General features: G+C 36.4%; 8 protein-coding genes across 14 annotated transcripts in view; 6 read left to right on the forward strand and 2 right to left on the reverse strand.

The window, feature by feature from the left end:
• LOC133822653 (sulfhydryl oxidase 2-like) overlaps nt 1-1,238 on the forward strand; it is a 3,990-nt gene extending 2,752 nt beyond the window's left edge. The window contains exons 5-8 of one of the 2 annotated variants that reach the window (XR_009887961.1): nt 146-215; nt 306-373; nt 606-831; nt 990-1,238. Coding sequence is in view for 1 of the 2 variants with exons in the window: in XM_062255057.1 (XP_062111041.1) it covers nt 146-215; nt 306-373; nt 606-756; nt 990-1,115 (415 nt within the window). In the remaining variant the exon portion in view is untranslated. The remainder of the gene's footprint in view (nt 1-145; nt 216-305; nt 374-605; nt 832-989) is intronic. The other variant, XM_062255057.1, reaches the window with a different exon arrangement.
• A 5,461-nt stretch (nt 1,239-6,699) lies between these two features.
• Nucleotides 6,700-12,127, forward strand: LOC133822655 (sulfhydryl oxidase 2). Of its 3 annotated transcripts, XM_062255060.1 has the most exons (13): nt 6,992-7,192; nt 7,440-7,732; nt 8,048-8,072; nt 8,155-8,247; nt 8,772-8,953; nt 9,579-9,648; nt 9,742-9,810; nt 9,893-9,966; nt 10,044-10,194; nt 10,430-10,470; nt 10,893-11,039; nt 11,116-11,598; nt 11,761-12,127. In XM_062255060.1, the coding sequence occupies exons 4-12, from the start codon at nt 8,212-8,214 to the stop codon at nt 11,585-11,587; spliced, it is 1,242 nt and encodes a 413-aa protein (XP_062111044.1). In that variant the 5' UTR covers nt 6,992-7,192; nt 7,440-7,732; nt 8,048-8,072; nt 8,155-8,211; the 3' UTR covers nt 11,588-11,598; nt 11,761-12,127. The 3 variants fall into 3 exon arrangements, with proteins under 3 accessions (XP_062111042.1, XP_062111043.1, XP_062111044.1); XM_062255058.1 differs by lacking the exon at nt 7,440-7,732 and having other exon boundaries at nt 6,700-7,192; XM_062255059.1 differs by lacking the exon at nt 7,440-7,732 and having other exon boundaries at nt 6,702-7,192; nt 11,116-11,550.
• Nucleotides 12,128-12,700: 573 nt separating this feature from the next.
• LOC133822656 (uncharacterized) lies at nt 12,701-16,364 on the reverse strand. 3 transcript variants are annotated; one of them, XM_062255061.1, is made up of 8 exons: nt 16,075-16,364; nt 15,214-15,528; nt 14,179-14,250; nt 14,025-14,092; nt 13,756-13,909; nt 13,580-13,660; nt 13,359-13,454; nt 12,701-13,208 (listed from the first exon to the last, which is right to left on the reverse strand). In XM_062255061.1, the coding sequence occupies exons 2-8, from the start codon at nt 15,460-15,462 to the stop codon at nt 13,116-13,118; spliced, it is 813 nt and encodes a 270-aa protein (XP_062111045.1). In that variant the 5' UTR covers nt 15,463-15,528; nt 16,075-16,364; the 3' UTR covers nt 12,701-13,115. The 3 variants fall into 3 exon arrangements, with proteins under 3 accessions (XP_062111045.1, XP_062111048.1, XP_062111047.1); XM_062255064.1 differs by lacking the exon at nt 16,075-16,364 and adding an exon at nt 15,951-16,068; XM_062255063.1 differs by lacking the exon at nt 16,075-16,364 and adding an exon at nt 15,634-15,925.
• A 5,014-nt stretch (nt 16,365-21,378) lies between these two features.
• LOC133824095 (uncharacterized) lies at nt 21,379-26,190 on the forward strand. The gene is made up of 2 exons (XM_062256962.1): nt 21,379-22,422; nt 25,333-26,190. Exons 1-2 carry the CDS (start codon nt 21,379-21,381, stop codon nt 26,188-26,190), a joined length of 1,902 nt encoding a protein of 633 aa, XP_062112946.1.
• A 63-nt stretch (nt 26,191-26,253) lies between these two features.
• Nucleotides 26,254-26,858, forward strand: LOC133824096 (uncharacterized). The gene is made up of 2 exons (XM_062256963.1): nt 26,254-26,481; nt 26,661-26,858. Exons 1-2 carry the CDS (start codon nt 26,254-26,256, stop codon nt 26,856-26,858), a joined length of 426 nt encoding a protein of 141 aa, XP_062112947.1.
• An 11,989-nt stretch (nt 26,859-38,847) lies between these two features.
• Nucleotides 38,848-39,246, forward strand: LOC133824099 (uncharacterized). Its single transcript, XM_062256964.1, has one exon. The coding sequence runs from the start codon at nt 38,848-38,850 to the stop codon at nt 39,244-39,246; it is 399 nt and encodes a 132-aa protein (XP_062112948.1).
• A 5,889-nt stretch (nt 39,247-45,135) lies between these two features.
• Nucleotides 45,136-46,272, forward strand: LOC133822658 (putative fasciclin-like arabinogalactan protein 20). The gene has a single exon (XM_062255067.1). The coding sequence runs from the start codon at nt 45,136-45,138 to the stop codon at nt 46,153-46,155; it is 1,020 nt and encodes a 339-aa protein (XP_062111051.1). The 3' UTR covers nt 46,156-46,272.
• A 28-nt stretch (nt 46,273-46,300) lies between these two features.
• On the reverse strand, nt 46,301-50,845 carry LOC133822657 (uncharacterized). Of its 2 annotated transcripts, none has more exons than XM_062255065.1 (9): nt 50,266-50,845; nt 49,687-49,877; nt 48,941-49,119; nt 48,496-48,780; nt 48,350-48,408; nt 48,210-48,246; nt 48,026-48,097; nt 47,323-47,695; nt 46,301-46,907 (listed from the first exon to the last, which is right to left on the reverse strand). In XM_062255065.1, exons 1-9 carry the CDS (start codon nt 50,390-50,392, stop codon nt 46,497-46,499), a joined length of 1,734 nt encoding a protein of 577 aa, XP_062111049.1. In that variant the 5' UTR covers nt 50,393-50,845; the 3' UTR covers nt 46,301-46,496. The 2 variants fall into 2 exon arrangements, with proteins under 2 accessions (XP_062111049.1, XP_062111050.1); XM_062255066.1 differs by having other exon boundaries at nt 47,323-47,644; nt 50,266-50,841.
• Nucleotides 50,846-70,678: the final 19,833 nt, after the last annotated feature.

Below are 70,678 nucleotides of genomic sequence, written 5' to 3' on the forward strand. Positions count from 1 at the left end.
CATCAAAATAGCCGAATCAAAGTTTAGTCCTACAGGTATTTCAAAAAAAAAAAAATAAGTTTAGTACTACCGGGAATAGAATTTACCTCCAACATCCAGCTTCAAGTGTGATCATGCTGATTTTTAATGCTCTTTAAATTTACAGCTCATTCAGCTTGGATGATGAGAAATTTGAAAATGACCATCTTCCATCAAATGTCTCAGACCCTGGACAGGTACATCAGAGAGCACAAGTTTGATTTTCCACCTTTTTAGAAATCTTTTATCAATTCAAGATGAATTTTTCAATACATGATTTGTCAAAGATTGCACGAGCTGTCTATGATGTTGAAGAGGCTACGACCACTGCCTTAGAAATCATCTTAGACACAAGGTAGAAACTGTTTCCTCCCTCTTGCCTCTCTTTGGCAATTGGTTATATTATGTGCTGATTTAACCTGTCCTCTGTCTGTATTTCTTCAAATCAAATACTCGAGCTTCACTCATTAAATTTCTTCAAATTTTAGTAGCTCATCACCCTTCTAAGAGGTAAAGACCATTTCTCCTTATTCGTCACTTAGGCTATAATGCTACTTTGTATGGTACTCTAAGACTATATGTATCAGGTGCCGAAAGGGAAGTGCTGAGATTCTTGTGAACTTTGATGATTTGTTCCCATCAGATCTGCTGTTGGCCGACAAACAGGAAGAAAATGATGGAAAGAGTCCATTGAGTAGTTTCCAGATTTGTGGAAAAGATGTTCCTCGTGGATATTGGGTTGGTACCTGAAAATCTGCACTTTACTGTTTGCTCCTTTTGCTTCATCTTATCATGTGATGTACAATTGTACAGGCAGGTTTATCTAACCGCATTTTATAGCTGGCTAATGCATTTCGATTTAATCTCCAAAAAGTTTAATTTCTTTTAGTATATCTTTCTATTAATTTGCACAAAATAACAGCAAATGCAACTTTCATAATTTGTTGATTTTCTTTTGGTGCTCTTTACAGAAGTTTTGCCGTGGCAGCAAGAATGAATGGAAAGTGCATATGGCCATTAATGGTGCAAAGCGAGACATAAAGGTTTCAAGTGAACATCGCAAAGGTGTATATGTTATCACCGATTTGTTATCATGAAAAGATGGTTCAATGCCTAGTGCAACCAAATTTTTGGCAAATTTTGTGATAATTCCACTATATTAAAGTTCAAGTTGAAAAACACTTTGTTTTATGCACTAATGCAATGACTCTTATAAGACAGAGATCTTATTTAATTAAGTGGGGTATATGTTATATTTTAAAATATAATGATTGATTAAATAAATGTTACAATAGATAACTATTTAATATAGTGGGGGAATATTATATTATTTTATAATATAATGTAATATTATATTATAATATAATGTTTTAGATTAAATAAATGTGACAAAGAGTGTCACATATTGTAACATATAATAGAGAGTTACAATATTTAGATATATGAGATACATCCAAATAATATAACATATTTGGTGCTACAAATTTGTAACTTCCAAATATTACCATTTATTGTGTAAATTTAGTATTACACAATATTGAGATGAATTTTATAAAGTCATTTGAGAAATGGCTGTTAGAGATATAATTTTAACCTCAATAATGTGTTTTGGGGGTTACAAAATCATTTGGGAGGGTTTGGAACCGTTTGGAAAAGCAGCACAATTTTAAGTGCTGAAAATGGTCAGTGACCGCGGCCTGTGGGACAGCGAGTAGTGGCCGCGGCCACAGGCCAAAAGCTGACCATTTTTTCAGTTTTTTCAATCTTTGTTAAACGGCTCAAAAAACCCAAATAAGTCACAAATCTCATTTTTAATTTCATATTAATCCAATTAAACATTGGTAACAGCCATGGAGATTGGTGGAATTTGAAATTCAAATGGTGTTTCTAAACTCTATAAATAGGAGCTTACAGTTCCCTTGAAAGACACAACATTTCTATCCATTAGAGCACTTGGCTAGAAAACTTGATAATTCCATAAAGCATTTTCAATATCTGTGAGAGATCCCTTAGTGCTTGAGTTAGGGGGAAATAAGCTTTTGGACAAAGGTTTCAAACCTTGTTCAAGTTGGTGATCCCCAACACTCTTCACTTTGGTTGTGTGAGTGAGAGTTTATTGTTTTTGTTCTTGTTCTTGTTCTTATTTTCTTCTATTGCTTTTCTTCTTTTTTTTCTTGTTCTATTCACTTGTACTTTTGTTTAAAAGTTGTAATCCTTTTATTTCCTTGTTCAAACACTTCTAGTTTATTTGTATCTTTTGTAATAGAGTTGTATTTTCTATTTCTATTATCTTACATCTCCTTCTCCTTTTATTTGTATTTTCAGTTATAGAGTTGTAACACTCATTTAATCAATCATTATTTATTTGTAATATATTGCATAGAGTTGTATTTTCTTACCATTTCCATTGAGGTAATCTATTTTTTTTTCTTAACATTGACCTATGGTCAACTATATGATATAACTAGAATAGATAATAACAGTATGTTTACTTATCTTATCAACTGTCAGTATCGGTCCTGCCCGATATAACAAATACATCCGATCTTATCTACTTTGCTAATGTTCTAGAAAGAACATAACACTGTAATGTGTAAGTAGATAATATCGTATATTGGCAAGTCAGTATAAATCCGGTGCACTGACTAATCTTAGGACTAACTTATTTTGAACATATAATCATATTTATATTCCATTGTGATTACGTCACTATAAATAAGATTAGTTATATGCTCGGGATTTAATAGAAGTTTATATTAAGCAAATAATCATGAAAATAAAACATGTGAGCAAAATGATTAACCAAGTCAAAAAATGATTTCTATTCTTTTATTGATAATAAAATGAGATTACAAACAATTTGGGTTTTAATTAGGGCATAAAACCCAAAAAATAATGGATTGAGGGGTCAGTTTTAATGCTAATCTCGCCTCCTCTACATTGACGAATCTCTGGGCTATTTTGTGGAACTCGGTTATTGTTCTTATCTGCTTTCTCTGCATATCATCCCAAAGGGGACTCACTGTCATCAACATTACGGGCTTGCGCCACCTCGATGTTAAACCTCATCATGTAGCTTTTTAATGACTCCCCCGACTATTGTCTGACATTGGTCAAGGTGGAGGCCTCGGGCCTGACGCCTACCAGGCCCTTGAATTATTTTTTAAATTCCTTTGCTAGTTGATCCCAAGACAAGATCGAATGTCTTCTGAATTTATCAAACCAAATTTTCGCTAGTCCTGTCAAAGTAGTTGGAAATAACATACATCTGAGCTCGTAGCCAGTGTTGCTGACTCGCATGATGGTGTTAAATGTGCTCAGATGGTTGTACGAGTCTAAGTTCTCGTCAAAAGGACCTACATGTGGTATCTTTAATCCACAAGGGAATGGCGTGTTTGATATATGTGGAGCAAAAGACTCGAGTTCTTCATCGAAGTCGCCGGCCTTGTCCTTGTACCTTTCATCCTGAAGGAGCCTAAACGCTATTTCGAGCTAATTAATTCTCTCCTGGACCAAGTCCACTGGAGGCTGGTTATTGTTTATAAAAACTCCAGCTCCCTAACCCGGTATAGGGTTATACTGGTTCCCATATACCGGTTGCACATGTTCTTTTCGGTTGTTCAGATGTGCACTTAAATCAGCGTTTGAGGGGTTGGCTTGCCCCCAATTCTGGTTCAGATGATCTCGAAGATCACGATTATTGTCATAATTTCCATTATTCCTGGGTTCAGTATTATATACACTTACAAACCTAGTGAGGTCCAAACTCCCACTCATAAAACTAACATTTCTATCTGGTTAAGGGGCTCAATGGTTGCAAGGTGGATCTTCCACTGACCTTCTTGCTCCAATTGGTTGCGATCTTGACATGTGGCTTCCTGCTGGTTGGACTGCCCTATGTCCTCGGGTTGTCTCTCGTTCGCCCCCGTATCCGGGTCGAGTTCGACGGTTGCCGTCTTGGCTGCCACTTCAAGATGGCCTTTGTGATGTCTGCTCCCCTGCCCGGTTCCTATCAGGAGCAATCTAGGGCGCTTCTCAGATCGGTGATGGGTGCTTTATGGGAGACGGTGGATGTCTTATAGGCGATGGTGGAGGCCTTCCATTGTTGGGCCTAGAAGGTCCAAAATTGGCCCGAACTGGTTTCAGGTTATTTTCAGATTGATTTAGGGTTATTGCTCCAAGCTGCTGGGCGAGCTCGGTTATTCCTTGTTCTTGCCGTTACCTCCATCGTTGGATTACCAGCGGTATTAGCTTGAGTATTCCTCCCAGGACGATTGTCGCCATTGTTTGCCTTGGGCCTTGGCTGGGTCTGCTGGGCCCCTTGTTCGGCCCTTCTGGCGGCTGTGCTCCCGCGGAGACGCCTCTGGACCTCTAGGGTGGTGCATGGACCTCGGCGCCCTGCCTAGCCAATTATTCGTTGCGCCGTGTGGCCTCTGCCAATTGTTGAAGCAGTTGGCGATTCTTCAATTCCACAATGGGAATGTACCTCTCAGGATTATAATAGAGGTCCTCGTTGGGCCTGGGAGCAGGCGCCCCTTGGAGTCAAATGATGCACTCCCCTCGTCTGGGCCGTGGTTTGTCATTGGTTGTTTCCTAGGCCTCCAGGGGTAATTCTCAATTTGAGGAGTTTGCTCCTCATGTATTTGGGGCAATGGTCGCCCACTATCTCCCGAGTTGTTTGTGACGGCCATTTACGCAATGCAGGAGTTATTTGATTAAACAATACAAAGATTTGCTTAATGCACTCAATGAAAACACCAAACTGTTGACGCCATTTTTCGTCAACTTAAATTTGAAGAGCACTAAACAATACTTCAGAAAAGAAGAAAAGAACAGTAGAACTTTTACGTGATTCAGCAGTTAAAATCCGTCTAGTCCACGAGTCAATATTATTGAATCGTGATACTCTTTCCAAAGCTTTCTCAGAGTAATTCGGCGGCAGAGTATTCTCAGTACCAATTTTTGCGTGAATACAAATGAAAACTACCAGGCTATTTATAAGCCTGGTTAGGAGAATATTTTCCCCTGATTCAAGGAAGTTACGACCAACTATTCAAATCTGAAATAAATGTAAATAAATAATATCTCATGGTAATTAAGATTTAATATCAAATAACAACAAATTCCTAAGGAATAAGGATCTCCTAACAGCTGTCATGTGCTTAACGCGTTGCTGACCTCGAACGCAAGGTTAACACGCCTTCGAGATCGACTAATTCTTCGAGCTCGTTATTCCAATCAACCTCCTCCCTAGCTAGTGGTTTCATCGAGCTCAATCATCGGAGACCAATATATTCGAGCTTACAACTAAGGCTCGAATAACACTCATATGCATCAGAAAATATTCTTTCTTTCAACCCTGAACCTTAAGCTCGAGCATTTTAAACTTGTGCTCGATCGCCAATAAGAACAGGTCAGGAATCATGCATATTTATACAAGTGTTCAGTCATTGCTTGTTATTTTTGAGCTTGCGCTTGAGGAGCCTACATTTCGAGACTCATTTATTCATCCTCGAAATTTGGGTGTAACATATTTGATTTTTTATTTTTGTTTATTTAAATTATTTCAAAATTTTATTTATATGATTTTTTTTATTAAGTTATAAAATATTTTTAAAATAAAAATATATAAATAAATTAATAAAAATAAGTGTAATATGTTTATATTTGTAATATGAGGTAAACAGATTGGAGCAGAGATAATAATCTGATAAAGTATTGAATGATCGCTATTATAAACACTATGTAAAAGCAACGTGCAATGCACATTTACTTAGTTTTAAAGTATTAAACATTGTATATAATCTTTATAAAATCGGGTTCACTATCTTCTTAAAAATATATATATTTTTATAATCGAATGAATTATAATTTTATATTATATATAAATATTTATATTAATAATCTTTACATATATGACATCTAAACATAACGTTGACATAGATATATATTTACATGATTACATGACATATATATAAAATAAAATAGTATTTAAAAAGAAATTGATAATAGAAATAAAATAATAATATAAAAAGTTATAGGGTAGACAGTAGTATATATGCATCAACTATTTTTAGATTCTAATATATCTCGCAATGCCTTTGGTGAATTTAATGAAAAAAAAAAAGCTCCAATCACTTGATAAAAATAAACTATCACACAAATTTATATTATAAAAAAATAATATGCATGTCTTTATTATTTTTAAATAAATATGATTTAATTATTTAAATTATCATAAAATATCTTATGTTAATTAATTAATTTATTTATTTTTATTTAAGTTTATGTTTGTTCTAGTTTTTAAATTTGGCAGTGACAACAAATGATTATATATTATATGTTTAAATTTAATTAAATTTTATTTAAGTTATAAAATATATGATTCTATTATTTTTAAATAATTATTATTGTAAAATATCTTAAAAATACCTTATTTTAATTTATTTAATTATTTATTTATTTAAGTTTAAATCATGTTTACAACGGTTAAATATAAAAATATTCTATTAAATATAAAAATATTCAGTTAAAATTAACGAAAAAAAATTAAAAATTCCTTAAAACAAAAAATTTCCGTTATACTCACAAAAAAACTCGATAGAAGAAGTTTTTTTATGCGTCTATACAAGAAACTTTAGGGTGAGAACAAATAAATAAATATTTAGGAACATACCTACTTTGGTTAGATTAGATGAATAAACCGGGGAGAGTTTAGAATTGTACAGGACTCGACTCGAAGAATAAGAGCTTCCCTTTTCAAATCGTACAAAATAGTTGAAAAAACGTTATTGGAAGAACCCTTTCGAATAACCCATTTCCCCCTTCTAAGTTCCAACCTCTGCAACAACCTTACCAGTTGCAGACAAAATCGCCCAACACCCATTTCGTTCGATCTTATTAAGGAAAAAAACCATTTTCTTAAAAAAAAAACTTCTGATTCTGATCTGGGTTCCATGTCTTCTAAGCTTTGGAATACGGTTTTGAGTCTCTTTTTGCTGAGCTTCTTTGGATGGTCATCAGCTTCTTCGGGATCGCGTTCGATCCTCAGAGAAATCGGTGCCGAAAACGGTGATCCTCGTGACTATGGCGTCGATTTGAATCTTACCAACTTTGATTCTGTCCTTAAGGATACCCCGGCTACCTATGCCGTCGTTGAATTTTTCGCTCACTGGTGAGCTATTCTTTTTTCTATATTGAATGTTTTCCTCTTCAATTGTCCATTGTTTATGCAAAACTTTGTACGTGTTTTTACTTATGTGGGTATGTGTTTCAACGAATAACAATATGATTTACCTTGCATAATGGATCTATATTGAGGAACTCAATAATTTATATATTTAAAGTTATTTATGACCATGAGCTAGCTAACCCTGTTTAAAGAGGTCCCTTTTAATGAGTTCTAATTTGGATTTGTTTAGGCTTGTACGCAAGGCCTTAATTGCAGATTGTCTCTTTTAAAGGTTCCATCTTTCATGCCCTATGCGAATGAAATTTTGATTCAATTACTGGTTCAAATGGTAGACTGGTGTTGAATTCAATGAGATTGATTCATGTTGGCACTTTTGTTTTTTGTGTAAATGTAAGTTCAGCGTTATGATTTTGTGCACAAGATGGTTAATTTGAAGATCAAAGTATATTGGACTGGAAAGTAACTTGAATTGGTGAACGGTTTCAAGAGTTGATTGATACACTTTCAGTAGTTGCCTAGTTGGTATGTGATCTGTTGTGCGTAGAAAGCATTTTCTTGAATTTGCAATCAGAAATTCTGGAAATACAATAGGCCCAACATCATTCTCTTAATTATTGTTATTATGATTAATTTTATTTCAGTGTTGTTTTAAATTGAATTTGTTTGAAGTTCTATGAAAGAAAGCACTTTTCCTGCATGACCTTTTTTATGGATAAACCAACATGTTACTCTCTCTCACTGTTATGCACTTATATGTCATCATTTCAAACAAGTTTGCAATTATAAAGGTGTGCGTTATGTGAAGTTTAATCTTCTGTTTTCTTACTGGCTTGGCAGGTGTCCTGCTTGCAGAAATTATAAGGTATACATCCATAAATCTTTTTAAATATTGTTGATGCATCACTGTCTTGATCATTGGTTGCTGACTAAAATTAAATTTGCAGCCCCATTATGAAAAAGTAGCAAGGCTTTTTAATGGGCCAGATGCGGTTCATCCAGGGATGGTATTGATGACTAGGGTAGACTGTGCATCTAAGGTATTTATAATGTTTTCTTTTTTCCCTTATACTGTTAAACATATCACTTGACATGCATTTTTCTAAAACTCCCAGAACATTTGTCCATTATTTCCATGTGTGAATAGCTACCTGATTATAATGTCTAGTTGAGGCAAAACTCTTAAAATGTTTTCTCAACAGTTTTTGAGAACTAGCAAAACTCAAATTAATTAAGACAACCTTTCTTAACACAAGTTTTTAGTGGCATGGTCCTTTGCTTCGTTTGGTTCAATTTCATGTCTTTGTTTTCTCATTACAATAAAATTCAAGTAATTGATAGGTATAGTTATTTTGGAAAAAGGCTACTTTGCAATGTATCCTTTATAATATTATATTTTTCTTTGGTCACCGATTTTGTATTTATCTATTGTTGCCCCCCATCCTTCTGGAGTTTTTCTGTTTCGTTTCTTGATTGTTAATGTCTGTTATGTATATTTTGTATTCTATCTATTAAACGTATGTATTAATAATTAGAACATTCGTTTGCTTATTTGGCAGCACAGATAAATACTAAACTCTGTGATAGATTCTCTGTGAGTCATTATCCTATGCTCTTCTGGGGACCTCCTTCTAAATTTGTTGGTGGTAGTTGGGAACCTAAGAAGGAGAAAAGTGAAATACTTGTAATTGATGATGGGCGTACAGCTGATCGGTTACTTAATTGGATCAATAAGCAATTGGGCAGGTATGAGGTATCTATGTTTTTCACTTTTTTAAATTAAGTTTTTTGAAAATCCCCCCTTGCTTTCATTATTGCTCTATTGTGTACTCTTTTATATAAAGTTTTTAGAAAATCCCCCCTTGCTTTCATTATTGCTCTAATGCGTATTCAGAATTGGTGACTGGCCTTTGTCTTATTTTGTTATTTTTCTTCTTTAAGATGTGATGGGAGAGAAGTCTTGGTTCTCTTGAAATGTTATGCTTACTCGTGTCACTGAGAAAGAAATATTAAAATCAATTATTGGATGGATGTATAGGCACAAGTATTTCTTTCTCCCATTAAATGGATTATTTGCATTTTTTTTCTCCTTGTTTTTCTACATTCATCTTTGATGATTATTTTAGACTTTTAGTCGGGTATCTTAGACATAAATTGTCAATGTGTAAACTAAATACGGTTTGGAAAACAAATGTGATATGTGCACAGAGTGTGCAACTGTGCATATTCATCAAAATAGCCGAATCAAAGTTTAGTCCTACAGGTATTTCAAAAAAAAAAAAAAGTTTAGTACTACCGGGAATAGAATGTACCTCCAACATCCAGCTTCAAGTGTGATCATGCTGATTTTTAATGCTCTTTAAATTTACAGCTCATTCAGCTTGGATGATGAGAAATTTGAAAATGACCATCTTCCATCAAATGTCTCAGACCCTGGACAGGTACATCAGAGAGCACAAGTTTGATTTTCCACCTTTTTAGAAATCTTTTATCAATTCAAGATAATGAATTTTTCAATACATGATTTGTCAAAGATTGCACGAGCTGTCTATGATGTTGAAGAGGCTACAACCACTGCCTTAGAAATCATCTTAGAACACAAGGTAGAAACTGTTTCCTGCCTCTCTTTGGCAATTGGTTATATTCTGTGCTGATTTAACCTGTCCTCTTACTGTATGTCTACAGATGATCAAATCAAATACTCGAGCTTCACTCATTAAATTTCTTCAAATTTTAGTAGCTCATCACCCTTCTAAGAGGTAAAGACCATTTCTCCTTATTCGTCACTTAGGCTATAATGCTACTTTGTATGGTACTCTAAGACTATATGTATCAGGTGCCGAAAGGGAAGTGCTGAGATTCTTGTGAACTTTGATGATTTGTTCCCATCAGATCTGCTGTTGGCCGACAAACAGGAAGAAAATGATGGAAAGAGTCCATTGAGTAGTTTCCAGATTTGTGGAAAAGATGTTCCTCGTGGATATTGGGTTGGTACCTGAAAATCTGCACTTTACTGTTTACTCTTTTTGCTTCATCTTATCATGTGATGTACAATTGTACAGGCAGGTTTATCTAACCGCATTTTATAGCTGGCTAATGCATTTCGATTTAATCTCCAAAAAGTTTAATTTCTTTTAGTATATATCTTTCTATTAATTTGCACATAATAACATCATATGCAACTTTCATAATTTGTTGATTTTCTTTTGGTGCTCTTTACAGATGTTTTGCCGTGGCAGCAAGAATGAAACCAGGGGTTTTAGGTAATGGTCTACTTATTTTAGTAATCCATCAATATGTTTATATATATATATACACGCTGGCAAAAATAAAAGAGTTATTGTGGCTATATTTTATTTATTAAATTTTTTGTCTCTCTAAACACAGCTGTTTATCTCATGTTATCCTTTGCATCTTTGTACTTTCTAGTCGACTCTTCGGTTTTTTTTTTCATTGGCCTACCCCATCTTGTCAATTTAGCTCCTCTCTTTGCTAAATCACCTGAAAAATGAGGCAAATAAGCTGTCCCCTCCCTCCCTCTCTCGATGTACATGCAGGCACATACATCTATTTCTGTCATTTCTTTGTCATCATTGGTCTTGACTTTATTGGATAGAACATAATTTTCTTCAATAAGCAAATATAACAAGATTTTAATTTTTTATTTTCCCCACTTCTCTTACAGTTGTGGATTGTGGGTTCTTATACATTCTTTGTCGGTAAGAGTTGAGGATGAGGAGAGCCAGTTTGCGTTTACTGCTATACGTGATTTTGTGCATAACTTTTTCATATGCGAGGAATGCCGCCAACATTTTCATAAGATGTGCTCAAGGTAAATTTAACTGGAAACAATAAATAGTCAAATTATTTTAGTGTACTCATTTAACCGTTGATTTATCTATTTGCAGTGTTTCTGGTCCTTTTACAAAAACCCGTGACTTGGTACTTTGGCTATGGAATGCTCACAATAAGGTCAATACAAGACTAATCAAAGAAGAGGCATCTCTAGAAACTGCTGATCCTAAATTCCCTAAGATGATATGGCCTCCAAAACAGCTTTGCCCTTCTTGTTATCGCTCTCATACCCAGAGGAATAATGAAATTGACTGGGATCAGGACGAAGTATTCAAATTTTTAACTAACTATTATGGAAAGACCCTTGTTTCTCTTTACAAAGATAAAGACGCTCTTGGGAATGATGGGGCTGATGGGGCTATTGAAGAATTAGTGGCTTCTACAAATGCGCTTGTGGTGCCTGTGGGTGCTGCATTGGCAATTGCTGTCGCTAGCTGTGCATTCGGAGCACTTGCTTGCTACTGGCGCTCACAGCAGAAGAGTCGGAAGTATTTTCATCAACTACACTCTTTAAAGAACATATGATAGTTAGGAGGGTAATGAGCTCTTTCATATAGGATTGGTGAAGTGAACTCAGAAATAGGGGAAAATAAATGTAAAGAAAGTAGAGAGAGGGGTAGGGAGAGAGAAAGATAGAGAGAGAAGATATTGTTAGAAGTTACTCATATTTCTGACTTATCCTTTTTCATACCTTTCAGGCCAAGAAGAAACTGGAACTAGGAATTTTTTAAAGGTTTACAAGCCAAGAAGAAATGGGAGCCAAGACTGTTGTAAAGGGAAAATTTATGCATTGAAGGGAGGCTGAGTAAGAATCCACACACAGCCTTGTAGCAGATGCTTGTCTTGGGGTCAAATCAAGCTTTTACTATTTAAAGATCCTATGTGGATTGTACAGATTTAATCATATTAAATTTTGGGAGAGAAGCCACCATTAGATCTGCGGCCTTTTGTTATATTTTCCTCTTATGTTTCTCTCTTCATTTTTTCACCATGTTTAGTTGTTAATTTTACAGATTTAGTCAAAAGAAATGAGAAACCATTAATAGTGCAATTATATTACTCCAATCACCTTTGTTCTTGGTGTTGTTTTTAAGAAGCTTTTAAAGTGTACTTTCAATGGTCATTGCTCGGTCAGCAATTCATTGCCCCCCATCTAACAGAAGTTATTGTTCAATAGTTGACTAGGATAATGTTTTAGATTTGGGGCCACTTTTGACTAAGTAATTAATGTGACAAATGTCTTGAATCTAGTGGTTAGGTCGTTCTAGTATCTTGGTTTTGATACCAAAAACCATTTGAATCTTCACTTTTTGAAATATACAAATCTTGGCCGCCATTTAAGCATTTTTTTAGTACAAACAAAATGAATTATATGATGGCAATACGAATAATAAATCCTATTGAAATGAATTGATTTTGAACTTCTCAGGTTTTATGACACTCGATCGGATTTGCTTGCTGTGAAAGTTATAATATGACATTTAGAGATGCTCATTGGAAAAGTATTTTACTAAAACTCCTTTGTCCATATTTCAATCTGTCCCATTTTCATGTTAAAAAGAAAACCACATTTTTGAAAGAGAGAATATGGTAAAAAGAAAAAAAATTACAAATTAATATGAAGAAGCACACGCCATGTAAAACTAAGAATTTAATTGTTCTAGGGAACTGTATTAAGTATGAACATAAGAACTTGGCAATAATTACAAGTCGAGTTATTTACATCAGAAGAGAGCTAATTATACATATCCATCACTGATGGCTTGCTCTTGCTCTGAGTTTCCTGGTATTATCTTTGTATGTACTAAAGTACTGTGATTCTTTTTCAACTGTACAAATGTGACTTGAGTCAAATTAAAAATTGCACCATCTTTTACATATCTGAAACACATCTAAAACAGTTGTTTCCAGAAGTAGAGCCTATTCTTCCATAAACCATACTGTTTGATTCAAAGAGCATTTGCTTTAAGCAACTCTTTTGCCCTTTTTGAATGTTTTCCTTTAGTATCAACCAAACACCCTATTCTTTGCTGTCTTGGGTTCAGTTCTCAAGTCAGTTCACTTGAATGATATGGGGCAGACGCTGCATTTCTAAATCTTCATTTTCTCCATCAGACAATGTATCAGGTGATGAAATGGGAAGGACCTAAATTGTTCATCCACCAAAACAAAATGACTCATCTATCAATGTAGGTCTCACATTAACTTATCATAAAGATTTATCCATGTTGTTCTAACAATAATAGCATTGAAACTTGAATCATATTCAATAGTTTCTATGAATGAACTATTTTACCTGTTGGCTACGACGTCGGCGCTGATGGATGGCACTCACAGCCCTCACCATGACATAAATTGGCAGCACAATCCCAATAGTTCTTAGAAATAGCAACTGCCCAAGTTGAGAAACAAAAGGGTTAAAAGAATTTACTAGTCATTGCTGCAATTTAGAGTTCTAGTTGTTTTGGCTTTTAACTTTGAAAGAAAGGAAACAAGAGAAGTTGAAATCACTATTACCATAATTAATGGGAAAGAGTAGTCATTTTTCCCATTGATTATTAAAGGAAGAGTATGCCTTAGAATCAGAAGTATCATGAACTGCAAAACAAAACGACAACACCCCTTTTGTCAAAACGACCAGATTATTCTGTCATCTATCCACTAAGCACAGTACACTAACAAATTTAACTTACAATGACAGCCATTGTACGACAGCATGTGAGGCTTCTTGTACTGGAAGCAGAATAATCATCAAACTCAGGGTCAAGGAAATTTCGTTCAGAGGAAGAAACCATTGCTATAATCCGAGGACTGTTTATGTCCCTTCTTGTAATCTCCCAGTTTCCCCTGTGAATCCACATTGGTGAAGTTGAATAACAAAACGACAACCACGTTCAAAATTTATTTGGAGGAAAATATCAAACGACAACTAACATAAATAATAATATTCCATATTGTTCACCTGAAATGCATTGGAATACGACCAAATTGAAACAACGGTGGAGGAACTGTGTAACCAGGCTTGAATTGCTGAAACCAAATAATTCAATATTTTTTATTAATTTAAAACAAAAAGAAGACAGAGATTTGAGTTCAGCTCTACAAAAACAGCTCACCTGATGACATATCTCGCAGATTGTGTCACCCTTTTCGTTGCACCATCTCTGTACACAACTCCTATGAGCGTACTGCAAAATTCAAGGAACATATATACGTCTCAGGCATTATTACAAACACATGCAGTTCTTTACATACATAGTTAAATATGAAATGGACAATTCAATTGAGCTTTCAGCTGGGAAAATTGAGAAGTTAATATATTACAGCATAGATTACAATGCGCCAAGTTGAAGAGGAGTTATAAACAAAAAAAGGCTTGGATACAAAGTAGCATTAAGATTTACTTTCATTTTAATCTATGTTATTTTATTTTACAAAGCTCCAAATGGGTAGTATTGATCCACAAAACCCAGTAAAAAAGTTTCAATTTGTGGTCCATTGTCTTGGTTTAATGTCCATATCTATTATCTATCTAGGGAAGACTACAATAGAGTCTACTAGTAGATTCAAAGAATGCATTATCTATAGAATGAAAAATAGGGAATTGGTTGGACCAACGAACAGTGAGAAGAGTAATAAATAAGCTGTCGGAGGCTAAACTAAAAGTAGTTGAATAATTGCTATGTCAGAGTGATTTTAATAGGTCAATGGAAATATGATATGCTTTTTTACCAAGTTTTTAACTCATTCGGAGTATCATGACATTGTAGCAAATATAAAATTTCATAATAGCACAATTAACTCGTATGCTCTTTGTGAATTAATTATTTAGTACTACAGCAGAAAAAGCTCTCAAACCCCATTACCAGAGCTGATATTAATATTTGCAGCCAAGTTTGACAGACTCTAGTCAACATAGAGGGTACTTTTCTTTTTCTTTTTTCCATTCTAATTCATTGTTTGATTTTGTTGACTGGGTCTTTATCAAGAAAAAGATGGCACAACAAAGAAGTTAGAAACTGACTTATGCAAATGTTAAATCATCAAGAATATACGATAATCACATTTTGAAAGAACCCAGATGCAGAAATGATAAATTATCCAAACATTTTAGACACAAACATATAAATAAATATAAAAGCTTAACAAACCTTCAAGCTACCAGAACAAGAGCAGGGTGTCTCCATGTTTGAATCTCTATCTTCATCATGGCATATCTTGCACTCAACTAATTTTCTTGGAGATGATATGTCTCCAAAATCCACTTTCTTGGAGGAATCATCAGCTGCGGCGGCCGCAGACTTGGCTGCTTGGATTGATCGGTTTCTGCTCTCAATTGCAGCTTCTAATGTTGATTCAGTAAGTAATCGATCCACCAACAATACAAAGTGATCTCCCATATCTTCACACCAATACAAACTCAAAAACTTTATAATGAACCCTTTCTCTAATTCAGCTTTCAAAACCTGTTGAGAAAAGAAAAAAAAGAGCCAAAATAGTACAGCTGATTATTCATTTTATAAGATGGAACTGTTTGATGTGGAATAAAACAAGAAGAGAAAGCTAGTTACCTAATGATAATTTAAGTGCATGAATAACTTTTATAAGTACTAATGATGATGAATGCATGTCAACCAATAAAAATAAATAAAGGGTACTAATGGAAAGGATGAAAGTATTAAGAGAGATTTTTTTTTGGAGAGGAAAGTAAAAGTTTTCTCCTTTATGAAACAACAGAAAGGTTTTGAATGAAAGTGTTTATTATTGAACAGAAAAATACCAAAGATCAAAATTTTAAAGAAAACCCAATAAAGGAAATATCTGAAACGTGACAAATTGATTTTGGCATAAGAAAAAAAAGGATCGAGAACCAGCAAAAGAAAAGTACCCAGAAAAAAGGAACAACAGGGACAATGGAAAACAGACCCAGATAAGAAAAAGGTCCTTCGAAAGAGGGAAAAGCTATATGTAGCCTCACAAAAAAAATTATAAGAAAAGAAGAGGAGACTTACAGGAAGGGGTTAGTATATTCTTGAAGCCAAGAAAAGTCTTGTACTTAAGGAAATTCCTCTGTTTTGGAGAAAAGCAAAGAGATTGAGTGTTCTCTTGTTTATGGGGACTCAATTCACAAGCTATTAATAATATTGTATTAGCTGACAAGCTATGATTAACATAACAAATATCACATAAACAAAGAGATTAAATTAGTAATAAAAGTCTGTGCTTTGAATATATATATATATATATCTAATATTGCTGCGAGTGCAAGATGTTCATATATTTATATGAATTGTACGGAAAGAGTAAGAGAATACGAAAAGGGCGCAATCGCTTTGGTTCCTTTTACTTAACCGTCTTTACCGTTTTAGATTTCCCGTCTAAGCAAGTTTACAACTACCACGAAAAATGTCAATTCCTAGTCTTTCGTTTTTCTCTTTTTAATAATTAAAATAAAAAAAAGCCGTCCATTTTTAATGTTTGTGATCTTGTCTTGTAATGAGTTTTTTTTTTTTAAATAATGTCCTCTAAATTATATATTCATAATTGCATGCCAAACGAGGGTCAATCTCGTATTTTTCTGCTCTGTCAAATTTGACTACCCTATTTCAAGGGAGAGATTTTGGCTCAAAACGACACCGAAATGAGCAATATAAAATATAACACCCTTTTGACCATATATTAATTATCTTAAACAATATAATGCCAGTCATAAATATATAAGAATCTTAATTAAATCCGACAAGATTAATAATTATTTAGTGCAAAGTCACTTCCATCCATGTCATGTCATGTTGGGTTTCAATTTATGGTTAAATTTGAGGCCAATAAAATAAACCCTTAACAATAGGAATATGTATCCTAAGGTATAGATACTGTATAAGTTGGTGAGTTTGACTTCATGAACACCAAAATTATTTGGGCCTTTTGTCTCTGATGACCCAAAATTTTCTGAAGAAACATTTGTGTCATGTTCACCAAGTGTTTGGTTCACCCACATATTAGAAAATGGTATCCTTGAAGAGCTTGAGGTAGCTCTCTATAGCAGTTGACCTTATTGGTTCACAAAATTTTATTTATTAATAAATCAAGTTATTACTTAAAATAGCTTCCTATAATATATTCTCATTAGAAAAGAAATCATAAAATATGAAATAAAATAAACAATCGAACAAATCCAATATTGGTATGGTTGGGCGACTCTACCAAAATGTAATCTCAACCATGACATTTACGAATCAAAATATTTACATTTATATATTATATACTCGTGAACACACGCACGCACAATGTCTTTAGTCATCCCATAAGCTCTCTCACTGTAGCTACCTAGCTCCAAGTCTAATAAACCAATATACATGTCGGTCTCTACTACATGTATATAAATATTTATATAAAGAAGTGGGTGTCCATGCCATTTTAAAGGTTAGCAAATACCATAAAGATGGGCATTCTGAATTTCACTATATTATATTATTATTGCAATAAAAGAATATAATATTATATATATGTATATGTGCATGCATGATTTAGAAAGTACGTAAGCACTTTGTTATCTGTAATGTCCAAAAAAAGAAACGATATATATATATATATATATATATAGATTTGATCATTTTAATTAGAAGAAGGTAAGCAGGTGTGGTTGAACAACCAAGCATTAATAAGAATATCATGATCATGCAAGTGAGACATGCCACAAATGAGTCAAAAGGTGTTAGTTAAATGATTACATTAGTATAATTAAGATTGAATAATTCGACTTTATTTAATCAAATTTTATGCCCTTTACCTTCTTAAACAACGTACTACGTACGGTTTTAATTTATTTATTTTTGTTCCTAAAAAGGCTTCTTCCATTAATTCTATATATATATATGACAAATTTTATATAGGACTTCACTTTAAGTTCTATCGGTGAAACTCTTAGTGTTTCTTGACCCGAGAACAGTTTTCAGTGTGATTTTTTATGACCGTGTATATTGTAGCTATTTAGAGCATCCTGCAAATTTTCAGAAAATTCTGAATAATTTACAGTACCGAAAACTAGGTTCAAACATGTTGATTTTCACGCGCATAAAAAAATTAGTCACACGTGTAACAACATGTTTGAACTTAGTTTTCAGTACTGTAAACTATTCAGAATTTTCTGAAAATTTGCAGGATGCTCTAAATAGCTACAATCTACACGGTCATAAAAAAAATCACGCCGAAAACTGATCACGAGTCAAGAATACTGAGAGCCCCACCAATAGGGCTTAAAGTGAAACCCTATAGGAGAATTCACTTATTTATATATATATATACATGATAATATGATATAATTTTCAGAATCAATGAATATTCTAGCTAGACTATAGAACCAAGCCAATTCATATATAAATAATAAAACAACTTAACTACGTATCTTATATTTGTATTGTACGTAGATACTCAGAGACAAAATAAATACAACAACATGTACTATGTACGGAGAAGCTTAAATCTACCGATGACACTTCTACCGACGACTTACCTTATTAAGTCGTCGGTAAAGCACATTAGGTCAGATTTATTCGTATCAGACCCATTTTCTCGATCGGCCTCACTTTCCTCCCTATCTTCTCTCTCTCTCATCCGAAAACTCCATCTCTCACTGATCGACCCTTCCTCATCCGAAACACCCACTCGGCCCTCCCTCTGCTCCGCCCCCTGCCGGAATCAAATAATGCTGTTATTTTTTTTTCAGTTTCTTTTTCCATCTCTCTCCCTCACCTATTCGCTCTCTCACACACTCTCATAGACCGGCCCTCTACTCCGCCTGCACTACTCCTCCGCCATTGCTAGCTCCGCCGCTGTCGTTGCTCCGCGGACGTCCTTCACCCATCTGCTGTTATGAGGTTATATATATTTGGTTTTTTTTTTCAGTTTATGTATTCATTTTAGTTTAAATTTTTTATTATATTGTTTAATCTGATTTATGAAATTATTTTTTTTGGAAAAAATTTATGCAATCGTGTAATTTTTTTTTTCTAAAATAATGTGATTATTATTAGTTTTATGATGATTTAATATATTACTAAAAAGCAACATTATTTATGTGGAACAAGAAAAAAAATCAGATTATAATATGTGAAAATATAATTTACATTATATGTTTTAATTAGTTGTTATTTGTTTTTGTTTTTTAGAATTAATTTATAAGTAATTAGTTAGATGTAAAAAATTAGTTCATTAAAAAAATTCTGATTTTGTGTGAAATTGTTTATAAAATGTAGATTATACTGTTAGAAAATGTATTTTATATTGTTAGATTAAATTAGTTAATTTTTGGGAATAAATATTTAAGTAGTTTTCTTTTTAAGTTAGATTGTATTTTTATTAAGGATGATGATAATAGAGATATTGTATTTTCTAATTTTATAGTTTGTAAATGTGTATTATCTAATGTTAGTGGCGTGAGGTTTCTCTCTAGCTTCTCCATGGCGAGACGCAAGAAGGTACACCAGAAGCCTGTTACTATCGACAAGGTGAATGAAGCACCAGGGATTGAAGGATCAGGTGAAGTAAAGTTAGCTATTGATGATGAAGAGCCTTCGACTGAGATGGAGGAAATTTTCAAAGATACTATGGTTGAAATTCCTGAGATTGGAGGATCGATAACTAGGGATTTGAATGCGGGTAGGGTTGGGCTGAACGATTCTAGTCTGAAATGGAGTGAACAAGAAGAGAATAGCAGTGATTTTCAAAATCAGGCCAAAGATAAGTGGTCTACATTTAGAGCAATGTTACCGAACCAAGGAGGTGCACGGTTGCAATTTGAAGAGCCATTACTTCAAGATGGCCATCAGATTGCTCAGGTGGAAGTGGAGGAAATTACAGTTGAGGCATCTTTCTGGAACTCAACCGTGATTTGTATGGTGTTAGGAGCCAATCCCCCATTTGCAATTTTTGAAGGTTTCATAAAGAGAATGTGGGGTAAGCTTGGTATTGAGAGGATTGCGAGATTAAATGCAGGGTATACACTTGTTAAATTCAGAGATGAAGTTACTAGAGACTTGGTGTTAGAAGCTGGGGTTTTGCATTTTGATAGAAAGCCAGTCATTGTGAGACTGTGGACCACTGACTTAGCTCACATGAGGTTAGTCAAATCTGTTCCTGTTTGGGTGAGATTACCTGGTTTGGGTTTACAATATTGGGGAACTAAATGTTTGAGTGCATTGGTGAGTACTCTTGGGAAACCAATTCTTGTGGACAAGGTTACAAAGGATCGTTCTATGATGCAATTTTCTAGGGTGTTAGTGGAGATTGACATAGCAGATGAGATTCCTAAGTCTATCCAATTTTTGAATGAAAGATGTCAATTAATGGAACAATTTGTGGAGTTTGAATGGCTGCCAACACAGTGTAAGCATTGCAGGGTTTATGGCCATACTGAGGCTTTGTGTAATAGGAAAAAGGGGGAGATTTGGAGACCAAAAGAAAAGAAATCTGAAGGAGAAAATCAGGTCAATTCTTCCGAGCTGCATAATGTCACAAGTAATTCAGAGTTAGCTTCTGAGTCTTTATCCAAGGCTAAACAGAAAGAAGACTCTATGGAGTGTTCTGATGTTCAGTTGAAAGCAGGTGCTTCTGATGTTGATAATGGTCAAGTGTCCAAAAAACCTCAGGTAGATGGGGGCAAGGAGATAGCTGACAAAAATGAAACTCATGAGGTGGATTGGATCACGCCTAAGAAACTGGGTGGGATGAAGATATTAGCTACCAAGGCTCCGAATAAGTTGAGGAATACTTATAGTGTTCTACAGGATAAGAGGTTGGAGGTTACTAAATTGGCTGTCATTGCAGAAAAGAAGTCAAATGGGGGAGTTCAACATTCTTAGCTGGAATGTTCGAGGACTGAATAAGAGGGAAAAACAGAGATCCCTTAGTGCTTTCTGTAGGCTTAATAAAATTGGGTTAGGTGCTTTTCTTGAGACCAAATTAAGGGGAGCTAAATTGGAGGAGATGATGGTTAGATATTTTGATGGTTGGAACTTTTATAAAGGGACTGCTATTGAGGATAGAATCTTGTTGGTCTGGAAGTGTAATATTTTGTCAGTGGAAGTTTTGCAAAATAGTGACCAATATATTCATACTTATATTAAGGAGTTACAGTCGAATAGAGAGTTCTATGTGACATTTGTTTATGGTAGAAACACGACTCTGGAAAGGATTCAGTTGTGGCATGACTTATCTTGTCTAACCTTTCCAGTTACACCATGGTTAATGGCAGGGGATTTTAACTCAGTATTTGAGTTTGATGATAGGCTTGGGGTCGTCCTGTTTCTGCAGCTGAAATGGCAGATGCTCAAAGGTGGAAATCTTTAGGATTGGCTGATGAGCTTCGGTCTATTGGTTCTCATTATACTTGGACCAATAACCAAGCTGATGGGGCTAGAATTTTCTCTAAATTGGACCTTATTTTTAAGAATGAAGAGTGGATGGATCTCTTTCCTGATTCGATAGCTGTTATAAATTGGGACATATTTTCATATCACTGTTTCTGTATTGTTAAGGCAATGACCGAGGTGAACACTGGTTTTAAGCCTTTTCGATTCTTCAACATGTGGATTGAACATGAAGGGTTCAAAACTGTTGTTATGCAAAGTTGGAACAAATCCGTATCAACTCATGGGTTAGACAGAATTATAATGAAACTGAAGAGGCTAACTCATGTTCTTAGAAAGTTTAATAAGTGGGAGATTGGTGATGTTGAACACAAGTATCAGGTTGCCAAAGAGAATTACAATCATGCTCAATACCAGTTTCAGCAAGATCCTCATTCAGCTGAGTTTCAAACTGAGGAACAGAAATCTTTTGTAAATTTAGTTCAGCAAACCAAGTTCTATGACAGTTATCTTAGGCAAAGAAGCAAAGTCAACTGGCTCAGATTTGGAGATGATAATACAACATACTTTCATGCTTGTTTGAAACAGAGAAAGGAGTCAAATCGAATAACCTCTTTTGTTACTGATGCTGGTCAGATTATTGAGAAGTATGAGGATGTAGTGGCTCATTTTTTACATCATTTTCGGAGTATTTTGGGTAGTCAAAGTAAGGCTTCGGGTCCTATTCAAAAGGAGTGTTTTATGCATGGTAACATCTTATCTTTAGAGCAACAGCTGGTATTAATAAAGTCGTTTTCTAAGAAGGATGTTAAAAATGCTATGTTTAGTATTAGTTCAATTAAGAGACTGGGTCCTGATGGTTATGGTTCAGGCTTTTTCAAAGCAATGTGGAATGATCTTGGTGATGATATTTCAGATGCAATTCTAGGGTTCTTTCAGCAGGGTTCGCTGCCTAAAGGCCTCAATAATGCTATGCTGTCATTGATTCCAGAAGTAGAGAATCCGACTAAGGCTGTGGATTATAGGCCCATAGCTTGCTACAATACATTGTATAAATGTATTTCAAAGATGCTATGTGGTAGATTGAATTTGATCCTTCCTTTGTTAATCCACCAAAATCAAGGAGCTTTTGTGTAACGCCCCAAACTCCAGGGACCGTTACGGTGTGCCTTGTAAACAGTGCTAAACTCGCTAACCGAGTCATTTGGCCAAAATCGTGAACTAAGTATGATTAGCGGTTTAGGGATTAAGAACTTTGGTTAAGATGTAACGTTTTACTAGAACGTTTAATTTATACATTGGGATCCCGAAAATAAAGTTTCAGAGTCTATTACAGAAAACATTTACAACATGCCGTTCTAAGCGGCAAAACAGGGTTCAACCCTAGTTCCACTTTAAACCTCGGCCGTGGTGGACGAGCAGCTGCATATGTACACGTCATCACCTAAGCTCTCCAACTCAAGGATGGTCCAGCTTCCTCTTGCCTTTACCTGCACCACGTAGCACCCGTGAGCCAAAGCCCAGCAAGAAAACACAATAGAGCATGATATAATATCAACAACGATCATAATAACCATTCAGGATTATCAGTCCAAGCCAATAGGTGACAATAGCCAAAAGTCACAATAATGAGCATCGCTCCCTCTAGCCATGTGACGATAGGGTCACCAGGGCTTAACCGATAAGTGATTCTTTCTTAAGTTTGATTAGGACAGGTGCAAGGTGATTAGTCACCAACATAACCTTCCTCACGACTCTAGAGTCGAAACTATGGACAACGTCCCTTAGCCATGTGACAAACGGTCACCGGGGTCATATACCTTGGCTGAAATCATCTGGTCTTAGACCAGGCAAGCGCTTATAGTTCTCATTGACCTTTCGGTCGGTCCAGCATTAATACCCCATATGAGTCATTCAATGCCGACCTCGATTAGATCTAATCTTTATTTGGCCCGGCGTTCACAACGCACTGCCATCTCTGACCCTTGGGTCGGTAAAACACGACCAGTGCTCAGCCCGTGGTGAACTTAACTAATAAGTCACAGCTTCACAGACGGATCTGACACTATTGTCGATTCTGACTAATAAGTCAACGCCATACACAGGTAAGCCATGCCACCAAACATATATCACATGTCCAATATCCATAAACAAGGTATTCAGCATGCTTACTTAACAGATATTAGTACAATTAGGACTACGCATTAACACAGAGGCTCAAACTCTGAACGATATCACACCCAGTATACAAAGCATGTCCTAATCACATGTTTCTTATGCATCATATGCAATATATTCAACAATCCAACATGCACCATTAATAGCCATGCATGTCACGTTTAATAGTCAACCAACATGCATCAAGAATAGCCATGCATGTCATACATAATAGTCAACCGACATGCATCAATAATAACCACGCATGTCATACTCATTAATCAACCAACATGCATCATAATAGCCATGCATGCCACATATACACAGGGTGCAGTTCTCTTACCTCAAAGTCGAGCTAGAACGATTTAAAGAACGACCCTTGAGAACGATCAACTTTTAGTCCTTTAGCGGTCACCTAGTCATAACCAAATATAAGGTATTATCAATAAAAATGATCAACATAAGTTCCAAACCAATATCTAGCCTCCGGGACATCAATCCCCACTTAACTGGGTACTAGGTTCAACCCCGAGGCCTATGGCTTGAATCCCCAAGCTAAAAACATGCTTTTGGTCAAAATGGCCTTAAGGGCCGCGACCCTCCCCTGCTGTGCTGCGGCGCGCCCTCAAACAGAGAGGGCTCTCCCTCTGTCAGACGCCAAGGGCCGCGGCGCTCCCCTGCTACGCCGCGGCGCTCAGCCCAGACCAGCAACCGACCATACACGAACCAGTTTTTCCCCTGTGTTCTTTCCTCTCAAACCAGTCCCTCAAACCATCCCTAAACCTCCTCCAAACATATAATTAAACCCCCAAATAACACCCTTAGCTCACTCTCATCAAAACCCAATCATACCATCAACCAAAACCCCTTTAAATCCATACTTCCATCAAGAATCAAAGGCTGAGAATTTGAAGATCAAAACAGAGCATAACCTGAAACAAGTGACTAAAACTCACCTTGAAACCAGTTTGAACCTTCCTTAATAGCTAACCCAGGTCCACAACTTCAGCCCTTTGAATTCCTAGCTCAAAACCTCAAGATGGCCTCAAGAACACCAAGGGAGATAATGGAGGAAATTGTGTACGGAAAGGGAGAAGAAATGGCTCTGTTTTATTCTGTTCTTCTACAGCCCTCCTAAGTTATATATATCCAAAACCCCAAATGACCAAAATACCCTTAAGCCATCAAAAGCTTCTCAAACTATTCTAAGGGTAAAATTGGTACTTTCCACCTATCCCGTTAATCATAATTAACGCTATCCAATTCCCGCTAATCTCAATATCCTCAAATTCCAATAATTCATATCCCATTACCCTAAAATCCCCAGTAACGCTCTAATCATTAAATTCACCCCGAGACTCACCCCGAGCCTCAAACTTAAACCCGTTATGACTAGACCGAACACTTACATCTCATGATCGTCTCATGTCGATTAGCTCGAACCAATCCACCTTATATTGTGGCTATACTAATTAATCACAGTCATGCACCCAAAATATACAATTATGCCCACAGTGGCCAAATTACCAAAATACCCTCACAGTTAACATATGAGCCCATATGCATGCATTCACCATCATATAATAATATAACTCACATAAACATGCATATAATCATTAAATACTATAATAAATCAATTATGGCCCTCCCGGCCTCCTAATCAAGGTCCTAAACCTTATTAGGAAATTTGGGGCATTACATTTTGTTAGGGATAGACTGTTAGCTCATAATATCCTTATTTTTCAGGACATTCTTAAAGGTTACAAGAGGAGGCATATCTCTCCTAGATGTGTGATGAAAGTTGATCTAAGTAAGGCTTATGATTCAATTGATTGGCAATGTTTGGAGGATATCCTTGCAGCGTTCTGTTTCCTGGGACAATTTATTAATTGGGTTATGGTTTGTTTAAAGGACTCTTCTTATTCAATCTTGATGAATGGTAGAGTGCAATGTAGTTTTATTGGAAGGAAGGGGCTTAGACAAGGGGACCCGATGTCTCCTTTGCTGTTTGTTCTTGTTATGGAGTATTTTACTAGACTTCTCATTCAAGCTACTCAGAATAAGGAGTTCAGATTTCACCCTAGATGTAAGAAGCTGAAATTGGTGAGCCTTTGTTTTGCTGATGACTTGGTGCTATTTTGTAAGGGAGATGATGCTTCAGTTCAGGTTATTCAAGACTGTTTCAAATCATTTAGTCGTGCTTCTGGTTTAACAGCCAATTTAGATAAGTCTCGAGTTTATTTTGGGGGTTTGACTGAGAAAGAGACCAAGGAAATTCTGAAGGGTCTTCACTATACTGAAGGTACTTTCCCTTTAAAATACCTTGGAGTTCCTCTTAGGCCTACAAAGTGGAAAGCAAGGGACTGTGCTACTATAATAAAGAAGATTCACTTGAAATTGCATCATTGGTCTAGTAGGCATTTATCTTTTGCTGGGAAAGCTCAACTTATCCACTCTGTTTTATTGGGGATTAGAGCTTTTTGGATGAGTATTTTCCTTCTCCCAAAGAGTGTTCTTACTGAGATTGATCATATTTGCAGAAAGTTTCTTTGGGGGACCAGCAGTAGAAATGAAAATAGGAGTAAGATTCACCTCACGGCTTAGGATCAAGTTTGCCTTCCTAAAAACTTGGGGGGTATTGGGTTTAAGGAAGGGTCTAAATGGAATATGGTGCTATTAGCTAAGTACATTTGGGCTATATCCTCTAAACAGGATATTCTTTGGGTGAAATGGATAGATGCCATTTATCTTAAAGGGCAAAATATTTGGGATTGCAAAGTTCATTCAGATGTGAGTTGGTATTGGCGTAAGTTAGTTAACTTGAAATCTGTCGTCAATGCTGAGATGTTGGAGAAGGCAGCTAAGAACAACAAGATTAATATTAGCAAGCTTTATGTCAGTTGCTTAACAAGGAAAGGGCTCATTTTGCTCATGTGGTTTGGTGTAATCTGACTTTGCCCAAGCATCGTTTTATCCTTTGGCAAGCTACTTTGGGGCACTTATTGACCAGAGATAACCTGATGAGATGCCATATGCAATTGCCTTCTGTCATGTGTCCAACTTGCGAATTGCAGCAGGAGAGCCATGACCATCTGTTTTTTCAGTGCCAGTTCTCTCAGCAAGTGAGAAGCCGAGTTGCTGAGTGGTTGGGTATTGATATCTGGCCGGTTCAATTTAAAGATTGGATTGCTTGGATGGTGGGGAAGTCGAAGGGTCTGCAGCAAAAACTGTTGGCAGCTGTTTTAGCTGCTTCAGTTTATATGATTTGGTGAAATAGGAACCAATGCCTGTTTAAATTCTGTTCTATGTCTGTAAATAAAGTTGTTTTTTTGTTGCAAGTTTGCTTGAAAGCCAGAGTTGATAATCTGTCTAGATCTAAGTTGGAAAGCAAAGATGTAGCTTTCCTTGAGAAAATTAATCTCTTGTAATCCTCGGCTAGAGGGGCTCTTTGTGAGCTTGTTTTTGTAATTGGTTTGTGGTTCAATATATTCTTGGCTTCATCAAAAAAAAAATGTGTATCTATAAAACGTGTTTGCTATATTTTAAATGTTGTGAGTTTTTTTTTTTTTTTTTTTTTTTTGTAATTTGAAGGATTTGAAATTTTGGGATAGATAAAAATAGGAACCTTATGTTGCTTAAATTTGTATAGAATTATAAGATTTCAAAATATAATCAAATTATATAATAAATAATCATTAATTATTAATCAATAAGAAAATTAATTATTAAAGTAGTTAGTAGGTAATAATTAAATAAATGAATCATATATTTTGTAATAAATTATTATAATAAACCTGAATGGAATATTTTCTTCACCCTTATAGAAATGAAGTAAAATGTAGATTAGGATACACACATATTGGTTGTAAGTTCGATGAACATGCAAGTTTAATTTTTTTGGTAATATTGTGTAGTGCTACACACATATAATGATGATGGACAAGAATTGGGTTGACAATGCCAATTGATTGTCCAATGAGTATGAAGCTAGAGTGTTGGCATTTATTGAGAAAGCTAGTCAGTACGTGGATGCAAAGAGATTGGTGAAATGTCCTTGTAACAAGTGTGTGAACATCGAACTTATAATGATTTTATTTGCTGAGATGAGTGGGGTGGACAAAATTCAAGAAGATGAGATGATGGATGTTCTGAATGATATTATGCAGCCCATGAACAACAAAGATGAAGAAAACAAGCATGATTGTAACGCCCAAACTCCATGGACCGTTACAGTGTGCATTGTATACAGTGCTAAACTCGCTAATCGAGTCATTTGGCCAAAATCGTGTAACTAAGTATGATTAGCGGTTTAGGGATTAAAAATATCGGTTAAGATGTAACGTTTCATTAGAACGTTTACTGTGTACATTGGGATCCCAAAAATATAATTTAGAGGTCTATTACAAGAAAATATTTACAACCAGCCAATCTAAGCGGCAAAACAAGGTTTAACCCTTGTTCCCCTTCAAACCTCAGTCGTGGTGGTCGAGCAGCTACATATGTACACATCATCACCTAAGCTCTCCAACTCAAGGATGGTCCAGCTTTCTTTTTCCTTTACCTGCACCACATAGCACCCGTGAGCCGAAGCCCGGCAAGAAAACTTAATATGCTCATGAACAGTAATAACATGTCATCAAATCATAAGGCACACGCCTAGCAGATATAGCCCTAATCAAGCAGGCAAACAAATTCACATAACAATGGGTATCCACGATAAAGAATCCTGCCCACCTGAGTGGACGACTATCAAGTCAGTCTCAATCAGATAAGTGATTTAACACTGGTGGTTTCGGTAACCATACCGGGCTGATAGCCCTGAATAAAAGAGTGACAATGGTACAAGTCACTAAAGTGGGTTCTATTCCCAATATAAATAAGTGATCATTTCGCTAGCTTAAATAGGATAGGTGCATGATGATTAGCCATCAACATAACCTTCCTCCTGACTCTAGGGTCATAACTGTGGAACTCTGTTCCCTAACCATGTGACAAGCAGTCACCTAGGCCTTAGGCCCTGGCTCTGGTAACTAGTCTTAGACTAGGCAAGAGCTTATAATTTACATCGACCTTCGGGTCAGTCCAACATTAATTCTCCTAGAGTCATTCAACGCTGATATCGATTAGATCTAGTCTTCATTTGGCCCTGCGTTCATGACGCTATGCCATTTCTGACTCTTAGGTCAGTATCCCTGACTAGTCAGTACCATATACAAGTAAACCATGCCACCAAACATATATCATATGTCAAATATCCAAATACAGGGCATTCAGCATGCTTACTCAATAATTACCAGCACAATTAGGATCATGCATAAACATAGAGGCTCAAGCTCTGAACAATAATACTCAGTATACAAAGCATGTCCTAATCACATGTTTCTCGTGCATTACATTTAAACATCCAACATGCATCAAGAATAACCATGCATGTCACATATACATAAGGTGCAGTTTTCTTACCTCGGGTTCAAGCAAGAATTAGTAAAAGAACAACCCTTGAGAACGATCAATCCTTTGATCCTTTAGCGGTCACCTAGTCATAACCAAATATGGAATTCCATCAATAAAATAAATCATAAAAAGGTTTATAATCTAAAACCTCACTCCCGGGATCCACCCCACACTCTCGTGAATCTCAATCTACCCAAACGGGGCAAAAGAACCCATCCCCGAGCCTTAAAAGTCATCCCGAGCCCTAAAATAGGCTTGCTGGAAAATGGACCAGCGCTGCAGCCCTATTAAATGGCGCTGAGGCGCTATTTCCAAGTCAGAGAGGCCCAACTCTCTGCCCTGCCTAGCGCTGCTGCGCCAATCACAGACCAGAATCCTTCTGGTTTCCTTCCTTGTGACTTCTCCTGAAAACAACCCTTCAAACCAACCCCAAACCTTACCAAAACATCCAATTCAACCCCAAACCATCATCTATATCACACCCTCATCAAAACCCAAGCATCCAAACTCAAAAACTCCCATTAAATCTAACTATCCACATCAAAATCTCCTTGACTGAAAACTAAAAGAAAAATAGAGTATAACAAGACTTTCATGGCTGAATTTCTTACCTCAAGCTGGTTTTGGGTCCTCTTTAATAGATGAACTAAGTTTCTAAGCTCCCACTCTAGCTTATTTCTTCAAGTTGGCTTCAAAAATTCCAAAGGAGGAAAGGAGAAAGTTGAGGATCGGTTGAAGGAAAACCAGCAGCTCTGTTTTGGTAAGCTTCTACAATCCATGAGTTGATATATATCTTAGGGGTGAAAAGACCATTTTGCCCCTAAGTCAAATAAAGGCTTCTAAAGACTTCCGAGGATAAAATCGTCATTTCCCGCTTATCTCGTTAATTATAATTAACACCCTCCAATTCCTGTTATTCTCAATATTCTCAAATACCAATAATTCATATCCTGTTACCCTCTAATTCCCGGCAACGTTCTAATCACCAAATTACCCCGAGACTCACTCCGAACCCCGAACTTAATCCCGTTATGACTAGACCGAAAACTTGCATTCCATGATCGTCTCATGCCGAATGGCTCGAACCAATCCACATATAATGTGGTATTATCCAAAACTCACCCACATGCACAAAAATACACAATTACGCCCTCAACGGACCAAATTACCAAAATGCCCTTATAATAAAATGTGGACCCATATGCATGCATTTATCATCATATAATAATATAATTCACATAAACATTCACATTAACATTAAATAGCACAATAAATCAATTATGGCCCTCCCGGGCTCCTAATCAAGGTCCTAATCCTTATTAGGAAATTTGGGGCATTAGAATAATGATGAGATACCCACAACAGACTACAGAGGTGCATAGTATTATAACAATTTATTTGCTTAGATGGATGCTCCATTATTCCCAGGGTGTAAGAAATACACTTCTTTGAATTTCTTAGTGAAGTTGATGCATTTTAAAGTGTTGGGGAAAATTCCTAACAAATTTTTTGATGGAATATTGGAGTTGTTACAAGATGCATTTCTAGGTCCAAATAAGTTGCCAAATTCACATTATAAGGTGAAAAAGTTGTTGTGTAAACTAGGATTGCGTTACGAGTCAGTCCACGTTTGTAGGCATGATTGTGCATTGTCTTGGAAAGAACATGCTAGAAAATCTACATGTCCTTTTTGTGGGGAGGATCGATGGGTGGACAAGAACACCAAGGGTAAGAAAATGTCGCATAAAGTGATGCGCTATTTTCCTTTGACCCCTCGATTAATGTAAAAATATTCGTCGAGACACATTGCCCAACATATGAGATGGCATCACGATAAACATATAAAAGAAGACGGCGTGATGTGTTATCCCACTGATGGAAAAGCTTCGAAAGACTTTGACCGTAATAACCCAAAGTTTGTAAAGGAACCAAGGAATGTGCGTCTTGGATTGGCTACTGATGGATTCAATCCTTTTGGTGATATGAGTCTGTCTTACAGCATGTGACCAGTTGTATTGAAGACGTATAACTTGCCACCGTGGTTGTGCATGATAGAGACTAATTTCATGTTGACTCTATTGATTCCTGGGTCCCATCCACCGGGAAATGATTTTGATGTTTTCTTAAGGTCATTGATTGACGAGTTAAACGACTGATGGGTATTTGGTGTACAGACTTGGGATGCAGTCGATGGGAGTTTCTTCACTCTTCAGGAAACTTTATTATGGATTGTAAACTATATTCAATGAGAAGTACTCTTTCTGGATGGAGTGGGCATGGTTATACTGCTTTTCCTACTTGTAATGTAGCAACTCCCTCTATTCTTTTACAAAAAGAAAAAGTTACTTTTTATGGTCACAAACATTTCCTACCAATGAGACATAGATTCAGAAAAAAGTGCTCTAAATTTGGTGACGTTGAGAGAAGAAAACCCCCAGAGAAAATTAGCACAACCATTATGTTAACACAAATGAGTTTTATACCTGAATCTCTTCCTAGTAAGCATGTAAAGTATGGAGGGCAAACAATAAAGCGTACAAAAGAGCAAGTTGGTTGGCGCAAAAAAAGTATTTTCTTTGAGCTCACATATTGGATAGAAATGGAGTTGCGACACATTCTAGACGTGATGCATGTTGAAAAAAATGTGTGTAATAGCGTAGTAGGCACAATAGTTGGGTTGGAGAATACCAAAAACATAGTTAATGCCAAAATAGACTTGAAGAAGAAGAATATCAGGCTAGAGTTGCAGCTTAGAAAGGCAAAGTGTCATTTACAAAATCTTGTGGCCAAATTCACATTCACTACTAAAGATCACCAAAAGTTTTATCGATTTCTTAAATCAATGAAGTTTCCTGATGGTTTTGGATATAATCTAAGGAAGAACGTGGTTGATGATGAAAACAAGATTATTGACTTGAAATCGCATGATTGTCATATCATTATGCAACGCCTTTTACCGATTGGTGTACATGCATACTTAGAGAAATATATTGCTACAATTATTATTGAGTTATGCAATTTATTCAAGCTTATTTGTGCTAGAACTCTGATAGTCTCAGATTTGGAGAAAGCAAAAAAGTCAATTGTTGAGATTATTTTCAAGTTGGAAAATATTTTTCCCCTTGCATTTTTTGATATCATGGTTCATCTAGTGATACATTTACTAGAAAAAGCAATACTTGGAGGCCCGGTTAACATGAGGTAGATGTATCCTTTCAAGAGATATATGAGAAATTTGAAGTGTTATGTCCATAATAAGCACATTCGGTTAATAGCAGAAGGTTACGTGGTCTATGAGACATTAAGATTTTGCTCTATGTATTTCAAGGGGGTGGAAACACGGTTCAATCATCTGGATAGAAATGTAGATGCTCCTTCATCACTTAATAATTTGTCGGTGTTTCAATCTCAAGGTCATCAAATTGGTAAGAAAACATTGAGAACTCTAGAAGATGAAGAGAAGAAAATAGTTGAATGGTATATTATGAACAACTGCAGTGAGATCTTACCATATCTTCAGTAAGTACTTTAACTAGTTAATATTTTATTTATTGTTTACTAATTTAATCAATAACCATTAAAGTGTGTAAATTTATTTGTTGTAGAGAGCACGTGAAAATTCTTCAATCTAGAGGTGTTGAAAACTTATATCAATTACATAAATAGGAGTTCCCTTTTTGGTTTTCCAATAAGCTGTATAATCTTCAGCAAATGGGTTCTCTAGAAGCATCTCAAGAGTTATTCTCTTTGACAAGTGGTTCCTCTAATCTTGTTTCTTCGTACCATGTGTATGTTGTAAATGGAGTTAGATTTTTATGTTATGATAGAGATAAGAATCGTAAAACTCAAAATAGTGGTGATTCTGTACTGACATTTGAAAATAGTACTTATTATGGCCAATTGGAAGAGTGTTAATGTTAGTTTTTAGTTCTTGCGTTTTGTTGTAAAAAATTATGCATCTTGTTCTGTCTGGGTTACGATCTGTTTTATCTCAATTTTGTGAAGGGTTAACATTGTTCTGACAGTTAGTTGTTAGTTAAAATAACAATGATCTTTTCCAGCTGGTAGTTCACGTGACAGGCTGTTGTCACTTGGTTATGTCCTTTCTATATATAAAACATTGAGCAAAACAGAATGAACTAACTCTGTTAGAAAAACCCTAGATCTTGGTTCTTGGTCTTAACTTTGTGCTGCAGGGACTAGCGAGAGGTTGAAGAAGAAGCTGGTGATCTATTTGGGGTTTTTGAAGAGGAGAAGCAAAAGCTTGGTACAGACATCAACTGAAGGGATTTCAGTCAAGTCTTTGAAGGGAGTTCAAAGAATGTACTCTGTTAAAGTTTTGCTTTAGATTTTGTTCTATTACTGATTGTTGTATGTTAATTGATTGGATTGCACAATCAATCTATATTCTGTACTTTTGATTGTATGGTGATTTTGTAAACTTTGTTTGAATAATTTCATATCTATAATAAATCTTCTTGAAACATTAAAATTGATGCTAAGTTCATTTAATGCTTATATTCATTGTGTATAAGGTTCTTTGATTTCAATAAGAAACTTAAAATAGTCATTAGAGTAGCAAATTCACTTTCAAAGAGGTTTTAGTGATGTCCTACCTTGCTAGATGTTTTGTTGTACTATTTAAGTGTAGATGGTTTGACACTGATCGATTGAAGGACAGATTCAAGTCTGAGCATTACATAACTAGTATCTACACTAGTTCAGAGTGGTACAAAGATGATAAATTCATCCTAGCTACTCTTGCTAAGCAAGTTTTCTACATTGATGATCTAAAAAATGGGTCTCACTGGAAAGTTGTCCAAGAAATGTATCATGGAAATGTGTGGGACATCCCACTAGTTGAAGAAAAATTGGACGACATTGAAATAGATGTTATGCTTGACACCCAATCATCTGATTTCCAATTGTTTGTTGATATTGGTCCTTCACCAACTAGTTTTGAACGTATTGGGGTTCCATCGGATTTTGTCAATGTAGATAATGCTGCAATTGAAGAGGAAAATGAAGCAAAAGAGGAAGAGGACGAGATAGAGGAAGATGAAGATGAGCATTTAGAAGAAGAGATGAATATGAAAATGATGATGATAATTGTAACGCCCTGGATAGCCAAGACTGTTACACTGTGTACTTTAAATAGTTCTAGTCTCACTAATCAAGCCATTTGGCCATATGATGGACCCAAAACAGGTATGTTTTAAATATTTATAAATCGAAAGCGCACGAATCGTTCATATAGAATATTGATCGTGTAAGCAAGAATGTCAAACCCAAAGGAGTTGTCTAAAATCGAAAAGAAAACTATTTTAAATCAAAATTAATAAATTCTAACTTAGCTCCAAAGATTGATGAGAATTTGTAACAATAAAATAAAAGATAATAATAAAGATATTAAAGAAAATATATATAACTAAATTAATAATTGTAAATAAGATGGTAGAAGAAAGATTATTAAGATAATAGAATCCACAAAATATAAGTTCAATAATATTTATAAATACATTGATTCCCAAGTTTTAGTGATAGTTCAAATAAATCAAACTATCATTTTCCAAATAGATTTATAATTTTAAGCACAAATTACTTCTAAAAGGATAGGATTTTTCTTTACTTTTCAAAAAGTATAATTTCAAAGTATTTAATGTGAATCAACCTAATGAAACGACAAAAAATCAAATAACATTATTTATAAGGAAAAACATAATATTTTTGTTCTAAGCATTGGATGTGTACAATTTAATGACACATCTTATACAAAAGAATATTATATTTTTGCACTAGTGAAGAACAAAGTGTAAATATGTGCTAACAATAAAAAATACATGATATTTAAGATGAAAGAAGATATTTGAAAAAGAAAAATCCATAAACTTTGTTGCACAAAATGGGAAATCAACATACAAAATAAATACTATCTAGTTACATATTGTTTCATCATCACCTTAATAATCTTAAAAAGATTAGAAACTCATAACTAGAATAGAAAATACAAACAAAAAAATTACAAACATAACTTATGAAAATTTGGAGGAAAACCCCCAAATTGTTCCTCTAAAAATACATAGAAAATTAACCAAAAAGAAGAAGAAGATGAAGAGAATAGAGAGATTTGAAAGTATAGAAACTTTGTGGTATGACCTCCCCCAAAATAAGCACACCCAAATGGTCTTGAAAATTCCCTATTTATAGCCAAAATGAGAGTATTAAAATAATCAATTTAAATTAATTAAATTGATTAAATTAATTATAATATGGCGAATAGAGGTAAATTTTAGGTGTAATAATTATTTTGGGATAAAATATGTAGAAAAGTTTGGGTAAAAAATTAGTATTTTAAGACATTGGGGACAAGGGGACAAAAGGTGCCTTTGATGGGCTCAAGAAGAAATAAAAAGAAAATGGTTTGTGGGCTGTGGCAGGTGGCTGGAGAGGTTGCTGGCAGGAGTGCGAGTGGGCATGGAGAGAAGGGAAGGAGGCAGGCGGGCCCAGGCGTGGGCTGGGTGAGCTTCGACGGGCCTTGGAGGCAGCTTGGGGAGGCCGACGTGATGCAGCTGGGCTTGGGCCAGGACGTGGGCCTCAGCTAGAGGCTGGAACTGTTGTTGAGCAAGGGGCTCGGCTGGGAAGTGCTGGGCCGCCTGGGCTGCTAAAGGGCAAGCTGAAGGAAAATGCCAATTTCCTTTGTTTATTTTCACAAAAATGCCACTTTCTTTTCATCATTTTTATTGTTTTTCAAGAGCAAATAAAATACAACAAATTTCCTATAAAACAAACATAAATTAAATTAAAACTAAATATTTTCAATAATAAAATATACAACAAAAGTTCCATGAAAATACTAATTAAAACTTAATTTACTTTAACATTTAAGCTCAAAATTGCATCTTTTTACTCCTAACTTAACAATATTAATTTCAAATAATTAAACTACAACATATTATAATAAAATATCTATAAAAACATATAAAAATCTAAAAAATTACAATAAGACTAATAAATTAAAAATTACTTAAAAACTTAATAAGTTACTTAAAAACTCAAAGACTAAGCAACAATTAGCATAAAAATTGTGGTAAAATAACTCTATTTTGTAAAGTTATCACCATAAACGTGTAACTAAAAGTGATTAACGGATTCGAGTTAAAAATTTTGGTACAAATGAATGATCATTTCATTAAAATATGTAAGTTCGTACATGAGATCCCAAAATAAACATTTAAATGGTCATCTACAGTTCAAAATGGGCAATTACAACACAAGCCGGCCTAAGCAGCAAACATTGAGAACTCTATTACCTGTCGAGCTATCCAAGGGAGAGGAGGTTGTTTGATGACATACCTAATCACCCTCCAAACTTCAAGACCACCTTCTTCTAGACAGGCGGGCTCGATCCTTCCAAATTCTATTCTTTTCAACAAATCCGTAAGTATTTTTTCACAATTTTCTTCTTGAATTCTTTCATCTCGAGCTCGAAATGCTCATCCAAGTTACTTGTGCAGCCAATTACAACTGCCCAAAGCTTACTAAGGCTATGAAGGAAAATCATGAGGAAAGTTTGAAGCTCTCGTACGGTCAGCAGTCCCTCAGCTATCTCCTACACAAGGATAAGCTTCGTCTAGGCAGTCTCCTCGGTGTAGACGAGTCTACAGATGATGCTGGGACTCGTAAATACGCGAGGTAGGAAGATGTCCCTGTCCCAACTGCCAAGATCCCCTCCAAAAGGAAGCGCTTGAGCTCACGGTCTCGAGCCTCCATTCCCCGCTTAGTTGAACCGTCAGGCTCGGTGACCGAAGCACAGGACGAGGCCTTTCCTAACCCGTATGATGGAGGTAAGTCGTGTTAGACATGTCTATGTGGTCTCTGACCCTTTTAAAACAAGAGCCCAAAGTCGTAGTCCTTTTTAATGATCCCCAGAACAATTCTATGACATGGTCGGGGGTAGATTTTAAGGTACATAGGAACGATAGTTGGTTAGGAAAGTATCAAACCATGTATAGTGTAAATGATGTTTGGAAAGGGATAGCCGTCCAATACGGAACCAACGATTATAGAATTATGTAATTAATTAAAAATAATACGAAAATGAAGAAGCGGCCTATGTCCATGCTTGACTTACGTCCTATCTCGTTATGCAATGTACTGTATAAGATTATGTCTAAGGTATTGGCTAACCGTTTAAAGCAGGTTATTGACTGTGTCATTTTTGAAGCTCAGTCCGCGTTCATACCTGGTCGCCTTATAACGGACAATATAATGATATCATACGAGATCATGCATTATTTGAAGAGGAAAACTACAGGCAAGAAGGGGTATATGGCTTTAAAATTGGACATGAGTAAAGCTTATGACCGTGTTGAGTGGGGTTATTTAAAAGCTATTCTCTCCAAAATGGGATTCGATAGAAAGTTGGTATCTTTATTCATGCATTGTGTCACCTCTGCCAGATATCAGATTTCTCATGCTGGGCGAGAGTTTGGGCACATCATTCCGGAGAGAGGTTTACGTCAAGGAGACCCCCTATCTTCATATCTCTTCATTATTTGCACTGAAGGATTTTCAGCTCTTCTCATAAATTATGAGCGCAGAAGGATGTTTAGAGGAATTCAGGTAGCTCGAGGTGCCCCGGTACTATCTCATATGTTTTTCGCCGATGACACTTATATATTTTGTAAAGCAACTATTGAAGATGCCGAGCATATATTGCACCTCCTATCAGTGTTCGAAAGTGCGTCAGGCCAAAAGATCAATTATGATAAGTCGTCTATCTTCTTCAGTCGCAATACCGAAGTGGGATTACGTGATAGTATTTGTGGAGAATTGGGGATTCATGAGGCCGATGATACTAGTACTTATTTGGGGCTTCCTAACATTTTAGGTCGCAAAAAATCAGTGATTCTGGGCTATTTGAAGGACCGTATTCAGCAGCGAATTCATGGGTGCGAAGGTCGTTTCTTATCTCGCACGGGCAAAGAAATTTTACTCAAGACAGTAGCTCAAGCCCTCCCTAATTATGCTATGAGCGTATTTCTACTTCCCTCTGAATTGTGCAAAGATAATGAGCGACTAATGTGTAAATATTTGTGGCAATCTTCGGCAAACAAAAACAACATCCATTGGATGAGTTGGGATAGAATGAGTAAACCTAAAGCTATTGGGGGGCTCGGTTTCAGATCGCTCCGTGATTTCAACTTAGCTCTACTTGGCAAACAAGGATGGCGTCTTTTACTACATCCAAATTCTTTAGTCAGCAGAGTATATAAAGCTCGCTATTTCCCCCATGGTAACTTTCTCTCGGCTAAGTTAGGTGGCTCACCAAGCTTTATATGGCGCAGTATTGTGGAGGCTCAACATATTGTCCAGCAGGGTGCATCGATCAGAGTGGGGTCAGGTAGATCAATCTCAATTCTTGAGGACCCGTGGCTACCTAATGTTGAAGATCCCTACATTCATTCATCTCATCCTTCTTTGGTCAACACAAATGTTTCTCAGTTAATGATAACTGGACAAAACCAATGGGACAAGGACATCTTACAGGATCTTTTTATTGCTAGAGATGTGGATCTGATTAGCAGCATCCCAATTAATGAGGAAGAAACAGACTCCTGGTATTGGAGATTTGAGCATCGTGGCATCTATACAGTTAAAAGCGCCTATGCTGCTATTTAGGCCGAGAAGACTACAAATTCTGCCAGTGATAATTCTGGATTTTGGAGGCGTTTGTGGCAACTTAAAGTACCTCCAAAAATAAAAAATTTCCTCTGGCAGGCATCCTCAAACTGCTTACCAACAAAAATGCTACTGCAAATGAAACATGTCGCTGTTAACGTGCTCTGCCCTTTGTGCAATACTGACCGCGAATCTATCTGTCATGTCCTTGTTTCATGCTCCTTTGCACAGGCCTGCTGGCATAGGCTCGGTATTGGATGTATCCCCACCCCGCAAGGTATATTTTCTAGCTGGCTTTCCTCTATCTTGTCACTGTATTCAAGAGAGAAGAGGCAATGGGCTGTCATGTTACTGTGGGCATTGTGGAAAAGCAGGAATGACCTTGTTTGGCAGCAACGTGGAAGTGAAGTGGATGAAGTGATTGTATTGGCAAAGACTGTGCTTAATCAATGGATTAGTGCTCAAGACAGATCCTTTGATCTCTCAATGGGGCTTGTTACTCAAACTGATGGCAGCGAGCACTAGAACCCTCCTGCAGATGGCATGATTAAGCTTAATACCGATGCAGCCCTTTTTGAAGCTTCCCAAACTTTCAGCTTCTCTTGCGTAGCACGGGACTCCACTGGTGCATTGATAGAGGCTTTTGCAAAGAATGATCGGGGTGTTGTAACTCCTGAAGCGGCTGAAGCTTTAGGCATCACAGAGGCATTAAGTTGGGTCAAGGATAAACGTTGGAGCAGAGTAGAGATTGAGTCCGATTGCTTGGTTGCAGTCCAAGCAATTCGGAGTACAACAGCCATGTATTCCTATTTTGGAAGAATAATTACTGAATGCAGGAGCCTTTTGGAAGAATTAAAACCAAAATTTGTTTCTATTAAGTTTATTAAACGATCTGCCAATACTGTGGCTCACTTTCTAGCGAGGTCCACAAGTGTAATTTCTGATCGTCATTGGGGATACCTCTAATGTACCCTCTGAACTATTATCTGTATTATTGCAAGATTTGCATTTCTATTGAAAGTTTATACCTTTGTCAAAAAAAAAAATAATACGAAAATATTTTCATTGTTATCACTACTCATCAGAAGATAAATAAAATGTTATTTTGTTTTGTTTTGATGTTGTTGTTGGTACTTTCCAAAATTTTATTAAAATAATTCAGTTTAAATATTCTTAAATTAAACAATTATTTATGGTAGTCTTCATTTAAATAAATGTATTTTTTTCTTAATTTATATGTTGTTTATTGGTACTTTCCCAAACTAGGATTAATATTTGTGAAATGAAATACGTTATAATTATATTTTGAAGAAGATTTTTCTATATTACAAATTATGTGTAAATTGTTTTCAATTTAAATGGGTTTATGTGTGTTTTTTTTCAATTATTATTAAAATATCTTAATAATAAAAAAATTTGCAATTTAAAAAGTAATTTACTCAAATGAATAATTATTCATGAAAAAGTTGATTTTTTTTTTTACAATTTTATAAATACCTCATATGTGCAAAACTATCAAAACAGTGTACAAAAGTAGCTGAATTTTGTGCATTTACCATGGGTCAAACGTAGTACAAATATTACTCACTGTAACAGTAAAAGACCAAAGGGCAAGATTTGAAGTTACGGAAACGACCAAAAAACTATAAACCGATTATAGTTGGTGCATTGAATAGTAAATATTACTTGGACCAAGTAGGGGTACTTATGATCCAAATTAATTAAATTGCAAAGAGTTGGATATCCAATTACAATTTAATTGGATTAGATTTGAAAAGTTGGATATTAATTAGATTGGATCGGTTGGTGGATGAGACTTTGAAAATTCAATTAGGAGCAAATCTATTTGATTGGATTGTTGTTGTTTTTGGATGTTGTGTTAGCACTTTGGAGATGTTGTTGTTATTGTGTTCACATTTTGTTACTATCTAAGTACTTTAGTTATTGGTTTTGACACATTAATTTTAAATTTGAATGGTTGTATTGTAGACTTAATATATGACTTAATGTGGTAACTATACAAACTTAATTTAGTATTATTATTAAATAATGTTTAATTTTTTTGCATGATTTCTTTTGTATGCTTTTTTTATTTGTTAATTTATTTAATTATAAAACGTAGGTTCAATGATAAATAACTGATCTTGTAACGTCTCAAATTCCCTAGTATGACTTAGTGCATTAATTAGGGGGCCAGGAGGGTAATAATTGGTTTAATGTATTATTATGTGAGTTATATTATTATATGACTAATATTGCATGTTTAAGTGTATTAAATATGCGTGTGGGTCATTTCTTATTAGAAGGACATTTTCGTAATTTTGGCTCATTGATGGCATATTTGTATATTAGTGTGTATATGGATTGAGATCACATTATTATGTGGATATATTTGGATTATTCGGTACGAGACGATTCTAGCGAGCAAAGTAGATGTTTGGTCATAACAGGGTCAAATACCGGGCTAGGGGCGAGCCTAGGGGTAATTTGGTAATTTAGCGCATTATCAATAATTGTTGGGTAATGGGAATTTTATTTGGAGGTATTGGCGATATTTGAAGAATTAGAGAGAAAAGTGGTAAAAGACTAATTTTCCCTTGGTGGCATTAAAGGAGTTATATTGGACCAAGGGGCATCTTGGTCATTATTCCAATATGATGACTTAGTTAATAGATTTCTTCAGCCAAAGGAAACCCAAACAGAAGCAACACTCTCCCTCTTTCTCTCTTCTCTCAGCTGGTTCTCTCTCTCACTATCTCTTTAAAGTTTTTGATTGAAAAGCTTGGGCTTTTGAAGAATTTGAGCTAGGAACTTGTTGGGTAAAGCTAGGAAGTTATTTTAGTTATTAAGGTAATGATTTTGACCTTGATCTCCCTAAGTTTATGATGTTTTCTGCTGATGTTCTTGGTGTTCTTGAGTTTCAAAAACTCAAGTAGTGATTTTAAGTATTAGTGGTGATTTTTGTTGGAGTATTGTGTTTTTAAGTTATGTTGGAGGTATTATGGCTGTTGTGTAGTTTGTTTCTGGGATTGAGACATGTTTGGGGTTGGTTTTGAGGTTTGAGATTCGGAGAACACGAAGAGAAAAACCCATAATTTTGGGTTCTCTGGCATTGGCGCTATAGCGCCAAGTAGGTGGCCCTACAGTGCGGGTTGGGTGGTCGAGTTGCATGTCTGACTGTGGTGCAGTAGCGCCTGGTAGGCAGCGTCGTACTGTTTTCCAGGGCATGGATTTTTTTTTGTATTTTTTGGGGTTTTGGCCCAAGGGCTCAGGGGACGATTCCACCACCCTATTTGGTGGGATTGGAGGTCTTGAAAGCGCAAGATTGGTCCCGGTATTAGGTTTTGGAATTTAAACTCATTGAAACACTGTTTATGGGTTGTGACTAGGTTTTCGCTAGGGCTCAGAACGGGATCATGCTCGAAGGTCGCTCTTATTATCTGTAGCACTCGGACCAAGGGTAAGAAAACTACACCCAATATGTGCTACGTGTGATTATCCGTTGATTGGGGCTGAGCCGTTTTGGAACATAGTTTTTACTATGTTTGTATCCGATTGGCTGAAATATGTGATCATCCTGTATGCATACTTGAATTATCTTAAATATGCCTATTTGTACCTATATTTGTATCTGTATTTGTATATGCATTTATAGCAGGATATCCAGATACCTGTTAGAGCCTTGACTTATTAGTCAAGAGAGTTAATAACGCACTGCACACTAATCAAAAGGCTAGGGCCCAATTAGGGACGTACTATTACATTGACCGACCCTATGGTCGCTTAGAAAACAAAGCATTTGACTAGTTACTCAGAGCTAGGCTAAAGGGCCCCGGGTGACTCTATGGTCACATAGCTAGAGCATAGGGCCCTAGGTTGACTCTATGGTCATCTATTCAAGGCAAAGGGCCCCAAGTTGACTCTATGGTCATCTTATTAGGGTTGCGGGCTCCATAATGATTCTATAATCATTTATTTGTACTTGTATGCATGCATGGGTAGGTTATTACTGCTGGGCATGCTAGATATTCATCTGAATCTGTATATATTGTTCATGCACTTGTATTAAGTTTTCTTGCCAGACCTTAGCTCAAGGGTGCTATGTGGTGCAAGTAAGAGGAAATAAAAGTTGGACCAGTCATGAGTTGGAGAGCTTAGGTGGCGACATGTACATATGCGGCCGCTTGACCACCACGACCAAGGTTTCTCAGAGGAACTAGGGTTAAACCCTATTTTTGCCGCTTAGGTCGACAGATTGTAATTTTTGAGTTGTAATGACCATTTTGGAACGATAAACAACTTTGTAAATGTTTATTATGGGATCCTATGTACAGTTTAATGTTTTAATGAAATATTCATTCCTTTTTACCGAAACTTTTAACTCTGGACCATTTATCACATTTAGATGCACGTTTATAGCCTAACGACTCGTTTATCGAGTTAAGCACTATTTAAAATACACAGTGTAACAATCCCTTAGTAGTAGGGTGTTACAGATCCAATCTAATTACAATTGGATTAGATTAGATTGGATTTTGAAGTCAAATTGGATTGGATTAGATGATGATTTCCAACATCAAACGTTTAATTAGAATAGATTGGTTAGGAATAAAAATGTTGGATCAAATTAGATGAGCAACCCTAGGACCAAGTACATTATTCATCCATACTTTATCATATGAATAGTGTTGTAATAATGGTACATTGTCAGCTCAATAGTGCAAGTTTATGGGACTCAATTGGACTTTTTTGGCCAGGTTCATCCCGTGCACAGGATATAATCCACCATCATATACTATATATATATAGAGGACAAATCTTCTATAGGAGCTTCACTTTAAGCCCTACCGGTGGGGCTCTCAGTGTTCTCGACCTTTGAACAGTTTTCGGCGCGATTTTTTTTATGACCATGTATATTGTAGCTATTTAGAGCATCAGCGCGATTTTTAGAAAATTCTTAATAGTTTACAGTATTAAAAATTAGGTTCAAACATGTTGTTGCACGCGTGATAATTTATTTTTTATGCGCGTGAAAATCAACATGTTTGAACCTAGTTTTCGGTACTGTAAATGATTCGAAATTTTCTGAAAATTTGCAGGATACTCTAAACAACTACAATATACACAGTCATAAATAAAAAAAAACCGCGCTGAAAACTGTTCACGAGTCGAGAACAGTGAAGAGCCCCACCAGTAGGACTTAAAATGAAGCCCTTATAGGAGAATTCCTCATACATATATATATACACCATAGGATCTTTTGGCTAGCTACTTAATTGGGCATTGGTCAACTTATTATTTTGCAATGAATAGGAATTTTTAATTATTTTTAGTGTAAATAGAAATAGAACGGGACTAGGAATGAATAAAAATCACTTGCTATAAGGTATTCTATATTCTACGACGTTGAGAAATTATAAGTAATTTTTGTATAATAGAGATCTCACTAGATTTTTTTTTTAAATTCGAATAACTTACGATAGTGAAATCAAAATTTAATTAGTTTGTTTTGCATGTATATATAAAAAATAAAAAATAAATGTGCAACTAACTTTTTGAATTCTACTTTCGATATCGTAAATTATTTGAAATTTTTTAAAAATTGGTAGAATATTTATTATAACTTCAATGTACGCTATCGTATAAAAAATTGAGGTTATAATATTTCTACTTATCAAAAATAAGTTAGACCTTAGTGGTAGGAGTTAAAGCTCTACCAAATCTGATCATAGACATAGACTGGCCAAACATGTGCCTAAAAAGGGCTCAATATTTTAACAACATATATCATTTTTTTTCTATACAAAAAATCCCAAATTTTACAAGAAAAAATACCAAAAATTATTTTGGCCTCCAATATACAAACGGAAAACTCTGCATATTAACCTCAATTACCCCATTATTATTATTAGTATTATTATACACGTTTCTCACAAAAATAACCCTATATGCACCGGAAAAGTCCTAAAAACCTTTATTAAAAATTATGGCGCTCTCTCTCTCTCTCTCTTCTTTCACCTTTCTCCTCACCACACATGACAGTAGCAGCCACGGTCACCATCAAGTTTTCTTTTCTTTTTTTTTTTCTCCTCAGTTTAGTCGCGAATTGCAGCCAACATCTCCGTGTATTTCGAATTTTTGCGCGCTCTCTCTTCCAAAGTGATCTTTTGAGGAGTTCTTCCTTCCACTTTGGAGTAAGTAACGACAACCAACTCTATTAAGCCCGGTAGAAACGACAAGGGGGTAATACCGTCATTTAAAAGAACAATCCAACGAGCCCCTCGTAACGAACTAACCGCTGATTCCCACCCTCCCTACTCAACCAACACAGCGACTCACATCTTTCCCGCCAAAACGAAGCTTCTCTCTTCCAATTTACAGACACAAATCCACCTTCCAACCCAAGCACCATCAATGGCGGCTTCACTTCTGTTCTCTCTCATTCTGCTCTCATTTCTGTCTCTCTCCTCCCCACTCCCCTCCAGCACCATTCTCGACGCCTCCGAGATCCTCTCCGACTCTGGCTACGTTTCCATGGCTCTTACTCTGGATCTCGTTTCTCAAACCCTAACCCAAAAGACTCCTTCTCTCACGATATTCGCTCCTGTCGATGATGCCTTTAAGAAATCGGGGCAACCCGCTCTATCTCTCCTCCGGTACCACTTCTGCCCCCTCACTTTGCCGCCGGAGACCCTCAAGTCGCTTCCCTCCGGGACCAAGATCCCGACTATGTTACCGGGCCGCACGTTGACTGTCACGAATTCCCCCTCGAACTCCGAAACTTCACTGAACAAAGTCAAAATCAGTAGAAGATCGCCGATTTTCGATGACGGTTCTCTGATTATATTTGGAGTTCAAGAGTTCTTCGATCCCAGTTTTCAAGCTCCGGGGCCGGGTGATAGCCCAAGGTTCGGTCCAAGATGCAATTCGTTGCCATCGAAGGCCTCCGCAATGGGGTTTCCGGGAGATTCTTGGTTTAAAGAAGCCAGTGGGGATCTGAGGTCCAATGGGTACTCAGCAATGGCTTCGTTTCTCGATTCGCAGTTGTTGGGGTTCAACAAGGACCCGACTACAATGACTGTGTTTGCTCCTAATGACATGGCCATGGCGAATCGTCCAACTAATCAGGTTCAAGACCCATCAATCTTTCTACGACATGTCGTTCCATGCAAGCTTCTTTGGAGCGATTTGATCAATTTCACCGATGGAACGGTGTTGCCCACATACTTGGATGGGTTCACAATCACCATTACCAGATCGGGTAGTACAATGATGCTTAATGGAGTCACTGTTTTCACTTCCAACCTCCATTATAGTGATTCTGTCGTCGTTCATGGCCTAAATGAGCTTCTCAATGGACAAGCAACTTCACCTGGGTCAGGTGAAAGCAAGACTGAAGATGATACCATGTTAAACACTTCAATTCAAGTTTAGCTTTTGTGTAAGAAATCAAACACTTTTCATTTGCAATATTATACTATATTTGAATAGCTATAAAGTGCAGAATATATAGGTAATTCGATTTTTCTTTTTGCATTAATTCATATATTCATGAGAATGTAAAGTAACTTAGGCAGGATTTATGGAAAAATCGATCAATAACCTTTCTTTTTTCCTTGCTATACATTAGAATAATACACTATATATAATGGAGCAAATACTCTCAACTCAAAATGGAACTTCGCTCCACTTCGGTTTCTTCTTTCTTTTTTTTTTCTTTTATACATAGCTCTCCAAAAAATTGGAAATTTCTAATCTTTCAGGTAATTTTCTACTCATACTTCAATCGATGTAATTGATGATGGCACGTCACTGGTGCTACTTCTGTAACCCTTGCCTTTTATTAGCGAGGATAGTTTCACAAACACTTCCTCCCTTTGGGGGCGGTTTGCATAGAGGATCCAGAGAACAAGGCAGAGCAAGACCCCGACTGAAATCAGGGCCAAGCCAGCATTCACAGTCTTGAGATAACGGTCTAATGGAGGGCAGTAACTGGACGTGATATTTCGGAATGTATCGCGGACAAAATTGCAGTCCTGGAGGCTCAGTAATGGTGGGGTGTAGTGCTCAAGTGCATAGCTCTCATTAACTGCGGCTACCAGCTGCGAGTATATGTTGGGGGTCACTCTTCCAACAGTTGTACATATTTCAGCTGTTGATACTTCACATGTATATTTCTGCCATACCTGAAGTAATTCATACAATCAAACACTTAAAACAAGTACCCTTGACCGATTGTAAGAGACACCAAAAACTATCCTGCAACTCTTTTTTTTTCAAAAAATTATTCGTTTCAACTTGGTAATTCCAAGTACGGAATAAAATGTCTGTAAATCTTACCAGAGGATTTATCAATTAATCTAGGTGAGGCTAAGCAGATGAGGGGGAGAGAAAGGGAGTCCCCATCCAGACTTTCCCAGTTTCTTATAATGTGATAACGATTGTCTATATTTATGTCAAGTGCTCTACTTCTATATCTCTAATCATAAAATGGCTGCTTCAATCAACTCAAAATGTTATGTTTCTTTTGAAAAATAAAATATCCTTAAGAAGCAGATCCCCACAATTGAGAAATAGTAATTACTTAAACTGACTACTTACCATTGAAGCATTTGCAATAGACACCTCTTGATCCCCACAATGGCTTTCTTTCAGATTAGAGTCAAATGGATAACAGAGAGGAGGCATGGGAGGTCCAGACTGATTGTAGTAATAAGGAGCACCTTCTGAGGGATTTGCATTTGCATAGGTATAGACAAATCGGTTGACAACATTTACAATACCATTGATAGTTTGTTTACTCTGGATGAGGGTCTGATTGGTTGTTCTTTGATCAACGCATGGAAGGATGTTGGTGAGAGCTGTTTCTGCATGGGGATTTTCTACCCACTCTTCCATGGCCATACAAGTGTCGGAAATTGTACTGAGAGATGTAAAAGAACAAAAATGAAAGATTAGCTTCTCTGCTCTAATGCTGCTTCAGATAATTCATGATGAAGATATGGAAAAACATATATGCATTAATTTTCAAGTTGAGAAACATGGACAGAAGAAAAAAAAATAGAATACAAGGTGTGCCTCAAATTTCTGACAGAATGACAGATTACTGGAATTATCAACAGTTTAAGCATGTGTTGTGAACTTTTCTAAACAGCACACGAGAAGGGAACTTAAGAGAATGGATCTGTGTATCAATTATCATGCATGTAACCAAGTCTCTAGTTCACAAGAATGATCGTATGAAAGCCTTAATATGCATATGTGTGAATATGATGTATCCAATCCAACCAATAACAACTCTTACTTGTTGAGGATTACAAAAACTCCGCAAAGAATGAAAGTAACTGCCACAAGTAGCCATCCACTGATTATAAATCTGAAACAATGAAATGAAATTGTTAGAACAAGATATTTGAAACTCCCCAGAAGGTAAAGTAATTCAACCACTTTAAGAAGAGAAATTCAGTCAAATATGCAATGAAACTTACATGTGGATTGCATGTCGGTGTCCAAGGACGGAGAGGACTGCAGCAAGATACATCAAGAAGTTGTTATGAACAGAAAACGATAAAATCAGTCAATTAGAAATAAGGGAAAAGGTGCATTTTTTATTTGTTTAAATACATACCAAGACCAATCAGGGCCAAGACAAGCATTACTGCAGCAACAGTTATCAAAGCTGAACGCCTGATAAAGAAAACTCAAGGTTAGCCCATTTAATAAGTTAGAAAAAAATTCCATTAGACAGAACAACACAAAGTCAAGAACACCTACACAAGATTGAAGACTTTTTTAATTTTAACAGAATTTTCACTCGTCTTCTCCGTCAAAGTATCTGCTGCAGTATTCAATTCAATGTTCAACTTGTCAATATCTTCCATAATATCTGAAGGGAGGAAGACCTGGGCCACATTGATATCCTTCGCAAGGGACAGGTATTGCGTGACATTTCTCAGGATTTGCACTGTGTAGTCCGATTGGTTTACAACATATTTGAGTGTATGCAGAACTTCACCATGAAATTCATCCTGCCCAACAGATAGAAGAATACATCCAATCCTGCGTGATTACAAAAAATGGTGTCAATTCATCACAATTAAAGCATAGGGAAAGAAAAATCCAATGAAACTTTAAACAAAACCAGTTTCTTCAAAGAATTATGATAACTTTTTTCAAAACAAATCTTTATTTTATAAGAGTCAGAAGTTAAGAGAATTACGCTGCAACACAAGTGAAGACTAGAAGCAAGATAAGAGTGATCTTTTGTGAAAGGTGGGATCCTTCATTCTTGATGTTTATCCTCCATCCACAGCAATGATGAATAACAAGAACTAACCCAAAGGAAATAAACCATAGAACAGCAAGAATGAAAGCAGCTGAGCCAGTGAATCCAACAGACTGCAGAGATAAATAATGGTCGGGGTATGATGAGTGAAAAAAGCAAGAGATAAAAATAATAGTCAGAATCCTAGTATTAAGAAATGTTTCCTTAAAATTTTAAGGGTAAACTCTAGCCTACTTGAACATATAAGAAAAAGAAAAAAAAAATGTGTCACAAATTAAACTACTTATCACTTAGAAATTAGCTCATTCTTTAAACTAGTTTGTTACTTGTATTCATGGAACGGGTGATGGTTTTTATACAATTTTCCCTCTATAGAATTAGACATAAGTAATATTTTCTGAACAAATTTTGTGGCACAGGTGGTGGTCTAAATAACTAAATAGACCATAACACAGCCTAGTTGTACTTAAGGTCAATTTTAATCAACTTAGAATCACCTAAGATACAAATGTATGTGTCCTTCTTAACAATTTTGGGGCCAATAAAGCGTATTTCTTACTCTATATCAAGAATTAAATTACCATAACTGAACAGATTTGGATAATCCAGTCCTCAAGACATGAAAAGATACTCAAACTAACCAAAAGAACATGACAATGTACGAAGTTAACAGAACTTACAGCCCAGTAATTGCGACTAGTGATGTCCCAACCGCCTCTGTAACGCCGGAAGTGACGAAGAATGTCCGGTCTGTTTGTTCTGTTGGCTGCCAAGACAAGCGTGGTCTGAGGTTCATCGCCTGCAGGACCAGGGGCTGCCGCAAGCTCCGATATTTCGCTCTTCCATGGCCCCAAATTCTCTTCTCCTCCTCCTGAGATGATTGCACCAACATGATTTGTATCAAATTACAATTAAAACCAGAACAAGGCAACTCAATACGACACTTTTTGAAGGATAAAGCATCAAAGGTTGGACACAAGAAAGAACCATTTCAATCACATTAAATCAGAATCGTCATGGGTTTTGATGGGAAAAAGCACGACACTTGTAAAATTTTCTCAGTGCTTAGAAAATGTTGAACATAGATTGAATTATATCCATCATAACGAAGAAACCATTAGTGAATTGTCATAACGTACCCATCAAGCTTACTCATTTTCCCATCTCTTTCACTTATTAACTTTCTCAGCGATCAAACAAACAAAAAAACAAAAAAATCCCACAAAATCATAATAGCAAAAACATCAAAAGAGACGAACCTAAGATGAATTCCCGACGATCTTTGATACCTCCATTGTCAGCAGAAACAGAGCTCAGGGACCCCAACCCCAAAACAAACAGAAACCATAACAATGAAGCGGCCGTTCCCACCAGCAAGAGCTTCATTTAAGATTCTTCCTTCGCCCTCTATCTGCATCAAATCTTAGCTCGATTCCTGAAACTGAAGCCAACCCAATTACCAGATTTGAGTTTTCTTCCAAACCCAAATCTCAAAACTTCGAAACAGATAGAGGGAAAGAACATGTGAATGTAACACTGTCACTTTCTGGCTACCATTACTGGGTGTGGACTCGTGGGTTTATATAAGAAGAAGAAGAAGAAGAAGATGGAACTTCATAGAGAGGTAAAGAGAGAGATCGAAAAGAAGAGAGAGAATCACATGGTGGGGTAAGTAAGAAGGAAATTATTAAGAAAAGGAAAAAAGGCGGGTGTGAATGAATGACTGAATGAAAGAGATGAAAAAAGCAAAGCAGAGCTCAGCTCAGCTCATCTTCTCTGTTTTCTACTGTTTCGTTCTTAGACTTATATGACTTCATTAAGTAAACCATTTTCTACCTATTTCTTTTTCTCATTATTTTTATTTTTATTTTTAAACTTTTAATACCATACTTCCACTTTTTCTTTGTCCTCTTATACTTTTTCTTATTTTCATTTTTGGACCACTGAGTTTTTTTTTTTTTTTCCTGAGTGATTGGACGAAACTACCATGGCTCAAGTATATCATTTTACATTATGTTTTGGCTTTTCTCAGCTCCAAACAAAGCCTCTTTAGAAGCCCTTTTCTGGAAAAACAAAAATAAAATATCAATAAAAATAAATGATAAACAGACACTGAGTCGGATCTCCGAGTTAGTGGGTTCGGATACCAATTGAGTGGAACCGAAACCGGAGTGAGGTTTTCTTTTCTTTTTTTAGAACAAAAATCAGTAGTGAGATTTTAATGAAACTAAACAACAACGTCGGTGTCCTTTTACAGTTATTAATGCTAATCTTTTTTAATTTCGATAAATAAATAAATAAATAATTCGTTTCTTAACGAAGTATGGGGAAGATCTAGTGTGTTTAGGTGCAGTGTAAACATCATCATGACTCGAATTTGTTAATAGTATCCAATCACATTGGTTAATAAGATAAGAAATGAGTTTTTGGGTGGGTCCCGTTTAGGACATTTTTGGCCCGGTTTGGATGGCTTTTTGGGCAAATCATCATGATGGGGATCTCATCTAGATTATTTTTATGAGTACGTATGCTGATTAAGTTGCTTTTCCAAATTGGTCACATAATTTTTGTTTTGGGTTTATATAGTTTTTTTTATATTAAATTAATAATTATTTACAAAATAATAAAGATTTTTTTCTTTCAACTTATTTATATTCAATAGGGGTTTGCATAAATTTTTACAACCCGCCCAACTTGAATAAATCGCTCAAACTAGTCCGAAAAAATTGCCAAAAAACGTAACCCGAATAAACCGATCAAAATTTAAACCGTCCAATTATTACATTTGGTAGGTTGAAAATAATTATCAACCCGCCCAATATAATCCGACCCGCTCAATTAAGAACTTATTATTAATTTATTATTTTTTATACATTTAAATAAATATATTAAATTTATATATATACTTAATTAAATTTATATTTATAATTGGACTTTGGTTTGTAATTGGACTTTGGACTATATTAATTTTTTTTTTCATTTTAATGATATATGTTTGTTCCTTTGTGTTAATACTTTTAATGTTGATGCAATTATTAATATATTGCCAATTAATATATAAGAAATTTTTTCAAATAAATATATAAATTAATTAAGTTTTGTTTTATTTTTTTACTATAAATTTAAAATATTGTTTTAAGCTTAAAAATATAAACTTCACACTATTAGTACTAGTATTTAAAAGAAAAAAAAATTACAAAAATGTAAAAAAAAAAAAATACCACTTCGGTTTGGGCAGGTTGACCCGAGACCAACCCGCTCAAACTATTGAACGGGTTAAATTTATTTTTTTCTTAATTGAGCAAGTTACAGGTTCACTTTTGCTAATCCGATTATGACATTGGACGGGTAAAAATGAATTGTAACTCGACCAACCCGCCCAATGATCAGCCCTAATATTCAACATAAAATAAAGAGTAATTAGTGGTAAAAAAAATTTCATCTTTACATTTTTATACACTTAACCTCCAATTTTTTTTTTCAGCAGTGAAATCTCCCAATCCACGATTTCGTTAGCAAATCTAAAATTTATGTCTGTTGTGATTGTTAACTGCCAACGAGGATACACGTGCCCATAATTTATTGGGTCACATATTAAATATTAATGTCATGTCATAAAAAATTAATTTAAATTAATAAAAATTATAAAACAATATATATGTAAAAATAAAAAATCATTTTTATTTAAAATATAAAAAAAATTAACATTAAACTATTTTTCTTCTTCTCTTCTTCTCCTCACTGAAATTTGAGATGAACACCCAAATTGAAACCCAAAATTTTACAAATTTCACATCAATAAACATTATATTAACCCAAAATTTACAACCAGACATGAATTATTATAACAGATTAACACCAAAAACTCATATTTTAACTACTACATACCATGAAACCCAGATTTCAATGAAAACCCATACCCATGAAATGAAACTCAGATTTCGTTACCTCACATTTTGTTGCCCAGTTCCTCATCCACTCACCCAGTAAGCTTTGCCCCACCAAAGCCTAGATCTGTCGTCGAATCACCAAACCGGAGCACCTGAGCTTAGCCCCCCGACCCTTCAAAACCCCAACCCAACCACGAATCGCAAGTTGCTGGACTCAGAAACGACGAGGCAAGGGCGGAGATGGAGGCCTAGCCATGGAACGCGGGTTGTTGGGCTCGAAAACGTCGAGGCAAAGGCGGAGATGGAGGCTTAGCCATGGTTCACGAGTCGCGCTGAGCTCGGAAACGTCGAGGCAAAGGCAAAGAAGAAGAAGAAGAAAAGGAAGTGGGGAAGACAGATAGAAATATTATTTAGGGTTTTGTTTTTAATTTTAATATATATATATATATAGTTTTTAAAGTTTTTTAAATTAAAATCATTTTTATTTTTTTTAATTTAAAAAAATTATGACATGACATTGTTATTTAATATGTGACCCAATAAATTATAGACATGTGTATCCTCGTTAGCAGTTAAAAGCCATAATAACAAACAAATATTTTATATTTGCTAACTGAATTGTGAATTTAGAGGTTTCACCGTTGAAAAAATAAATAAAAGTTAAGTGTATAAAAAAATAAAAATAAATAGATTTTGCCGCTAATTAATCTAAAATTGTTGACGACGCTTTTCGTCAACTTAAAATGTAGAGCACGTAAACAGTAAAGAATTATGGCTAGAATAACACAATAAAACAAGGAGAGTTTTTTACGTGGTTCAGCAGTTAACTCTGCCTAGTCCACGAGTCTTTGTTATTAGAACTTAGGAAATTTCTAGAAATCCTTCAGGGATGAATTCTCCAACGTTTCTCTCAAGATCACAAAATTTCGGTCATTTACAAAGGTACATGACTCCTCTATTTATAGAGAAGATCTCAGAATACTTTTGGGAAGTTATTTTGTATATTAATAAATTTAATGGCTTTAAAGCCTGTAACTCCTATATACAAGGAAACATCCCCTTAAGACTTGGGGGCGTGTAACTGACTAGTTAATATCCTTTTATTGTAGGGAAGTTACAACAATAATATCTCTTGAATGCATGGACTGTGTCTCTTCAAGTGACCCATTAAGCCGTTCGAGACCAGCGATTAGTATCATGCCCGTCTAAGTCTCTGAGTAAAGTATAAGTGGCCTTATTTTCCCGAGATCAACTCGGAAAGGGTAAATACCACCGAGGCTGCCTTACCCCGAGCTCACACTCATGCCAAGCTCGGGCCACTTGATTCGAGGTCACCCGACAATGGACGTACTCCGATGTTCTGTCTTTCGAGCTTGTAAGGACTTCTAGGCTGCCCATCTTCGAGATTGCCACCTGTTTTGAAGATTCGGCGTCTAGATTACGAGCATGTATTTTGACTATCGTGAACTCATCCCTGATGGATCCAACTTTCGAGGTTACAACCTCAAGCCTCGAAATCTGGGTGCAACAAAAATAAATACATGTTGAGGAACAAGTGTATTCTATGAACAATGATGTTAATGTATTATGTAACAGTGAAAAATATTATATAAATGTGTTAACATTGTTTAAGCATTAAAATAATGGTAGAAAACAAAAAGAAAAAAGGAAAGTTGTTTGCATAGGGAAAGGAGATGAAATTGTTAAGTGGTGATGGGTGGAGCCGTATAAGCTAGAGAGGTGATTAAGCGCGTGAGAAGAGACACGCAGGACCCACCCATCACCAATATCTTTTTTTACACGGATTTTATGGGACCCACCGCCACCGAACCGACCCCCAAACACGTGTCACGTGCGCCGTGCATGATCTCTACTTTTCTATTCGCGGGCGCGCGCATATTCTTCTTCTCAATATAGTCCAATTTGCCACCATTTTCTCGTTCAAGTCAAGACTCGTTATTCTCTCTCAAAAAAAAAAAGAAAAAAGTCAAAACTAAAACTAAAACTATATAGTACAACGTAAACAGTAATGTTATTTTTAATTAGTAGATGATCAAAAACAGTATAAATCTTTAATTTTTTATTATATAGAATTAGTTCTATTTTTATTTGATTTTGGATTTATTTAATTTGTGATTAAAACTTAATGTTAAGTTCCATCTTTCTATAATGATAGTACTATCTTTTTTTCCTTAAGTTAACTAATTGGAAAGACATACTACTTTTTTATTGATAGATTGTAAAATAATTTTTTTGAGAAAATAAATATATTATAATACCAATAATATATACAGTTTATATTAAATTTTTACACAATAATATTGTATGTATTTTTAATATGATAAGTTACGTATTAAATAAATATGATTAATAAAAATAATATAATGTTATTATGTGTAAAAAAAATTAATACAAATACTCATATATTAATATCTAAACAATGATCAATTTTATAATAATTCAAATTTTTATAAATGTTATATGAGCAATGTTAGACACACACAAAATTTATACATAATGATCATCAATATTAATTATTTAAATATTTTTATGCGAGATTCATCATTTTAAATTATATGGTATTAACTTGTGACATATTTAATGGGTGTAAATTTATGTGTGATATGAATGTATCTCAAGATATCTTTAGGTAACCTTATAATTGAAAAAAGTGGTTTAACTAAAATACAAATTGGAAAAATATGACACACTAAAATACATAACTGACTACCTATATATATTGCTAAATACTAAAATACAAATAAAAAACATACAAGAAACATCATAAAATTAATAAATATATATTTTATCATTATCTTCATTTTCTCAGTCTATCTATATATTAATATATATACATCCTATTAAACAAGGTATATAAATCATATATATTTGATATGTGGGATATATTATTCAAACTATATAAATATATTTGAGTATCTAGGGCGATTGTAAGTAGTGTCTCATATTTACTAGGGAAATACATAGTTGAGTCTTATAAGAGAAATAACACTTTTAATTTGTGCAATATGCTTTAGAAACTTGTGAATGAAATAATTAGTTCAAAAAAAAAACATAATTTTCTTTAATTTACAAAAGACGAGTTCATGTCTTCTTTCAAAAACCCGTAGAGTTGAATATTCCAATATTAGCGAATCATATTATAACAATTAATATTTTATAAGATAGTTTATGACCGACATAATAGTTTATTTATATATATATATATATAAAAGAATTATTAATAGTTTACGAATGATACAATTATATATCACTTCTATATAAAAATTAGAAAATATAACTGTTTTTTATGAAGTTTTTTTGTAATTATTAAAAAATATATATTTTTTAAAACATTTTTTTGGGAGATTATAGAGTAGAGATTCATTTTCACCATACTCATATAACATGCTCTTTATATGGACACGCGAAGACATTTTGATCACATTTTTTTTTATATATAATGATGTTCATTGTATAGCAAACATCTTGCAGGTTTTTGAAAAATTCTGAATAATTAAAGTGCTGAAAACAAAGTTCAAAAACCTTGTTGTACATGTGCTTTTATTTTTTTTATTAGTATTATCATTATTATACGTTTTGCGTTATTTTTTTATATATAAAAAATCTAAATTATGTATAAGAAAATTCATGTTTTGTGTAAGTTTTATTTTGGCTGATTACTTGTTTGAACACTTTATTTTTAAAAATTAACTTTTAGACCTCGTGTTTTGTCAAAATGTTAAATATAGGAATAGATAGATCGATTATTTGAACATTGTATTTTGGTCGATTACCCGTTTCGACCATTTATTTTTAAATATTAACCTTTGGGCCATGTATTTATTCAAAAAGTTCAAAATTCTTTATAAAAATTAAATTATATATAATTTATGTTTTTAGTAAAGGTTCACACCATTATGAACATTGTATTTTAGCCGATTACCCGCACTTCAAAGCAATTTTAGTTAACGTGTGAAATAGATAGAGTAAATAATAATATCTTTTAAATATCTTATTTAAAATTAAAAAATATGTAACTACTTACATTTTTTTAAATACTATATTATTATAATCTATAAAATGAATAAAAAATTATATTAAAGGAGAAAATAGATAGAGTGTTTTAGAGCAATTTTAGAGTACCACATCATTTTCTTGAAGCTCTCCTTTTATAATATATAAATATTATTATAATCTATAAAATGAATAAAAAAATAGATTAAAGGAGAAAATAGATAGAGTGTTTTAGAGCAATTTTAGAGTGGCACACCATCTCCTTGAAGCTCTCCTTTATATAATATATGGACATGTAACTACTTACATTTTTTTAAATTACTATATTATTATAATCTATAAAATGAATAAAAAACTTAGATTAAATGCTTTGGAGCAATTTTAGTTTTTAAACGTGTAAAATAGATAGAGTAAATAATAATATGTAACGCCCTGGATAGCCAAGACCGCTACGCTATGTACTTATAGAGGTGCAAGACTTGCTAATCAAGTCATTAATTTAAAAACGTCTCACTAAACATGTATGAGCTAGGGTTAAAAAGGTTTTGGTATCAAAAGTTTCACTTTATATGATTAAGCAGTTATATACATGGGATCCCAAAAGAAATAGAGTTTAAAAGTTGGATTACAGACTCTCCAAAATACAGACAACTGTCAGCCGTACTAAGGCAAAATGAACAATTTCTAGGTCTCGTGTCCCTGCCTAAACCTCAACCGTGGCGGCCGAGCAGCTGGTCATGTACATTCCGCTCGCAGAGCTCTCCGAATCAAGGCTGATCAAGTTTACCCTTGCCTTTACCTGCACCACGTAGCACCCGTGAGCCAAGGCCCAGTAAGAAAACATGATGTGCAACACAAACAATAATAACAGATAGTAAATTCTCTAAGCATGAACTCTCATCAAATAATCCACATTAACCATTTAGCATATATTCATAATCAAGGATGCAATTAATCACTTATAACATTCATATCACATAACAATCAGGGCCGACAACTTAGGCCGCACCCTCTGTTTATCCCACTGACTCCGGCCCGCTTAAACCGAGCTCGATGCATATTAAGCTATCCTCGGCTACCAGTGGCCAAGCCGCGCCCTGTGCGCTAGTGTAACCCTCGACACTCTTAGGCCGTTGGTTCACTGATTAGTTTGCATGGCATAATACCATCCTTTCAAGCATACACAATAGGGAACCCTTAGTCCCATTACAGATATACAACCAGGTGCAGTTTTCTTACCTTTGATCTTCGCGGTTACTGATTACGAGCAACGCTTCTCAAGCTCGATCCGTTCCCAAGCCCTAGCCATAACACCTAGTCATAACCAAGATATAGGGTTCCATTAATATTCAGATAAGGGTTTTCGGATACAAAACTAACTTCCGGGAAACCAAATTCCACCAAGTATGGTGGTAAAATCGATCCCGAGCACTCTAGGCTAGATTCCCGTGCTTTAAAACCCTAAATGTTCAAGTACACACCTAAGGGCTGCGGCCCTACCCCAAAACAGAACCTAAGGCATCCCTGGAAGAAGACACGCACCACGGCCCTTACTTTGGGCGCCGCGACGCTCACCCCTAGCCGAGCCCTCCTGGCTCATCTTCATCCTAAGGCCGCAGCGCTCTAGAACAAAGCCGCGACCCTTCCCTTCGAGCCCAGAAGTTCCACCATTTCCAACCCTTTAACCTTACCAAAAATCATCCCATACTCCCTATTTTAATAAAAATCATTCCCAATACTTTTTAGATGACTTTAGCAGCATAATTCAATAGAAAAACCCAGCCTAACACACATTAAAATCTCTTTTCAATTCCTGAAACTCAAGAACCTCAAAACACCTAACCAGCCATGCAAAACTCGAATTTAAGCTTCTAAATCATGAATTATAGCTTACCTCTTCAGCTGAACTCCTTCTCTAAGCAGAACCCAAGATAATTCCCAGGCTTTCCACCTTAATTCTGCCCTTAAACATCAAAATTACAATTATCTCAATACCCAGCCAAAACTCAGAATTTCTAACCAAAAAGAAGGTAATTCAATGCTTACCTTAGTCCTGGTTAAGTTCCTTGGATAATCTTTGAGTTAATTTGCTAAATCCCACCTTCAATTCTCAGAAATCCCAACTCAAAACCTCCAAATTCCCCCTGTTTTTCTTGTGTTTTTCTTGAGAGAGAAGAGAGAGAAAAGGCTAAGAATAAAGGGTCGGTTTATTTTGTGTTCTACTGTTTTCCTTTAATTTTAGCCTGTCCTTATCCCGTTAAGTCAATCCCGAGGCTCGGGTGCCGAAAACGTCCCCGAGGGAAAAACGGTAAAATTCCCCAATATTCCCGCTTAGACTTCCTAACCTCAAATATATCTCCATATATTTATTTTCATAACCCGATAGTCTAAATAACCACCCGATACCTGAAATACCCCTGACTTATCCAAAGTCAAATGTTAAGCCCCGTTGTGACTTTTCCCGCTATCTAGCCCTAGGATCGCCTCGAGTCGTGCTCTGCAAACCTACCCACATAATAATGTGGTTCTCACAATACCATATATATATATCACATTAACATCAATATAGTCATACAAGCATTTTAATCATACAATTATGCATTTAAATAAATAAAATCATTCAAATCACATTTAACCCAATAATGCCCTCCCGGCACACTAATCAAGGCCTTTAAGCCTTATTAGCGAATTTAGGGTCGTTACATAATATCTTATAAATATCTTATTTAAAATTAAAAAAATATGTAACTACTTACATTTTTTTAAAATTACTATATTATTATAATCTATAAAATGAATAAAAAACTAGATTAAAGGAGAAAATAGATAGAGTGTTTTAGAGTAATTTTAGAGGGTCGCATCATCTCCTTGAAGCTCATGTGCAACTAAAATTCATAAAATGAATAAAAAAAATCAAATTAAAAGAGAAAATATAAAAAGTGTTTTGAAGAGATTTTAGAGTGTCACATCATCTCCTTGAAGCTCTCTTTTACATATATATATTGAGTAGATAACGGAAATTCTTGATTTTAACAGTTTGTTTTGTTAACTTTAAATGAATATTTTAAATATTTAACGAAATATACTTTTAAAAATAGATATATATATTAATTATATGAATATAATTCAAATTCAAATGTTGTAAAATATCATTATTATAATAATATACAATTTTAAAAAAAATACATATAATACAAGAATAGATATTTAATAATTATATTAATAAAAACTTAAATGTTATCAAATATTATTATTATAATAATATATAATCCTAATTTTCTACTAATTATATTGATATGAATTTAAATATTATTATTGTAACAATATTTAATACAAGATTAGATATTTGATACTTATATTAATATAAATTTAAATATTATAAAATATCATTGTTATCCCCAAAATCTTGTTCAATGACGTGGCAATAGGATGGACAAGTGGCAGGGCATGATCAATAGATGACACATTAATAGTCAATAAATGTGTTATTAAAAGATGTGAAAAGGTTGAGAATTGACCTTCGGAGTTGTGATATTCCTGGTCAGGAATAAGTTTAGTCGACTAGTGGTGTGCCATGCCCGACCAGAGGTGTGCTTTGTCTATGCCGACCAGAGGTGTGCTTTGCCTATGCCGACCAGAGGTGAGTTTGCTTATGCCGACCAGAGGTGAGTTTTCCTATGCCGACTAGAGATGAGTTTGCCTATGCCGACCAGAGGTGAGCTTGCCTATGCCGACTGGTGGTGTATTGGGCGTTGGCTTGGCCGACCAGTTACTTCGGGGATGGATATGGTTCTAAGAAGTTACCATCTAAGTGACTCTTCGTTAAAGCCTCAGTGACAGCTTCAACCCGAATCATTCGCAACTGCCACGGGAATATCTCAAACATCCCGGAATAATAGATATATTGTTGTAATTTGAATTTGTTTATTATTCATTAATTAAAGTTGTTGAAATAACTAAGGACCCCATCAAAGTGGGATATTTCTCATGTACGATTCATGAGCCTATAAATGAATGGCTCATGACATCATTTGGGGGATCTGATCTTTTTTGAACTGAAAGAACTCTCTAGTTTTGAGACTTTGGGACCATTACTTGGGGCATTCTTGGGGCATTTACTGAGAGTTTAGATAGGGAAACACTGTTCTGTTCTACTTATACTTGAGAAACTCAGTTGACTAAGGTTCATTTGATCTTAAGTATAGGCTACATATATCACAACTCTAAGTGGATTAGGCTATTACCAACAAATTGGGGCTGAACCATTATAAAAATTACTTGTGTTATTTATTTTCTATTCAAGGTTTATTGTCGTTTTTGTGTCTACTCACAGTTGGCCAAAATCGTGGTCAACATTTTTGGTCCTTTCATTGAGAGCCTGAATAGAAGAAATACACTGCTACCCTACCAATATGGCTCCCAAGAATACCAATATGGCCTCCAAAAAGCCAAGTACGTCAAAAGAGCCTGCTAGAGCAGAAGGTCCTGGACCTCAGAACCCTGAGACTGAGCCCAGGGTCTTTCTCGAGGAGGCCACTCCAGAAGTTGAACAACTCTAGGAAGCAATAGGCGCTTTCTAAGAGGAGATGATGCAATTTAATGCTCAGCAGGAGTCTTTCGCTGAAGAGATGGCCAGGCAGAGAGCTGCGTTAGAACAACAAAGGCGCGATATGGAGGCCAGAAGCGAAGAGATCAGAAAACGACAAGAGGAAGTTGACCAGAGACATCGTGAACCATCACTTGCTTTAGAAGCGGCTACCCAATTGGCCCAAGCCAATGCTCAAGCCGCGGCACAAGCAGCCACCCAAGGAGCACGAAAGGACAACGCTAGTTGGAAGTCCCTTGTTGGAAGGACAGACTCTCGGGGACTCGACCGGAGTCGAAGCAATCAGACTGGTCAGGCAGATGACGGAGTCCGCTCTAGAACTGCATCTACACAAAGGGAGAACTCTAAAACCCCTTCCAGAAGTCACCGGTCGGAAACCTCCCGATCAGAGAGTTACCGGTTGGACAGTAAGAACACTCCACCTGGAAACAACAAAACCAAAGCTCCTCGAGATAAAAAAAAACTCCTAGCTACAAAGATGGACATGGTCGAGACAAGGGGGACAATCATGAGACAGACCGATCAAGAGAAAAAGAAAAGGAAGGCACTGACCAGCAAGGAGGAAAAAACTGCCCGGGATGTACCGAGAAGCCTCCACTACATCCCGGCCAGTAGCGTAGTGGGAGAGAGCAGGTCCCATGTAGTAAGCTCTCTGAAAAATCGTAGAGTACGGTGTTCGATCGGCTAGGAGAACATGCTTCCCGGCAGGACCTAAGGGACGTTGTCACCAACAAGAGAAGGACCGTCCCGGTCGAAGGGCAAGATCTGAACTGCCCTGCCAGTCAAATAGAAATACTTGATGACAGTGCTCAAGATGGAAATGCCCAACCAGGAGGTCAAAACCTTGGAGCCTCATCGGTTGCTCCAGCCATCCAAGCCTAGCTTGACGTGCTAACAGCTGCGGTGCAGGGTTTATCAAAATGACATTTCAGAATGGATGTTGTAGACCACAGGAGTGGTAGTCCATTTTGTGCCCGGATTAGAGCAGCCCAGCCACCGGCAAAATATAAAGCACCGGTGCGGCCAGTATATACACAAAAGGCGGATCCCATCAGACATGTTGGGAAATTTGAGGACCAGACGGAACTGCTCGGGGTAAGTGACGATTATCGGTGTAAAGTTTTCTCGACTACATTGTCAGATACTGCCCATGAGTGGTTTTGGATGTTTAAGCCGAATTCCATTACCTCTTGGGAAACATTCAGGAAGGAGTTTTGTAGACAATTCAGTGCTGCTCGGACTCCACCAATTTATGCCAACCACTTGACAGATATCAAACAAGGAAAGGATGAATCTCTAAAGAATTATATACAGAGATTCTTGAGAGAGGCCAATAGAGCAACTGCCATTGGAGATGAGGGGAAGATGGTTGCCATATCCTCTGGAATCACTTACCGAAGCCCTTTGTGGGATAGTATACATAGAAATCCAATTTCAACACTTCAACAATTTCTTTATCGAGCAGACAATTATATGAAATTGGATGATGCAATCGAGAAAGAGGAGAAGGGCATAAATAATCCGGGCGGATCGGCTGACCCGCCTAATAATGGTGGAAACGGTCAGAATGGTGGAAAGAAACGTGGGAATAACAGGTATGACCGCCATGAAGAAAAGAAGGCTATGTCGAGTTCAAACGAAAAAGCTAACCAAGTATGAGCCTCAATTCACTAATTATACCACTCTCTCGGCCAGCCGGGCGGAAATATATCTTGCTAGTCATGAAGATGTTCCCTACAAGAAACCTCCACCCACCAGGAAAGAGATGAGTAAGAGAGACATGAATAAGTTTTGTCGTTTTCATGGAGATTATGGTCACGACACGAATGAATGCACTCACCTCAAAGACGAGATAGAATTTATTCTCCAGTCGGGCCAGTTGAAAAAGTACCAGGCAGAGACACCCCAAGGAGAATGAGGCAGCAGCAATCCTAGGTTCAAACGACAGAGATCTCCACCCTTGCAACCCGGGCATGTGGACTTTACCTTAGACACTATATGTGGAGATCCATGCACAAAGGGAGAGGTATGCCCGGACACTTCGACATGAGCTGGAGCGCTAGGATCAGATTGGGTGAGCGGAGTGCGATCAGAAACCACTGGAATGGCGAGCATCTGAGGATATATTATCACTAAATACCGCTTTCAGAGTGGTAGCTTAATTTCAAGTTGTTTAACTTGTCATTTAAGTTTGGTTTATGAGCTGGTTATTTGTTGACTAGTCATCTATTTTTGAACAATTTTTGTTGTTTACGACTCGTTATTAGACACGTTTTGTCCCTTTTTTTTAATTTATGAGTAATAAAAGAGACTACGCGCACCATGGTCGATTCTTGCTACAAATGTGCATGTGTGTTAATTATCCGAACAGTGTTCAACTGGTCGGTAAAATCGGACAGTGTTTAACTGGTCGATACATTCAAGCAGTGTTCAATTGCTCAAATATTTTCCATATATTCTATGTGTTTCACGAGTAATCAACTGCTCGAATAGAATCGGTCAAGTAGCAAGTGACCAAGGATTTTTCAACCCTCGATCACTCGGGGGGCACATGGGGTATACTAGTATATAATTTAACACAGGCAATAAGAGCGCGAGTTAAGATGTATGTTTTTAGGCTGACTAGTAAAATTTTGAAGTCAAAAAAGGCCATTAAGCTAATTTGTTTGACAAAGCTTAAGTAACTTGGAATTTTTCAAAATTTCAAGTTAGAAGCAGATATTCGTGTGACAATAAACATTATGCTCATAAAATGTTAGATCAATAAGAGTGTGAGAAAGTATACTTAGTATGGACTTATGAAATGAACAGAATTTTTAAGTTAGAAAACTAAGTACTCATGCGAAAATATAAGACATACATCAAAGTGACTTTACTATTCACAAAAAACTTATAATGTTTTAAGTCTAAAAAGACTTAGAATGTTTCAAGTTAGCAAAGAAAAGTAAAGTATAAATGCCAACAGCTCGGCCTTACGAGAAAAATATCAAAGCTGTTAAGCAGCAGTTGTCTTCACAAAAGTAAAAGAAAAAAGAGTACATTACTAGCCAGATACAAAGTTCAGCTGGTCAGGTGTAAAGTTTTCCTGGTCGGGAGAGCAGATACAACTTCCCTGGTCGACTGAGCATGTTTCACTGGTTGAGTAGGAAACTTTGTTGATGGATAGGAAGCTCTAAGGTCGGCTAAGAGTGTCTGGTCGGGTAAACTAGTCCCTGACTTGTTAACACCATCATCAACATCCAGGACCTCCTCTCGTCGGTCCTTCTTGAGTCTTCTCCTTTAGCTGGTCGGTCAATGTCTTATTGGCCTGGACTTGCTTGTTGTTCTCATCAACCAACTCCTTCAACGGTTTGTCTCGGTCAACAATTGTTTTCTCAGCCTGCTCAGTCTTTTCTTGGAGATCTTTTTCAGACTTAGTCAGACTCTTAATCTTTGCCTGGGCTTCCATCAATTGATCATTCAAGACCTTGAACAGCTCCTTATAGTCTACTACTCGGTGTTGAGCATGACTAACAATGATGAGTCCCTGGAGTAAACCAAACAGAAAATGAGTGCAAAGCAAAAAATATATACACTACTCTGCGAAAATAATTTCTTTGAGAAGAGAAATCAATTTTCGCCAAAGAAAGACATTTACAGGAGTAATAATTGTTATCCAAAAAATTAGCATTGATGACGCGGCAAGTGATCCCTGAACACGTGGCTGACACCTGGAAACGTTCTGCTAGAGTATCGACCAGAAGACGCGTTAGAAGCAGTTAGCGGCCCAGTCTTACCTGCGACCAGGCTGGTCGATAGTTCCGCATACAAAGCAGCATTTATGAGAAGATCTTTGTGAATCCCGAATTTATCTCACAGAATCTCCTGAATATCCGATTATTCAGGAAAGAATATCTGTAACAATCTTTTGTAATCCCCCTTGAGCCTATAAATAGCAAGAGATAACTCAAGGAAGAGACTTTTGGCTTTTGAATCATTTGAGACTATAGTAATTCTCCTAGTAATATTGTATTGTTCTTCAGAGGTTAGTGAAACTCATTGAACCCTAGTTCTTTGATCACCCTTCTGATTCTTATATCAATATCAGTCTAAGTGGACGTAGGTCATTACCAGATCCTGGGGCCGAACCACTATAAAACACTGTGTCTTATTTACTTTTGTCATTACGTTCTTCTCATCATATTCATTCATATCAAGCATATTCTGACTCCGTGTCAGTTGGCCAAATCTTGGGTCAACAATACTACTTTAGAGAGATTCAAAGAAGTTGTTTTAAGTGTCGAATGGTGTTCGAGGGATAAGGGTTAGGCGTGTGTCTAAGGGGTTGTGCAATGCCCCCGAGTGGCTGTGATGCATGCCCGAGGGGCTAGAAGAGTTGCGTGTCCAAGCGGCTCGGGGGGCACGTCGAGGGGGGTGCGCATCCGAGGGAATGCTTGTTCGAGGAGCTGGCGCATCCGAAGAGCTGCGCACCTGCCAGGCTGGGTGTCTGAATAGCTGGCCATCCGAGGAGCTCCGTGTCCGAGCGACTAGAGGAGGACATCGCGAGGTTGCTGTCCAAGGAGTCGTGTGCCGAGGAGCCAAGCATGCCAAGGGGCTGCTGTCCAAAGAGCTTGCATGCCCCGAGAGAATGGGAGCATTCCCTAGGAGTTGGGGCATGTCCGAGCAGGAGTAGTGTCTGAGGAGATGGGAGCATGTCTGAGGAGTTGCTGGCTGGGCATCTGAGGAGCAATGTAGCTGTGCATCCAAGGAGTTGCTAGCTGGGCATCCGAGGAGCAGGGTAGCCATGCATCTGAGGAGTTGCTGGGCTGGGCATCCGAGGAGCTGGTGCGTCTGAGGAGCAGCGTGTTCGAATAGTCGTGCATCCGAGGAGCTGCTGGGCTGGGCATCCGAGGAGCTGGTGCATCCGAGGAGCAGCGTGTTCGAATAGTCGTGCACCCGAGAAGCTGTTGGGCTGGGCGTCTGAGGAGCTGGTGCGTCCGAGAGGATAGCATGCCCGAGGAGTGGTGTCCTAGGAGCAAGGGCATGCATCCAGGTAGTCCGATTGGCTAGGAATGGGCAAGGCCACGGGTTTGATGGGCTAAAGGGTAAGGATCATGATGCATAAACATATTTTCTTGATCTTGGACTATGCAAATAAGATCAAGAAGGGAACTTTAAGGGTTTCAAAAAGTTTCAAGAAAACTTCAAAGTTCATACAAACCCATGAACCCGAAAGAGTGATGGAAGATGGGAAACTAATAACTACCATTTTCATGGACTGATAAGTTCAATTGTGGGTTTACTTGAAAAGTCGGGAGAATATAGAGGGTCATTTTTGGAATTTTAAGGCACAATAATTGTTAAATTTATTGCGGATCCTTGCAAGGAGTTAGGAGAAAAGTTTATCATATGAGAAAATCATATAATAAACTTAGGGGGCAAATGTTATCCCCAAAATCTTGTTCAGTGACGTGGCAATCAGATGGACAAGAGGCAGGGCATGGTCAATAAATGACACATTAATAGTCAATAAATGTGTTATTTAAAGAGGTGAAAAGGTTGAGAATTGACCTTTGGAGTTGTGATATTCCTAGTCAGGAATAAGTTTAGCCGACCCGTGGTGTGCCATGCCCAACCAGAGGTGTGCTTTGTCTATGCCGACCAGAGGTGTGCTTTGCCTATACCGACCAGAGGTGAGTTTGCCTATGCCGACCAGAGATGACTTTGCCTATGCCGACTAGAGATGACTTTGCCTATGCCAACCAGAGGTGAGTTTGCCTATGCCAACCAGAGATGAGTTTGCCTATGCCGACCAGAGGTAAGCTTGCCTATGCTGAGCGGTGGTGTGTTTGGTATTGTCTTGGCCGACCAGTTACTTCGAGGATGGATTTGGTTCTAAGAAGTTACCATCTAAGTGACTCTTCGGTAAAGCCTCAGTGACAGCTTCAACCCGAATCATTCGCAACTGCCGCGGGAATATCTCAAACATCCTGAAATAATAGCTATATTATTGTAATTTGAATTTGTTTATTATTCATTAATTAAAGTTATTGAAATAACCAAGGACCCCGTCAAAGCGGGATATTTCTCATGTACGATCCATATGCCTATAAATAAATGGCTCATGGCATCATTTGGAGGATCTGATCTTTTTTAGACTAAAAGAACTCTCTAGTTTTGAGACTTTGGGACCGTTACTTAGGGCATTCTTGGGGCATTTTCTGAGAGTTTAGAGAGAGAAACACTGTACTTTTCTACTTATACTCGAGAAACTCAGTTGACTAAGGTTCATCTGATCTTAAGTATAGGCTACATATATCACAATTCTAAGTGGATTAGGCTATTACTAACAAATTGGGGCTGAACCACTATAAAAATTATGTGTGTTATTTATTTTCTATTCAATGTTTATTGTCGTTTTTGCGTCTTCTCGCAGTTGGCCAAAATCGTGGTCAACAATCATTATAATAATATATATAATACATAATATAAATTTTTATTAAAAAAATTATCATTTATGTTTAAAAAGGTTATCATATTATATATATTTTAAAAAATCATAAATAATGTTTTGGTTTAATTTTTCATTTAATATGGTTGCTGACCACGATTTTTGCCAATGACGAGTAGACGTCACAATGTCAGTAAGCCTTGAATAGAAAATAAGCACACAAATAATTTTATCGTGGTTCAACCCCAATTTTTTTGGTAATAGCCTAATCAACTTGGAGTTGTGAATATGAAGCCTATACTTAAGATCAGATGGACCTGAGCCAACTGAGTTTCTCAAGTGTAAGTAGAAAAAATACAGAGTTTTTCTCTCTAGAGAATACAAGCTTTCTCTCTCTAAGCTTTCTCAGAAAATACCCCAAGAATGCCCCAAGTAATAGTCCCAAAGTCTCAAAATTAAAGAGTTTCCAAGTCTAAAAAAAGATCAGATCCTCTAAAATGATGCCATGAGCCCTTTATTTAAAGGCTCATGGATCGGACATGAAAAATATCTCGTTTTGATGGGGTCCTTAGTTGTTTCAACCAACTTTAATTAATAAAGTAATAAAAAAATTCAAATGACAACATTATAGCTATTACTTTGGGATATATGAGAGATTCGCATGGTAGTTACAAGCGAGTCGGGCTGAAGTTGTTACTCAGATTTTGTAAAGAAGTCACTGGGCAGTTAACTCATGAGATTCTGACACATCTGGTCGGCTACACTCCTTAATCTGACATAGCTGGTCGGGTGAAACCCCTTTATGATGTAACTGGTCAGGTGAAACCCTTTTCTGATGTAACTGATCGAGTGAAACCCCCTTTCTGAGGTAACTAGTCGGGTGAAACCCCTTTCTAAGATAACTGGTTGGGTGAAACCCCTTTCTGAGGTAACTGGTCGGGTGAAACCTGTAACGCCCTAAACTCCAGGGACCGTTACGGTGTGCCATTTGAATAGTGCTAAACTCGCTAATCGACTCATAATCGTGTAACTAAGTATGATTAGCGGTTTAGGGATAAAAAAAATTTGGTTAAGATATAACGTTTCACTAAAACGTTTACTGTATATATTGGGATCCCAAAAATATAATTTAAAGGTTAATTACAAGAAAATATTTACAACCAGCCGATCTAAGCGGCAAAATAAGGTTTAACCCTAGTTCCTCTTTCAACCCTCGGTCGTGGCAGTCGAGCAGCCGCATATGTACACATCGTCACCTAAGCTCTCCAACTCAAGGATGGTCTAGCTTTCTTTTACCTTTACCTACACCACATAGCACCCGTGAGCCGAAGCCCAGCAAGAAAACTCAATATGCTCATGAACAATAATGTCATGTCACAAAATCATATCTGGCATGCCTAGCAAATATAGCTCTATTCAAGCATGCAAACAAGTTCAGGTAATGATGGGGTATCCAGGATAAGGAATCATGCCCTCCTAATTGAATGACTATTAAGTCAATCCTAATCTGATGAGTGATTTAACACTGGTGGTTCCAGTAACCATAATGAGTGACTGACAAGCATGTCACCAGGGGCTCAGCACCCATAGCCATGCAAATGATGATAATTATGATCATACAGAGCTTATAGCCCTAAACAGATGAGTGAATCTCACTTTGAGGTTTTGCTTAACCATATTGAGTGATTGAAAAGCAAGTCACTATGGGGCTCAACACCCATAGCCATGTGAAAAAACAGTCACCTTGGCTTTCTGGCAATGGCTCTAATCAAATGAGTGACTGCTGGGTAAGTCACTCGGGCTCAACACCCACACCCATGTGACTAAACAGTCACTGGGGCTCTCTGGCCCTCGCTCTAAATGAATAGCCTTAGGCTAGACAAGTGCTTTTAGTTTTCATCGAACTTGAGGTCGGTCCAGCATTAATGCTCATTAAAGTCATTCAATGCAGATGTCGATTAGATCTAATCTTTGTCGGCTTGCGTTAAACACGCTAAGACCGTTCTTCACTTATTAGTCAATACTAGGTGACCAGTGCTCAGTACTACTGTCGAACTTGACTAGTGAGTCACAGCTTCACAGTTAATACTGACACCATTGCCAATTCTGACTATTTAGTCAGTGCCACGCACAAGTAAGCAATGCTACTAGACATATATCATATGTCAAATATCCAAATGTAGGGCATTCAACATGCTTACTTAACAGTTGCTAGCATAATTATGATCATCCACAAACACAGAGACTCAAGCTTTGATCAATCTCATATTCAACATTCATGGCATGCCCTAACCGCATGTTTCTCGTGCATCACATGCATCACATACTAGGTGCAGTTTTTTTACCTTTGGTCCAAGCACAGGTTACCAATAAATGAGCCACAAGCACGATCCTGATTCCAAGACTCTAGTGATAACCTAGTCACAACCATAATATAAAACCTCATCAAAATGAGTAATAAAAGGTTCTCAGACCAAGACCTAGCCTCCGGGACGTCGAATCCCACTAAACTGGGTAGTAGGAACGACCCCGAGGCCTAAGGTTTGAGTTCCCATAATCAAAACACCATTTTGGCCACAAATGGATTCAAGCGCCGCGGCCCTACCTCCCAAGCACCGCAGCCCTCCTTCAAACAAAGGCAGAACCCTTCTTTGCCTGTGCCTAGCACCGCGGCCCTAACCCATCAGCAACCTTCACCTTCTTCATCGAGCCTGAGCAGCGGCGCCTAAGAA

The sequence above is a fragment of the Humulus lupulus genome, chromosome 3 (assembly GCF_963169125.1).
Source record: "Humulus lupulus chromosome 3, drHumLupu1.1, whole genome shotgun sequence".
Lineage (NCBI taxonomy): Eukaryota > Viridiplantae > Streptophyta > Magnoliopsida > Rosales > Cannabaceae > Humulus > Humulus lupulus.

What these genes read in the sequence shown, in the direction of transcription:
- LOC133824096 (XM_062256963.1), top strand. Translation starts at nt 26,254, where the DNA reads ATGGTGCTATTAGCTAAGTACATTTGGGCTATATCCTCTAAACAGGAT. An exon ending in TTAATATTAGCAAGCTTTAT is followed by an intron (nt 26,482 to 26,660) that starts GTCAGTTGCTTA and finishes TGCGAATTGCAG; the next exon opens with CAGGAGAGCCATGACCATCT.
- LOC133822656 (XM_062255061.1), bottom strand. Translation starts at nt 15,462, where the DNA reads ATGGGAGATCACTTTGTATTGTTGGTGGATCGATTACTTACTGAATCA. An exon ending in ACTCTTTCCCATTAATTATG is followed by an intron (nt 13,455 to 13,579) that starts GTAATAGTGATT and finishes CAACTTGGGCAG; the next exon opens with TTGCTATTTCTAAGAACTAT. An exon ending in GCCGACGTCGTAGCCAACAG is followed by an intron (nt 13,209 to 13,358) that starts GTAAAATAGTTC and finishes TGAACAATTTAG; the next exon opens with GTCCTTCCCATTTCATCACC.
- LOC133822655 (XM_062255058.1), top strand. Translation starts at nt 6,975, where the DNA reads ATGTCTTCTAAGCTTTGGAATACGGTTTTGAGTCTCTTTTTGCTGAGC. An exon ending in CTGCTTGCAGAAATTATAAG is followed by an intron (nt 8,073 to 8,154) that starts GTATACATCCAT and finishes TTAAATTTGCAG; the next exon opens with CCCCATTATGAAAAAGTAGC. An exon ending in ATGTCTCAGACCCTGGACAG is followed by an intron (nt 9,649 to 9,741) that starts GTACATCAGAGA and finishes GATTTGTCAAAG; the next exon opens with ATTGCACGAGCTGTCTATGA.
- LOC133822658 (XM_062255067.1), top strand. Translation starts at nt 45,136, where the DNA reads ATGGCGGCTTCACTTCTGTTCTCTCTCATTCTGCTCTCATTTCTGTCT.
- LOC133824095 (XM_062256962.1), top strand. Translation starts at nt 21,379, where the DNA reads ATGGCAGATGCTCAAAGGTGGAAATCTTTAGGATTGGCTGATGAGCTT. An exon ending in TGCTGTCATTGATTCCAGAA is followed by an intron (nt 22,423 to 25,332) that starts GTAGAGAATCCG and finishes CTTATTTTTCAG; the next exon opens with GACATTCTTAAAGGTTACAA.
- LOC133824099 (XM_062256964.1), top strand. Translation starts at nt 38,848, where the DNA reads ATGCTACTGCAAATGAAACATGTCGCTGTTAACGTGCTCTGCCCTTTG.
- LOC133822657 (XM_062255065.1), bottom strand. Translation starts at nt 50,392, where the DNA reads ATGAAGCTCTTGCTGGTGGGAACGGCCGCTTCATTGTTATGGTTTCTG. An exon ending in CTAGTCGCAATTACTGGGCT is followed by an intron (nt 49,120 to 49,686) that starts GTAAGTTCTGTT and finishes TTATCTCTGCAG; the next exon opens with TCTGTTGGATTCACTGGCTC. An exon ending in AAAAAAGTCTTCAATCTTGT is followed by an intron (nt 48,409 to 48,495) that starts GTAGGTGTTCTT and finishes TTTCTTTATCAG; the next exon opens with GCGTTCAGCTTTGATAACTG.